The sequence below is a fragment of the Monodelphis domestica genome, chromosome 5, assembly GCF_027887165.1.
Source record: "Monodelphis domestica isolate mMonDom1 chromosome 5, mMonDom1.pri, whole genome shotgun sequence".
NCBI classification, from domain to species: domain Eukaryota; kingdom Metazoa; phylum Chordata; class Mammalia; order Didelphimorphia; family Didelphidae; genus Monodelphis; species Monodelphis domestica.
Window position 1 is genome coordinate 190,399,087 of NC_077231.1, and position 54,359 is coordinate 190,453,445.

The 54,359-nt window shown below is 34.4% G+C and overlaps 1 protein-coding gene across 5 annotated transcripts; it reads left to right on the plus strand.

The window, feature by feature from the left end:
- Window positions 1-264: 264 nt before the first annotated feature.
- On the plus strand, window positions 265-52,856 carry ING3 (inhibitor of growth family member 3). 5 transcript variants are annotated; one of them, XM_056799628.1, is made up of 13 exons: window positions 284-457; window positions 682-753; window positions 4,256-4,325; window positions 4,430-4,530; window positions 7,688-7,753; window positions 36,212-36,308; window positions 40,911-40,982; window positions 43,066-43,185; window positions 43,516-43,673; window positions 44,252-44,442; window positions 45,472-45,664; window positions 50,050-50,088; window positions 51,967-52,856. In XM_056799628.1, the coding sequence occupies exons 4-13, from the start codon at window positions 4,435-4,437 to the stop codon at window positions 52,081-52,083; spliced, it is 1,149 nt and encodes a 382-aa protein (XP_056655606.1). In that variant the 5' UTR covers window positions 284-457; window positions 682-753; window positions 4,256-4,325; window positions 4,430-4,434; the 3' UTR covers window positions 52,084-52,856. The 5 variants fall into 5 exon arrangements, 4 of the variants coding, with proteins under 4 accessions (XP_007504267.1, XP_001365018.2, XP_056655605.1 ...); XM_001364981.5 differs by lacking the exon at window positions 4,256-4,325 and having other exon boundaries at window positions 282-457; XM_056799627.1 differs by lacking the exon at window positions 4,256-4,325 and having other exon boundaries at window positions 282-457; window positions 43,105-43,185.
- The last annotated feature ends 1,503 nt before the right edge of the window (window positions 52,857-54,359 follow it).

Sequence of the window (54,359 nt, forward strand, 5' to 3'; positions counted from 1 at the left end):
GTATTTCGAGTTATGTCAAGTACCTGCCTACAACTCCCAGCACTCTCTGCACAAAGTCAACAAATAGATCGCGGTTCCTCATTTCAGATTTTGTGCAAGACCATTTGCAGTCGCTCCTGGGAGACGCAGTTTCGCTGTGAAGTCATTATGGTCGGTTCTTTCTCGACTGCTTCAGAAGCAAAACTACATTTCCCACAAGGCTGCTGGGGAAGGCACCGGGCAGTCTACGTCACTGCGGCGGCCGACCAATGAACGTTCCGGGCGGCGGTGAGGCGAGCGCCGTCAGGCGCCAAAGTGTTTTTTTTGCCCGAGCCGAGCGGCTGCTGCTAGCGGAGGCGCCATATTGAAAGGGACAAAACTCCGGCGACAGCGAGTGACACAAACAAACCCCCGGACCCTCCCCCTATTTCCCCAGCTCTAAGGGCCGAGATGTTGTACCTAGAGGACTATCTGGAGAGTGAGTGTGAGGCGGGGCGGGAGCTGCCCGTGAAAGCGTCGGGCGGGCGAGCAAACGGGCGGGCGGGAATGGGGGGAGGCGGGGGGGATGTTTCTTTCTCACGGTAACTGGCAGCCTCGCTGTGGGCTACCGCCTCCCCCTCCTCTCACGCACGAACGTACGGACGTACGTGCGTAATTTGGCCCTGGCCCCGCCCCCTCTGACGGGCTCTGTCTCTCCGACAGTGATTGAGCAGCTGCCGATGGACCTGAGGGATCGCTTCACGGAGATGAGAGAGATGGATCTGCAGGTGCAGAGTGAGTGACTTTTCCCCGCTCTTGCTTGAACTCCAAGCACCTGTTCCCCTCCTGCCAGCGCCCCCTGCTGTATAAATAGGCCTGTGTCAGCAGCGCCTTTGGTGTGGTGGGGTTAGGGCAGATAATGAATGGGACTCTAGGAATGAACCTACTATGGCAAAAGATTAGGGGAAGGAGTGTATCATTCTCACACTTCATGCACAGGTTTTGGGTCAGTTAGAACCGTGCGGGGAAACAGCATGTTTCTTTAAGACCATCTGAACTAATTTTTTTCGATGGAATTCCTAGCACCACCAATGTAAAACTTTGAGCAGTGGTGGAGATGGGTGGAAATTGACTACAGATGCTATCAGTTATATTATTATTCTCATACAGAAAAATGTGTTCAAGCACCAGCCTAGCCTTTTGTGGCTTCATTTAAAAAAAACAAGCTATTTTGTAATAATGAATATGGGATTTAAGGAAATTAATAGCCTTGAGTGAAAAGTGAATAGAATTGAAGTTTCCATGTGGGAAAGAATCTTGCTTACCCTAGTGGCGCAAATATGGGAACTTTCCTAACATCACCTGTTCATTGCCAGGGGCCAGTAACTTAACTCCACTTCTTTGTTCTTTTCATAAGATTAAGTGATTCTATGAAAGAGCATGAAATGATTCTTAATAATGGAAGAAGAGGCATTACCTCAAAATTGTTCCCCCATAAAAGAAAGACATTCAAGTTCATAACTGAATTTTTCCAGAGAAGACTCTATGCCTGTTTTAAAATATGTAAAATGAGAATAATAGCTGCATTACCTTTCCAGCCTCATAGTTGTGAGAATTAAACAGAAAGAAAGAGGAAGGATTTTGAAAAACATAAAATTCTATAGTCATATGGAGGTATAGCATTAAAATCAGAGTTAGAAGTTTTGGGTTCCAGGCTTGACTCTGCTACTTAAAATGTAGTTGAACTGGGGCAGAGTTCTTTAATTTTTCTGAGCTTGGTTTTCTCATTTGTATCTCAAAATTTCTACTGTAAAATGGGGACAATGATACTCTTTATTTCAGGAGATTACTGTTACAAGGTAATGAAAATGTTTTGTAATTAAAACACTATATAGGGACAAAGATATTAACACTCTCTTGTATGTTATTCATCTTTTTAGTAGTAGTCCCTGACTTTTAGTGGACAATACATGTGAATAACTGAGCTACATGAGGACAGTCCTCAGAAAGACATTTGCTTTGAGCTACTTTTTTCCTTTGTTTGGTTCATAGGTGGGATGTAGATTTAGCCCTTGTTTCCATCCTGCATCTCTGTTCAGCCTCTATGGATCTTCCTTTAATTCTTTGCTTTCTCAGCATCAATGATAGAGAAAAAGGAGATGAGGAGAGAGATGTCATTAGGACTTACATAGCCTCCTATGTAGACTATGAAAGACATTATCCAGTAGGAGCAGAATTATAAATTGAGTTCTTCATGCTAACACACAGAAAGCTGATTAAAATATATATATATATATATATATATATATATATATATATATATATATATATGTAGCAGTCTCTCATTTTCTACTATTTAAAAAAACAACAACAGGATATTCTAGTTATATCCCAGATGAAATAATTTTGTGGGGTAACCTGAGACTGTAACTATTATTTGTAACATTATTTCATTAAGAAAATGTGCTTTGAATTCCAAACAGTTGATTTACAAATTAAATTTTGAAATAAAAACATTTCTAAGGCTGGATACTATCAATACTCAGCTCATAAAAGTATATTTCTAGAACCAGAGAGATTCTTAGAGATGATTTTGTTTTGCAAACTAGGAAATTCAGTCCTAGAGACATGAAGTGTCAAAAATCACATTATGGTGTAAATAAAATAAGACTATAAATAAATGGAGAGATTTCTTTTTGTTTTTGAGAGGAGTGGGGAGGGAGTCCACATCTGTGATTTTATTGGTGTGTTAAGCTCTGTGAGGAAACCTGTTCTATCAAAAGAATTGTGAACTACTAACAACTATAGGAAATCAAGAATAATAAGAGAAATGTAAGTCAAAACAACTCCAAGATTTTACCCAACAACCAACAAACTGGTAAAGGTGACAAAAGACGAGAATAGTATATGTTGGAAGGGTTGTGGAAAGATTGGATATTCTGATAAAATGTTCTTAGAGCTCTGAATTGGTCCAGACATACTGGTAAACAATTTAATACAAGACAATGAAAGTGACTCTTAATGTCCTTTCCCTTTGACCTAGAAATTATGCTACTAGGCATATACCCCAAGGGATATACACCAAAATAAATATAGGAGTCTTTTTTGGTAGTAGCAGAAAACTGGAAGCAAAGTACATATTCATCAGCTGAGGAATTTGTGCTTTGTGAATGTAATGGAATACTCTCTAAGAAACTATGAATATGATAAATACAGAGAAGCATGGGAAAACTTGGATGAACTGATGTGAAGTGAAATAGGCAGAGCCAGAGGAAGAATATGAACCATGACTACAGTAATAAATATGAATGGAAAGAACAAAAGGAACAAAACAGTGAAAACTGAATGCTGTGAAATTATATGAACAAGCTTATCCTCAGAGAGGAGAGATGAGAATACTCCTTTGCTCCCACCTCCATGCTTGTTTGCAGAAGTAGGGGTAGGATATGTATATAGAGCAATGTATATAATGTTATTTAAGAAAATATATTGGCTAGCATTGGTGAATTGTTTTTCCTTCATTTTCTTTGAGGAATTTTTCTCTATCAATGGAAGGAGGAAGGAAACAATGGGGAAAATAGGTTATAAAAACAAAAGATAGTATTAACATTTTTTAAAAAAAGAAACCTCACTGTACCCTTGTATGTAGCTCTTCTGCAACTTGTAGTTTTAAAGAATTGCTTGGGAAACTGACAAGATAAGTAATTTGACCATTTTTACACAGCTAATATATGTGAGAAGCAGGTCTTCCCTTATCAAAAGCTGACTATCTACTATGCCATGCTGATATCTTTAAATCTTGATCTATAAAATGAGTGGATCAGCCCATTTCATCTAAGATCTGTGAGTCTATGAAGATATATTATTTAAAAAAAATTTTTTTAAGGCAATGGGGTTTAAGTGATTTACTCAAGGTCACATAGCTATGAAGTATATGAGGTCAAATTTGAACCCAGGATCTATAGGCCTGGCCCCCTATCCACTGAGCCACTTAGCTAAACCCTGAAGATACAGCCTGGAATGTGTGCTCTGATAAATAAATTTACTTCCAGTCACATATGGCCATTTTGGCAATTTCCGTACCTGTTTTTTAGGTTTTAACTCTTAAGTAGTTTCTATTCAAAAGTTTAAAATGGTAATATAGCCTGTAAATCTATATTTGGATCAATTTCATTGAATGTTGAAGAAGTTTCTTATTTAACAAGGAAAATTAATTTTTAACTATTTGATCATTTGGGGGACTTGTAGTTTTTTCTTCTATTCAGGAAATTAAGACATCCTATCATTTTGCTTTAAGATAAGATACTGGCCAGTGAAAGGGGACAAATGGAAGTATTTTTTTGGAAAGAATCTTGTAAGAAAGAAAGGCAAGTTATAAAATATGATGTACATTTTTATAAGGAAAAATTAATGTATTCAGGGTATGAGATTGGTGATGTAATGATGACGGCTTCTCTTTTGTATATTGTAGATGCTATGGATCAACTAGAGCAGAGAGTCAGTGAATTCTTTATGAATGCAAAGAAAAATAAACCTGAATGGAGAGAAGAACAAATGACATCCATCAAAAAAGTATGTTCAGCATTGAAAATGGAACACTCTGAGGAAGACTGTCATTTTAATTTTTTTTTTAATTAAAAGAAGTAATTGTTGGACTTTTACATGATTCTGGACAAATTTAGATTTTCTAGAGTTTGACAGCATCAACAAAAAGAGTTATAGTAATTTAAAATGCTTTCTTCATGATGTAATTTTGTTTCATTGAAAGTTGTGTCTTTCATTTGAAAGTTATAGAATTTTAAATTATATAAAATATTTCTTTACAAATAATATATTTAAAGTAATACTTTCAATTCAGTCTGTGCCATTACAGTATGGGTCTTCAATGAGATGTTTATTGTATGGCATGTAATCATAAAAATTACCTTTGCTTTCAAAGGATATAAAATAGACCCTTCTATTTTGTTATGATATAACCTGAATGAAAAATCCCCAAGACTTCTGGCATACCCCATAGACTGCCAGGCATCTAACTTGATATGTGCTGGTTTCCAGATTCCTTAAATTCTTACTAATTGTGGATTACCTAAAATCCTAGCCTAGTCCTCTGTCTGTCACTGTGCTGAAACAAAGCCTTTACACACAGGTGCCCTCTTGACCAAAGCTTGGTTATCCTCCATAGGACCCTAAGGGAAGGAAGGTTAAGAAAAGAACCAGAACTGAATCATATTCCTGGCAGACTATCCGATTTAGGACCAGAGCAGAATTGACCTAGGTTGTAGGGATGCCTGAAATTCTGGAGATCTTTATACCATAGATAATTAGATCCATCTTCTGGAAAGGTCTGACACATCTTATGGCAGGATTTTGGGGGCTGGGGGGGGGTAGGATTAAGGCAACATAACATAAAAATTAATTGTGCTTTCCTTAAATTAATTTTTTCTTGGCCAGTGATCTGATCGTTGAACTGTATGATGTGTGATTTTATTTTACAGGGAATATAGCTAGCTCAAGATATATATATATATCTCAAGATATCTCAAATACAGCTCAAGATAGCTAGAAATCAGAGAATTTTTTTTATATTAGTGCTAATGTAATTTTTCAAAATTTTCTTAAAGGCTACATATTTAAATATACTCTTTTATTTCAGCTTTTAATCATGTTTTTTAAAAAATTCAGTAGATGAAATGGCCTTATTTTAGCCTCAAATAGGTTCAATTTGAAATTGTAACTTTTATAGTTATTTTCCTTTCCCAAAATTCTGAAGAATTTAATTCATTCTTCCTCATCCCACCATCAACCCCTTTTTAAAAATTCTTAACCTTCTGTCTTAGAATCAATACCTTGTATTGATTCCAAGGCAATAGAATGGTATGGGTTAGGTAATGGAGGTTAAATGATTTGCTCAGGGTCTCACACAGCTAAGAAGTGTCTGAGGCCATATTTGAACCCAGGACCTCCTATCTATAGGCTTGGCTTTCAAACACCTAGCTGTCCCTCCTTCCTCTTTAAAAAAATTTTTTTTTTTATAATGGAATCTTTGAATTTAGAGGTTAAGTAAAATTCTGTTAGAATCAACTAATAACATCTATAACTGTGACTTACTAGGTATACTAAATTTGAGTCACTAAGCTTTTTTTGCACCTCAAGAATTCTTATCTGTAAAATGCAAGGAATTGGACTAGTTCATTAGTTATTAATTTTTTTTGTCTCAGGACCCCAAAGACTTTTTGTTTATGTGGGTTATGTATGACATTTACCTAATTAGAAATTAAAGCTGATACATTTTTTAAAATATATATTAATTAGGTTAACAATATAAATGTCATACATATGATCATAATATTCATATCGAAATAACTACTTTCCAACAAGAATTGATCAAAGTAGCATTGTTTTACTTTTTTTTTTTCAAATCTCCTTAATGTCTGGATTGATAGAAGATAGCTGGATTCACAAATTTCTATTTGTAGTCTAGCTATTGTGATACTATGATATTGTTTTGATTGGAAGAAAATTTGACTTCTCAACAAAGGAAAAAAAAGGCATATATATAATAGGCCAATAATGTCTTAGTATTATTATAAAAATAGTTTTGACCTCTTGGACTCCTTGAAAGGATTCAGTGATCCTTAGGATTCTGTGTGCCATACTTTCAGAACCCTTGGACTGAATGTCCTCTACTATTCCTTCTAGTTCTGATATTCTGTGAGCCTATGATTTGGCATCTTTAAGTGACCTTTTTCCTGTTTGATTATGCTTTCAGGCTTTTACATTAGTTTTGTTATTAGTTCTTATTAGATTACACTTTGGTTAGGGGAATCTCAAAATATAAGAGGCCTATAATCCTGCAATAGTTTGACTAAGGTGGGCTAACTATATCACATCATTGTGAGGAATATTGCCCCAAGTTTATTTTGCAGAATTCCACCAACAATTTGATGACTTCCAGGTAAACTTCTGTTACACTAACATGCAATGCTGAGCAGAGGTTATAATGCTTGTTTTTCATGTCTGTGGCTGATGAGCAAACGTTTGAAGAGCTAAAACATCTCTACTTATAGACAGCAAAAAGAATAGATTTCTCCACAGTAAATTTTTTCAGCACTAAGAGATTAAACAGCTCATTTCAGTTTACTTTTTAATGAATATTGAAATTTTCTTTTAAATGTTTGCATAACAAATTATGATTGAACTGATTTATATACTGATAGACCATTGGATCATAGATTTAGAAACAGAAGGAACTCGCAGATTTCAAGTTCAGTCTCTTCATTTTGTAGATGAGGAAACTAACATCTAAAGTTTAAAAAATTACTTGTTTAAGATCATGTAAATATGAACATAACCAAGATTCAAACCCCATCCTCTTCTTCCAAATAATGATGACAGAATCTGACATTTATGTAGTGCTTCAGAATTTGTAATACTCCTGACATATTTTCTCATTTAAGTTCTACATGTGTAGGATAATTAAATTACAGAGAATAAAACTGATGCTATAACATTAAATGACTTGCTTTTGGTCACATACCTAGATATTTAAAGGGGGATATTTGACAAGTCTTTCCAACTCTACATCTAGTATTCTGTGTGCTACACCACATTATCTCCCAAATCTAATGCCCTTGCCATTACAGCACTATCATGTTAAGTCAGTTTTGTCTCTGAAATACACATTTTAATTTTAAAAGTTTGTTATTGACATTAACATATTTCTACACAGGATTATTATAAAGCTTTGGAAGATGCAGATGAGAAGGTACAGTTGGCAAACCAGATATATGACTTGGTAAGTAAAATTAAAGGACATAGAATCCAATTAAAACTAATCAGTTGGATTTGTACTTGAATGTTTAATGGTATTTCAACTATGTTTGATTACCATTTGTATTATTTTATGGGGAAATACAGTTTGGTTTCTAGTTCTGAATCTTAGGAACATATTTTCCCCATCAGTAACATTAGGGAAGAAAGGTCCCCTTTCAGGGATAAATGGATAATCTTGAGTGTCAGCATCTTATCTCTTCATGCCTCTACATCTGTTTAAAACAAAGTATCTCTAGGTCAGTCATTTACCTTCTGCTCTGAGTCAAGCAATTATTTCTATGATGGCAGTGGTCTATTTTCTAATATGGCCTCTCTTCTTATCCTTTGGTATAGTTCATTTGAGAGTCAAGTGGCCAAATTTCCTTTTTTTTAAATAGCAAGCAAACCTATGGGATGCAGCCAAAGCACTACTCGGGGAAATTTATATCCTTGAGTTCATATATTAGCAAATTAAGAAGGGCAGAGGTCAATGAATTGGGCATGCAAATTAAAAAACTAGAAAGCAAACAAATTAGAAATCCTCAGTTGAAGACTAAATTAGAGATCCAAAAAGTCAAAGGAAAAATTAATAAAATTGAAAGTCAAAGAACTATTGATTTAATAAATAAGACTAGAAGCTGGTACTTTGAAAAAACAAATAAAATAGATAAAGTACTAGTCAGTCTAATTAAAAAAAAGGAAAGAAAAAAACCAAATTGACAGTATCCAAGATGAAAAGGGAGACCTCACCTCAAATGAAGAGGAAATTAAGGCAATCATTAAAAACTACTAGGCCCAATTATATGGCAACAAATATGGGAATCTAGGTGGTATGGATGAATACTTAGAAAAATATAAATTGCCTAGACTAACAGAGGAAGAAATAAATTACCTAAACAACCCCATATCAGAAAAAGAAATTGAACAAGCCATCAAAGAACTCCCTAAGAAAAAATCCCCAGGTCCAGATGGATTCACAAATGAATTCTATCAAACATTCAAAGAAGAACTAATCCCAGTATTATACAAACTATTTGACAGAATAAGCCAAGAAGGAGTTCTACCAAATTCATTTTACTACACAAACATGGTACTGATCCCAAAGCCAGGCAGGTTAAAAATAGAGAAAGAAAACTATAGACCAATCTCCCTAATGAATATAGATGCAAAAATCTTAAATAGGATACTAGCAAAAAGACTCCAGCAAGTGATCACGAGTGTTATTGACTATGACCAGGTAGGATTCATACCAGGAATGCAAGGATGGTTCAATATTAGGAAAACCATCCACATAATTGACCATATTAACAAGCAAACCGACAAAAATCACATGATTATCTCAATAGATGCAGAAAAAGCCTTTGATAAAATACAACACCCATTCCTATTGAAAACACTAGAAAGTATAGAAATAGAAGGGCCTTTCCTAAAAATAATAAACAGTATATATCTAAAACCATCAGCAAACATCATCTGCAATGGAGATAAACTAGATGCATTCCCAATAAGATCAGGAGTGAAACAAGGATGCCCATTATCACCTCTTATTATTTAACATTGTACTAGAAACACTAGCAGTAGTAATTAGAGAAGAAAAAGAAATTGAAGGTATTAGAATTGGCAATGAGGAGACCAAGCTATCACTCTTTGCAGATGATATGATGGTTTACTTAAAGAATCCTAGAGAATCAACCAAATAGCAAGTAATAGAGGTATGAGTTAACAATAGGATAATCATTTGAGATTTTTGCCCTGAATCTTAATTGCTGAAGAGATTGATTCAGATTGCACACTATTATGTCTGCACACTCTTATTTTAACAGTAGTTAATTTTTAACTTTTAATGTCTGTAATCTTCTGAAGTTAGTGAACTTGCTTTCTCTAATGTGTTTAACATGAAAATATTCTTTCTCAGCATCATTCTGTTATTCTTCTAAAGTATTATAGACACAATAATGTTTTTAAGACTTTTATATAGTAATTTTTTTAATTGAGAAAAAATATATGAATAGAAATTTTGCTGTATGTGTCACAAATTAAGTCACAGAAAACAAAATATTCTCTTTTTTGACTTAAACATTTAATGACTCATGTCTCATGTGGCACCTGGAACAACAAATACCACCTCAAGCATCCCAAAAAACAAACACCTTCTAGGGGAACAGTCATTATCAGAGGAACTAGATCGTTGTATTTCTATACTGTAAGCAGTTTTCCTGGCTTTTCATCATCCCTATTGCTACTCTATCCTGACTCACAGCTTCAACAGTAAAGCTTTACCTTCTGTCTTAGAATCAACACTCTGTTTTGGTTCCAAGGCAGAAGAGCAGTGAGGGCTAGGCAGGGGGGGTTAAATTACTTGCCCAGGGTCACACAGCTAGGAAGTGTCTGAATCCAGGACCTCCCATTCTAGACCTGGCTCTCAATCCACAGAGCTATCTGGCTGCCCCCTAAACCTATTATTTATCTTCTTCATAACTTCCTGTCTTCTATCCCTCAGTGCTCTGTTGGTCCATTGAGTTCTGAAGACAGTTCCCTTGTTCTGACTTCACTTTGTTCTTTTTTCAGATCTTCATAATTAACTGTTTCAAACATACACTATCCTGTACACTAGAATCACTTCCCCGCCTATCCTGTTACCTCTTGTGTCTTGCTCAGCTTTGGTTTATATCTAACAACTGATATCACCTGTGCTCGTATAATTCTGTTCTGTTGAACAATACTGGGGAAATTCATATAACCATAATTACCAGTCCACTACAGATTTGTTATGTTTAATTTCATCTGGGCCCTCCGTGCTACTAAGCATTCATTTTGTTCTTCTCCAACACATCCGCCATCATGGTTATTTCAGATTTGGTCTTCTCATTACACCTCATACCATCTCACTCTCATCATAGAAAATACTTTGTCTCCAGGATTGACTCTATCCACTGAACCACCAAGTTGTTCCTATGACCTTTTTCTTGACTACAATGTCTTCTTAATACTCCTTCTTTTCTAGAGTTTTATGACACAGTTCTCCTCTTTACCTCTTTTGTTGCCTCTTCAAAGTTTTTTCGAAAGGATTGTATCATTCCCTACCTCTAACCTTCAATATCATCCGGAATTTTGCCCTTCTTTTCTCTACATACTTTCATTTATCTCATCTAGCCCTTTGGGTTGAGTTTATCATCTCTATTGAGAAGCTTATAGATCTCTAGATCCAGCTGTAGTCTTTTGCCTAAATTGTAGTCCCATATAATCAATTGCCTATTAGATAGTTTTCATCTGGATGTCTGTTAAGTGTCTTAAACTCACCATGTCCAAAACAGAATTCTTTATCTTTCCTCTAAAACCCATCCTTCTTTAACTTGCCTATTCTGTATGGAATAATATGATCTTTCCAATAATTCAGGTTTATAGTCAAAGAGTTGTCTCAGCACTTCTCACTTTCCCTCATACTCAGTATAGTCTGTCACTTTTCAAGTCTTAGATTCTTCTTCCTTGTGTCTTAAAGCCATCCTTTCCCCTTGACTTAAATACCCACTTTTAGGCTCTCATCATATCATCTCTCACCTGGAATATTGCCTATAATTGGTCTCTAGTGTTTTTGTTTTTTTTCCTTTTCCAATGCAACTTACATATAGCTGCCAAATTGGTATTGCTGAAACATAGGTTTGACTGTGTTACTTGTCTTCTCATAAAGCTCCAGGGCTTCCCTAGTCCCTCTAAGAAAAAACACAGGCTCCTCTGTCATTTAAATCCCTTTATGCAGCTTAATGTTCCAGGTTTATTATTTATTTCTCCCCTTTACCCTATCCATATTCCAGCTAATCTAACTTATTTGCTATTTGCCTTATATGACATTCCTTTTCCCATCTCTGTGCTTTCTATGGACTGTCCCCCATGCCTGAAATGTCAGTCAATAAACATTTATTAAGCACCTACTGTGTACCAGGCATTTGTATTTCCTTGTTATCTTTACTTCTTAGAATCTTTAGCTCTCTTCAAAGTTGAGCTCAAGCACGAACTCCTGTGTAAGATCTAAAGCAATCCTTATGCCTCGAATTGTTAATATTCCCTCCCTTTATATTTTTTTTAACTGTGTGTTTGTGATTATTGTTCTGGATAGCTTGGTGGTACAGTGCATAGAATGCTGGGCCTTGAGTCAGAAACATTCATCTTCCTAAATTCAAATCTGGCCTTAAACACTTAGGGCAAGTCATGTAGTCCTGACCTTAGTTAGTCATCTGTAAAATGAACTGGAGAAGGAAATGGTAAACCACTCTAGTATCTTTGCGAAGAAAACCCTAAATGGGATCACAAGGAGTCAGGCATGACTGAAATGACTAAATAACAAATTATAGTTCCTCTTAGTAGAATGTTAGGTTTTTGAAGCCTAGACCTTTTTTCTATTTGCTTAACACCTAGCATAGGCCTACCACATAAGAGATGTTAAGTAAATGTTTGATGAATGACTAAATTTATAATGTACTTAAGCATTTTAATAGTGAATATTTAATTTATTTATTATTAGAACTGTTAATCATGTGTGTCCGTGGTGAATTAGTATTGTATGAAAATGTTAAAACAAACCTGCCTATATGAATTTACTTTTTAAGGAATTACAAATCTTAAGATTTTATCATTGTGGTTACTCCTACTAGTGCATATTCCATCCCTTCCATATCTCTGAAGATGGTTTTCTTGAGTTGAATGTGGCCATGTGGTTGTATTATGTATTAGTTGTTATCCAGTTTGTATTCCCAACCGATTAGATGTCTCCAGACTCACTACACTGGTCTTTGAGAGACATAGTCCATCATAGGATCCTTGGTCAGAACTTCCAGGGCTTATTATAATCAGTTGGCACAGCTTTTGAGTCTCATGCATAAAACACCCTTATGTGGTACTGCAATATAAGAGTATAGTGAAGAAAAGAGATGCAGAAAGCATAATCATTGTAAATGTTATAGTTTAATCATAAATTAGTGTGTGTATTTGTGTGTCACAGTCATTTCTTGTGTTACCTGTAGCATTAAAATGTTTTGAAGTCTTTAAGCCTAGATTCATTAGTTAACTTTTAGGTGCTTTGGTTTTTAAGACTGTAAATTGAAGAGTAGATACTGGTCTTTATTGGTAGAAGGCATATTTATTCCTCACCTGGGGGAATTCCCTTTGATAAATGAGATTCAAAATTATAGGCATTATCTCCTGTCCATCTATTACAGGAATTTCCTGGCAATGTATGGAAAGGAAAATTTCACAGTTCAGTTATTAAAATTGCCTCTCAATGAAAAAAGAAATACTTAAATTGAAACAGTGTTGACAACTTAAGTCTTAGATAACCAAGCATATAATAATTGAGGAAAACCATTTTATCTTTTCATTTGGGATTGAGACTAGTTGGGGTAATGATATCAGATTTAATACCTTTTTGTTTGATTAATTTATATAACCAAGTCCCTAAAATTTCTTAAGGAATGATATAAAGTTTTAGCATTTGCATACAGAATTGATTATAATATTGAGATCCTTAGGTCTGGGCAACCTGCAAAAGAATTTGAGGAATCTAGACATTAAGTTGTAAAGAGGCATTAGTTCAGGCCTTATATAAGGCCAAGCATGTGATCTAGCATTAAGTTAGAATTAGTATAGTGACTATTGAAAATGTATGACTGAATGAATTCAAGAACTGCTACTGAGAGGAAATCGGCAACATTTGACAGTAGAATAAGGTCACAGGCAGAGTAGAGGAAGAGTTTAAATGCCAGTCAATATGGGAGAGTACATTTCTGTCATTGGGGAGGGGGAATTCAAAATCAGTGCTTGTTTTGGGAAAGTCATCCTGATAATTTTGCATATAGAGACACTGATTTTGATTTTCCTCTCGCATGCACGTGAGCTTGTGTGTGTGTGCACGTGCGCACACACGTGTATGTGTGTGTGTATGTATGTATGTATATATTTTATTGGTGAGTGTTCACTGAAACTATCCCAAGTCGCAACATTCCTGATGATTACTCCTGGCTATTTTCATTCCATATTCCTTTCATTTACTAACTCAATACATATCACCTGTCCCTTTCTCCATCCAAATTCTTTTAGGAATAATAATCAAGGCATCACCACCATTCCTAAAAAGATGTCAGCCAAGGTCTCCACTCACTTTCCACATGACTTCCTTGACCAAACTACTCTTTCCTGGCTACTACACCCTTCTGTATGTTGTTTTCCCCTGTTAGAGTGTAAGCTCCTTGAGAGTAGGGGTTGTCTTGCTTTTTGTATTTGTATTCCCAGCACTTAAGACAGTGCCAAGTATGTAGTAAGTGCTTAATAAATGCCTTTTCATTAATTTCCTTTTATTAAATATGCTGAATTTGGTATTGGTAGGAATGTGACTATAAGGTGATGTAATTCATTTTTCATAAATGTACCAGAACTTAAATATTCAATTGAATGTTGTCCCATTGTTGCTCAGAACATTTATGGAACCCATTGGAATTGCCTTCAGAGTCTGTGTCACATTTCAAAAATGTCTTCAGGGTGGTAAATTTTCTTTTAAGGGTAGATTTGCTTTATGGAAACAACTAAAAGACATTTGGAACCAAGTCTTATAAGGTGAGTGATCAAGCTAGGTAATGTCTTTTTGTGCCAAAAAAATAAAACTTGCCTTTAAAATAATGTGACATTGTTTTGTGTGGCTCTTAAATTTACGCTGACTTACAGTCTACTACCTACCTTTTCCACTGTACCACTCTACAACTTAATGGTGGTATTTAAATATTTTCTTCCTTGAAAATAAGGATTTCAATGGCCATACAAATGATTTCAGAAGAATTTATGGAAATGATTCACTTAGTAGAGAAGTCAGTAAATGGTTTTACTATGATAAATTAGCTATACTCCCTGGAATATCACTGTTACACATTTAAGTGACAGTCTTTACAAATAACATTAAAAGATAAAAGTTAAAGTACTCTACTTAAAATTTAGAGTTCAGGGAGCTTAAAATACTCATATGTTCTATGGATAAGGGAGTTGAGATATGAGGAATTTATTATTACTCTTTAATGCTTTCTGTCTGGCTCATGGGGAGGTTGTGAGAACTGCTATCTCATTGTTTTTTTTTAAATGCACTAAACTTTTTGATTTTTATATAAATGCAAAAAAATAATATTCATGCATCATTAAACAATAACTCACAGTAGTTATAATTACTGTTATATATGGATAATTAATATTTTATGAACATTTTAATAAAATTTGCCCTAGTGGGCTACTATGACTTGTGGCATATATAATCTAGCTAAAACAAATTATGTTATGATTATGTTATGTTATTATTAAGTAGGTAGTGTGGTGTAGAGGACAGAGACCTGGCCTTGGAATCAGGATTACTTGGGTTCAAGTCCCACCTCTGATATGCTGAATGTGTCACCCTTGGCAAGTCACTTAATGTCTCAGTGGCCCAGGTAACTCTATAAGATTGTAAGTTGCAGAGAAAATACAAATTTACATTGGTAGAGAGGATTTCTATCTTGAAAGTTACCTTTATCAATGGAATTGCAGGTGCAATTTTCAAACTTGTTCTAAGAGTTACTTTTAATTTCACTTCATTCTATAACCATACACTTCATGTATAACACTGATTTGTCTTCTTGCAAGTTTTCCCTTAGTTATCAAAAAAACACTGCTAAAGGAGTTTGGTTGGACTAGCAAAAGTTCATCCTCACTAATGAAAATATAACTTAAAATGCATACTTTATTAACTGTCATAGACTATCACTATCTATTGTTAGATTTGGAAGGATGGCACATTTACTTATAGTTGACAGACTGAGTAAAGTTACTTTTGTGTCAAATGTATCTCTTTTTGGCTCTTTTGAGCTTCAAAGCTTAAAATGTTTCCATGGTAGTAACTAGGCTTCATGTCTGGTCCAGAAGAGGAAGTTGTTATAGTGTGGATGGTATGGTCCTGAATAAGCTCTGTGACTTTGAGGAAGTCATTTAATTTTTTAGAACCACAGTTTCCTCATTTCTTAAAGGAGAGTATTAGATTAAATTATCTTTAATTCCCTTTCTAACATTCTTTTACCTTGAAAAGGCCCTAAGGATATGGAACCATAATGGAGATTTTTGACCTATCTTGGACCTATCTGGATACCAGGGTTCTGTGATCCATGAAAACTATTCCTCCCCACCTCCCCTCATTAGCTGTGGTACAGAATAAAGTTCTCCAGCCCAGGCTCATACTCCTAGAAGGTAGGATGTAGGTCCCCAGAGACCACCTATCAACCAATGACTACCTAACAAATAATAATGAAAATTGTTTCATTTTTGGATTCAGGTTACTGTCTTTTGGTATTTGTACATTATGCTTAATATTATAATTACAAAGTAATTTTTGCTCCTCTACTAAAGTATTTATATCCATTATTGTTAGACTTTTAGAAATTGTCTGTTATTTGGGGTCCCTAAATGTTAGTACTTTATTTGAATTTGTAAACCTTCTTTTCCCATTTCCTATGGTGTTCTTTTTTCCTCTTCTCTTAATTGAAGCAGATTTCTTCCATTTTAATTATGTACAATAGCCTTTTTGCTTTTTTTTTACTTGCCACTGTATTAGTTTTATCTCATAGGTATAGAATTTGATAGTAGAATGTTAATAAAGACATTTTAAAATACTAATATAGAAAATCTTATCGACAAATTCAATACTTAGGAAAATGTGGCTAATATGCTACCCTTCTAGGAACCTGTAACTCACAAATAGTCTTTAAATGCTTATTTGTACTCCTGCCAGATTTCATTGTCATGAAAATGAATTAGAATATAATACCTAATAAGAGTTTATTTATATAATCTGATATAATTTGAACTTTTGGTTAATGCTTGATTAATTTTAACAATCTTTTACTATTCCCAGTAACCTTGAATATGCTTTTTTATATACCCTTGATTATTTCTAAGATGACTCATATACATTATTGTTAACATATATTACCTGTAAATTTGAAAAATCAAAATCATTTGATCCTCAGATTAAATTAATATAGCATATGACATTATTTTGATTTAACTCTCACACCTTTTTGAGACCGGATGTACCCATCTCTTCTCTACTAGAAGTACTGCAGCCACTCATAGGCCTAATTCCATTGCTCACTGGATTTCACCTGCTCTGTTCCTTGATCTCATTGAGGTTCAACATAGGTCCTGCTATTGCTTAATATACAGAATTTTTTGGATGTTAGCACATATCTAATGATGTAGATGTAGATAAAGTAGCTTTATTTTGTTGTTAGAAGACTGACTCTCAACTCCATGGAGTGAGAATGAGAACTGAGCTAGGCTATATGTAATCTTATTCCTCCAACCTAGATAACTGTGATAATCATCATACAATTTCTGATTGGAATATTTCTCTCATCTCTTCCATTTATTGAAATACTGCCTTCTTTAATGCCTAGTTCAACTGTACTTATTCCATAATCAAACCTCAGTTAGTCTTTTTTCCTCCATTACATATTATTTTATGCAATATGTATCATATCTCCCACTAGATAGTAATCTTCATGAAAGTAAGGACTATCTCTTTGCATCTCCCCTGTAATCTTCACTTTTTCTTTTCTTTTCCTTTTCAATTTTTTTCCTCTTTGTTTTTGGTCTGGACTTGTGAGTTCCCTGAATTGATGCAGATCAGCAACTTATTTATATTTTTCTAGTCTGGAAAGGTCACCTGGGGACAGTGAGAGGTTAAGTGACTTGTCTATGATTTCACATCTTGTCTGTATCGGTGATAGGACTTGGACCCAGGAATCCTGACTCCTGGCCAGCTTTTTGTTCACTATGCCAGAGATGTCAAACATGGGTCCCATTGAGCCAGTGCACCAGAATCAGATTCAAATTTTACTGGGAAATGTCCAACAAAATAAATATAAGTGCAATACAATGTAGATAAAGTTAATTTGTGGCTTTCTAAATCAATAATTATCTATTTCTATTGTTATCACTATACTACCTATATACCATGCTGCTTCTTTGTCTTACAATTTAGTAGGTATTTAATAACTATGTGTATAAATTTTCTTTAATTCAAATGTTTTATTTTCATTCTCTAAGTGATATTTGTGAGTCCTATAAAAGATTAAAATATTTCTTTTGGATAATTACTCATCTCAGAAATTTCCTTTTAAAAAATTCCTGTCTTAGTATTCCCTATTCTTTTCCAGCTTCATTGTGGCATAGTGAGTATGATACTGATCTGGGATTCAGGATACCTGAGTTTGAGTTAGTTCTCTCAAGCTCTTCTGTTATGTTCTAGGCCCTGTTCTTTACACTAAGAATGTAAATCCAGAAGTGAATGAGTTCCTTCCCTCAAGAAACTGACATTGTACTAGGAAAATACAGTATATTCACAGGGAAATAGAATATATACAAATTCAATGCTCATGTATGGAGATGGGAATGAATAACTAGAGAAATTAAGAAAAGCCTTCTTGAAGGAGGTACATTAGCTGAGCTCTGAAAGGAAGCAGGGTTCTAATCGGTGAATGTGATGAAGAAGGACATCCAGGCACAGGGGAGGGAAAGATACAGACAGCAACTGCAAAGGTCAGAGACAGGAGATATAATAATGTTTATGCATGGGGCCATTTTGGCTGAAACAGAGTGTATGAGGGGGAGTAATATTTATTCAGCCTGAGAGACCAGATGGAACCAGGTGGTTAAGGACTCCATGCTGAAGAGAGGAGTTTATACTTTATTCCTTTCCCCAAAAGGCATATCTTATGACTGCTTATCCATTCATTCTGAAATTCTAGGAGTTTCTTTTGTCATTTGGTCATCCTCTGCCAAAGGCCCCTTTTTCAGGCTGGTTCCCAAGTCACATTCCTTCTCTCTCAATTTGTAAGTGCAACATGAATATTACCCATGAAAGACCCTTCTCTGTTCCAAATTCACCAATACCTTAAGGGTTCTTATTATGCTAACTATATTCTTGCCATGGGAAAACATTTTTTTTAGATGGCTTTACATAGAGAAGAGTCAAGGTTTTTTTTTTTTTTATTACTTCCAGAGGATAGGAATGTGAAGATGAATGTGGTTTTTATCTAAAAGGCCCCTATGTCCATTCCCCATTGGTAGTGGTATTCAGTGGATATTTTATTTCTGAAGCTCTCAAGTAGCTGTGATATTGTGGTGCTCTTATAATAAAGTTAATGCCGATTCATTTTCAGTTTAATTTCACTTCGAGTAATAGCCTTGATGTGTAGTTCTCACATTACTTCAGACAGAAGAAAGCATTTTGGAAGTCATCTAGTTCAAATTCTTCACTTTACAGATGAGGAGACTGAAAATTAGAGAGGATAAGTGACTATTTTAAACCCTTACCTTCTGTCTTCAAATTCATACTAGGTATCAGTACCATGGCAAAAGAGTGGTAAGGGCCAGACAATTGAAGTTAACTGACTTGCTCAGTCACACAGCTAGAAAGTGTCTGAGGATTTCCTGTCTCTAGCTCTATATAGGCCATATAGGTGGTGAGGTTTCAAACCCAGGCCCTTTGACTCCAAATGTAATATTCCCCTTATGCTAAAAAGCTTTCTATATAAGCCAGCAGGGTGGTGCAAGAGATGGCACAGTGGGCTTGGAGTCAGGAAGATGAGTTCAGATCTAATCTCTTGCTAGCTGTATGATCCTGGGTAAATCACTCAGTGTTTATCTGCCTCAGTTTCCTCTACTGTAAATGAGGATAATAATAGCTTCTACCTTCCAGTGGTGGTTTGAGGATCAAATAAGTTGATATTTTTAAATATTAGATTTTAAATAGGGAAATCAAGGGAAATGGAGCTTTCTTGAAGAGATTCTCTTTTCTTCTTAAGATAGAATATTTTTGTTGGTTTTCCAATAACCTTTTACTGGATTTTGAAAAGGAAATATTTTAATAAAGTAATCAATGATATTGATACATGATTAAGATTTTGTTTTTAATTGAGCTCTTTTAGTAAGAGATTTAGAATTGCAATTTTTCATCACTTGGGTACTGCTCTTTACCTTAATGATTATTCAGTATCACAATTTTCATTATTATCAGTAATGAGAATTTATTAATACTCATTTCACATATGGTGAAATTTTAGAAATATTCACAAAAGTAAAATATTGCTGTGACATATTTTATTGAGTATATATTTACTGAATGTCTCCAGGGTGCTCAGTATAGGCAGAATTGGAAAAAAAAAAAACAAAACAAAACCCTTGAACTTCTTCTAAATAAGTTTATATTTTAAAAAGACAAGATAAATAACCAGACAAATTACTTTAGAGATTTTATTGAAAATCTAGAGGGCAAGGTTTTCATCTTGGCTTTTTGTCAGGATTACTAGAGAAAATTGCTTATATTTATAAAGCACTTAAGTTATATGATTCCTTGAAAGGAAGGAGGTTGCTCAGAGCATAGATAAGTAAGAAGACAGACAAATAGATTTGGGGAGGAATTCAGGTTTAACATAAGTTTAAAATTGGAGTCAAGCATTCTCTTCATCTCTGACTCTGATCCTATTCACATACTCCTTCATTTCTTCAGTTATGTTGCTATGGCTCCTTCCTTTTTGTCTACAAACATGCTCAGATGTCCCCCATTTTCTAAATTAAACAAACCTGATTGACCTTTTTCCTCTTCTCCCTGCCTTTGCTAAACTTCTAGAAAGAGTAATTGGCATCAAGTGTCACTGACAAAAAATAGTCTACACAGAATATTATACATGGACAAAAACATGTAACAACTAAAATAAATGCTTAATTCATAAGTGGTTAAAGGATATGAGCAGTTTTCAAAAGATTTCCAAGCTATAAATGACAAGATGAAAACAGTACACCAAATTACTTATACTACATCAAGAGAAATTCAAATGAAAATAGCTATTATGTTTCAGGTATAATAGGCAAATTGGAAAAAATGACAAAGGATGGAAAAAAAAATGTTTGAGGGCTCTGGAAACATGGGCAGGCTTAGGCACTACTAGTGGAAGTTGACCAAGCATCCTGAATTTTGATAGGGAATTATGAAAGAAAAGCGATATTCTTTGTTATTTATTCATGTTCTTTGTCCTAGCCATCGCAATGCTGACTCCAAGATAGTCACAAACAGAAACCAATGTCCAACATGTGCCAAAATATTCATAGCAATACTCTATGATAGGCTAAATCCAGAAACAAATTAGGTGTATGACAGTTGGGAAATAGCTAAATAAAACTGATATATGAATGCTTTCAAAAACATAAAAGATGCAGTGTGGTATCATGAACAGAGCCTGTTTAGAAGCCAGGACAGTTTATTTGTAATACATATGAACTATACAACTCTGGGCAAATCACTTAACCTCACAGTACTCGAAGTCATTGCTGTAAGTCTCCAATGGAAACAGGTACACTATCATTCATAAGGATCTCTGCAGGCCACTCATTAATTAGAAAAATCACATATTAACATTATGTTCTATTGATAGATCTGTGTTTATTTTGTTAAATATTTCCCAATTACGTTCTAATCTAGTTTTGGCTACGTTTGACACTTTTGCTCTAGGCAACTTTTAATGCTTTATGTTTCAGAAGTGTTCATTGATTGAGGATACTTCCTCAAATGATAATTCCTGATGCCAGTGAATTCAACAAGTCTGGTGCCTTTTTGGCCCTCATCCTTTTTCTTTATTTTTTTCCTGACTTATTCTGCCCTATCTTGTCTTAATGTAATTCAATAAATACCATACATTAGAAATGATGAATTCAGAGAAATTGGAAGATCTCTTTAAACTGAAAGTGAAATGCATAGACTCAAGGCAGTGGTATACAGTATACACAGTACTTAACAACAATATAAATGGAAAAGATCATCAAAAGAAATTTGGAATTCTTGTGTTATTGACAAAACAGTGAAGTTCCTAGAAAAGAGATAGTCAGATAGGTATTTGAATAAGAGGATGGTGTCATATAAATTGTTAGGCAAGGTTTCTATATTAGATATTTTTGATTAATTTTTTTTTTGTCACTAGGGAGAGTTCAGTCTGAAGGTTGGGTGGGAAATGTCTATAATGAAAAGATGAAAGTAATTAATAAAATATTTTAAAAGAAAGAATAATCTACAGACTCACTGCCTTTTTTTTTACTTCATCATTCATCTCATCCTCCTGCAAACTGGTTTTAATCCTCATTAATTTAAAGAAACTACTCTCTAAAGTCTCCACTGACCTCTTGATTGCCAATTCTCAGTGGCCTTTTATCAGTATTCATTCTCTTTGACCTTTTTGTATGATACTAACCACACTCTCCTTGACAAGACTCTCTTTTAGTTTCTATGACATTATGATTAATCATGGAACAGAGATTCTTCTTCTTATTCTTCTTATTCCTTATTCTTCTTTTACCAGTTTTAAAATATTCCTGATTTATCTTCTTCCCTTGACCCTCAAGGACCAAAACCAAATTTATCACCTCTCGTTAAGTTTTCTCCCATCTGCCTTATAAACATCTTTGCTCTTTTTTGTTAATGGTACTACCATTCAGCTTGTCAAGCAAAAATTAATTTTGACTTTTTCTTCTCTATGATCCTTATAACCAAGCAGTTGCCAGTCAAATCAAGTCAACAAGCAATTATTAAGTGCTTCATCTGTATCAGGTCCTAATTATACCCTAACAATATCTCTTAAAAATATTCATTTTTCCACTAATATTATCACTATCTTAGTTTAAGCCACAATTACCCCTTACATGAACTAACACAACAGTCTATTTTCCTTGCCTCTATTCTTTTGTTTCTATAACCTTTCCTTTACATTGTTGCAAAAATAATTTTCTTAATGCTAAGGTATATTCATGCCACCCCTCTGCTCAAAAACTCTGGCTTTAAAGGCCTTTCACAATGTGGCCCTAATCTACCTTCCAATCAAACTGGATTGTTACTTATTCGTATGTTACTTTGTCCTTTCAGCTTATCCTCTTTCTCATCATATATTCATGCAGAGTAAACTAGGTTTGAAATGTACTCCCCAGCTTATTGAATGAAATCTATTTTCTTCTTGATATAGCTCAGGTGAACCCAAGTGCCATTTTCCTTTTAATCTCTTCCTTATCCCCTCTCAACAATCATACTCTATTTATTTATGCATATGCTTTATCTCTTATCCTATTAGGTTATAAAAACTCCTGTGAATAGAAACTGATGCATTTTATTATTGTATTCCCCCAGTGCTTTGCCACATAACAGACATTTTATTTTAATGAGTTGTTGAATTGAATTCTTGAGAGTATGCTGAATAATCAGAAACCCAGGACTCTGATGGATCTGTGATCACATTCCTTAAGCTATCCCCTCCAGGAAGAACAAAAGGTCAAGAATATAAAGGAGTTAGTGGAAAAAAAATATGATGGAAAGTGGCCTAGGAGTACCAAATCTCAAACCAATCATTAAACAGTCTGGTACTGACTAAGAAATAGAGAGGTAGATGAGCAGAATAGACTAGGTAACTCAAATAGTAATAAATAACCATAGTAATTTAGTATTTAATAAATCAAAAGATCCAAACTATTTGACAAAAACTCTTGGGAAAATTGGAAAATAGTGTGACAGAGACTGAAAAATACATCATCTTACATACCAAGATAAAGTCAACATGGGTATGTGATCTAAACAGAAAGGGTCATACTGTAAACAAATTAGGGGAGCATGGAATAATTCACCTGTCACATCTATGCATGAGGGAAGAATTTAGTACCAAATGAGATTATAAAATGTAAAAGGGACAATTTTGATTACATTAAACCTAAAAGTTTTTGTACAAACAAAACAAATACAACCAAGATTAGAAGGAAAACAGAAACCTGGGGAAAAATTTTATAGCAAGTATCTCTATAAAGGTCTAATTTCTCAATATGGAGAACAAATCATTCTCCAATTAATAAATGGCCAAAGGATACCAACAGGAAGTTTTCAGATGAGGAAATCAAAGCCATCTATAGTCATATGAAAAAATCCTATAAGTCATTCTTGATTAGAGTAATACAATTTAAAGCAACTCTGAGGTATTAGATGGGCTAATATGACAGAAAAGGAAAATGATAAATGTTGAAGGGGATGTCACAAAATTGGGATACTAATACACCGTTGGTAGAGTTGTGATCAGATCCATTTTGGAAAGCAATTGGGAACTATGCTCGAAGGTCTCTAAAACTGTATATCCTTTGTTCTGTCAATACCATTCCTAGGTCTGGAACCCCAAGAGAATTTTTTAAAGAAAGGGAAAAGGACCTATTTACATGAAAATATTTATTGTAGGGTGTTTTTTGTTTTGTTTTGTTTTCTTGGTGATAGCAAAGAATTGGAAATAGAAGGGTTATACATCAATTGGAGAATAACTAAACAAGTTTTGGTATAAAATTATAGTGGAATACTATTGTGCTATAAGAAATGATGAACTGGATGAATTCAGAAAAGGAAAGACTTAGATGAACTGATGCAAAGTGAAGTGAGCAGAACCAGAAGAACATTGTATACAACGATAGCAAATTTTTAGAGGAACAACTATTAATGACCTAGTTGTTCTCAGGAATACAGTGATCCAAGACAATCCCAGAGACTCATGATGATAATGCCATCTGCCTCTGAGAAAGAACTGGCGGAGTTTGAATGCAGACTGAAACAGTATATTTCACTTTCTACTTTTTTTTTTTACATTTGATATGTCTTCCACAAAATGACTTATATGGAAAAATATTTTACATGATTGCACAAATAAAATCTATATCAGATTGCTCACCATCTCAGTGCCTAAGGAGGAATGGGAAGGTTAGGAAGAAGGAAGAGAATTTGCAACTTAAAACTTTGTTAAAAAACGAATGTTAAAAAGTTGTTTTTACATGTAGTTGGAGAAAAAATAAAATGTTATTTATAAAAAAGATACCCTCTCCAGTGATAGATCACAGTCCTATCTGTGACTTTGGTCATGTTTTTCCAGAAGTCTTTCCTTGATTTATCTTGAAATTTTAAGATGTTTGTGGAACACTAGGCTATCTTCCTATCTCATATCACCCTTGCCATATGGCTGGACCCTCTCCTCATATAATACACTGATGACATCTTTTAGTCTTGTTCTTCAAAATTCTTTATTGGTTATATGTTGTAGCCTGCTCACATTCTCAATGTGACTTTTAAGTGCCCTCTGCATGATACTTATGCTCTCAAGTACAAACCTGAGCAGATTAAAATACAATTGAGAAATATCTAAAAAATATAGTAGAACATAGATAATATGTGGTCTTCCAAGTCAATTTATGGTTCACAAGGAATCCTTGTGTATCTTAATGGCCTCTGTTTCTATTTGAGCTTGATATGAAAGCTTTTTAGAGGAAACTGCATTTGATATCTTGAAGTTACATAACAACAAAAGGAAATATTGGTGATAGGTTTCTGGGTAAAACTAGGGATCATTAAAAAGTAGCTTTGCAGTTTCCCCAGGGCAGTCTTTCTTACTCTTTTCTGTTTAATTCTGGATGCATCTCTTTGGCCATTTATGCTATCTAGATATACATACTGATAATCCCTGTAGGTTGTCTATCTAACTGCATATTGTAATCTAGATAATAGTAAGTTCTTTTCTTTTTACAATAGCAATTGTTTAATCTGAGTTAAACTGGGACACAAAAACAAAAATTGTTTGAGTAAATATCTGAAACATCTGAAAGACTAGTAATGACTGATGTGGGGTGAGCCATAAGAACAAAGCTATTAGTTTAGAAAACAGATGATTCTAGGGGGAAAAAAGTATGAAGAAAGGGGGCATAGAGCTCATTGCTATGCATGCAAAGTTATTCTACCATTCCAGAAGAACTTTGGAAATCAAATTTAAACAGGGCAGGTCTATGAAGCTTAAATGTTTTAGATCTGACTATTAAAAACTCAGTGTCACCATGTATAGTACCATGTATAGTTTTATAACTACTGAAGGACAGTAGTTTCTATAAGACTGAGGTCTCTTACTGAGACAAAAGGGCAGATTTTAAAAGTTAACATTTTCAGTATCTAACATATTGAAAGAAGCTTACTCTTTGAATTAAATATTTATGGGACCCCCAACCTTATGTGTCTTAAAGTGTGGCAGGCAAGATTCCTGACCAGCAGAAGTCAAGGGATGGGAAGTAGAAAGACTGAAGTGAAACCCATGTCAATTAGAAAGTCTTAGGGGAAGGGTTTAGACTGGGCTTACAAAACCAGTATATGAAGTAGTCTGGGTCTCTGCCATTTTTTTGGTTTGTGAAAGAAGCTCTTGCTGGTGAGCTGCCCCAGCACTTATCTTGTAAGCCATCTCTGGCAGGTGGCACAGCACGGGGCTGGTACAGCTGGGCTGGAGAGTTTGGGTAGTTAGGCTGGTAATATCTTCTTCTTTGTTTCTTTCTCTTTACCAATAAATATTTATAAATTTAGAATAAAGTCGCCAAGATTAATTTTTATTTATTACAATACTATAAAATCCTTTAAAAGTGTTTTTATAGAACTTATGTTGTACTAACCATTAAATCTAGTACCAAGGATACTGGAGTATAATAGATGCAACAAGAAAAATAGCTATATTAGAAAGACTTCATTTCTTAAAAATGTGTAATTTCCCCCTTTTTACCCTAGGCAAATGTTTAAGAAAACATTTTCCCCCAATTACATATAAAAACAACTTTTAACATTCTTTGAGTCTCAAATTCTTTCTCCTTGTTCCTCCCTCCTCTCTCCAAGCTGATATTGATTTTACATGTGTAATCATATAAAACATTTTTACTATTATTCCTTATCTGGAAGAAAACTCAAATAAAAAAACAAAAAATGAAGAAAGTATGTAGCATGTTTCAGTTTGCATTCAGACTCCATCAATTCTTTCTCTGGAAGCACATGGCATTTTTCATCTTGAATAATTTGAAATTGTCTTAGATCATTGTATTGATGAGAATAGCTAAGACTCATTTGTTCATCATACAATATTGCATTTACTGTATACAGTGATCTGGTTCTACTGACTTTACTCTGTTTCAGTACATGTAAGTCTTTTCAGGTTTATTCTGAGATCCTAGTTGTCATTTCTTTTAGCATGTAGTATTCTATTACAATCATATATCATGACTTTGCTTAGCCATTCCCCAATTAATAGGCATCCCCTCACTTTCCAGTTCTTTGCCACCACAAAAATAGCTGCAATATATCTCTTTGTACAAATAGTCCCTCCCCTCCCCTTCCTTCCCCTTCCCTCCTCTTCCCTTCCCTTCCCTTCCCTTCCCTTCCCTTCCCTTTCCTTCTCTTTTTTTGTGATGCAGACCTAGTGTGGCATTGCTGGTTCAAATGATATGAATGTTTTTATAGCTCTTTGGGCATAGTTCCAAATTACTCTCCACAATGACTGAATCAGTTCACAACTCCCCCAGCAGTGTATTGTTGTCTCAATTTCCTCTCCTCTCCTCCAACATTTGTCATTTTCCTTTTCTGATAGGTGTGATATAGTACTTCAGATTTTTTTTAATTTGCATTTTTCTAATCTATAGTTATTGAGAGCATTTTTTCACATGACTATAGATAGCTTTGATTACTTCATCTAAAAAATGCCTTTGAGCACTTATCAATTAGGGAATGATTTATTTTCTTACACATTTGACTCATTTCTCTATGTGTTTGAGAAATGAGGCCTTTATTAGAGAAACTTCTTATAATTTTTTTCATAATTGTGATTACTGTGTCTTTTCCTTTATATCCTCTCCCTACCTCCCAGTTTATCTAACTGTCTCTCTTAATTTGCCCTTCATGTTTTCATAAATGTTTGGTTTCTGACAGCTACCTCACCCAATCTGTATACCCTCCTAGCAGTGCCCCCACCCTCCACCTACCCATAACTCCTTTTTTTCATACTTTCTGATAGGGTAAGATAGATATCTATACCCAAGTCATTTGGTATGTTTTTTCCCTCTTTGAACCAATTCCAGTCATAGTAAAGATTCAAGTAAGATTACCTTTCCCATCTTCCCTTCCCCTTTTGCACAACTTTTTACGTCAGAAAATTTACCCTATTCTACCTTTCCATTCCCCCTTCTCTAGTACACTCCTCCTTCACATCCTTTTGTTTTCTTTTTTGTTATTATCCCATCTTATTCAATTCACACCTGTGCTGTTTAGGTATAATCCTTCCACATAGGGTTGTAAACAGTTTAACCTTATTAAAATCCCTTTTTTACCTTTTTTATACTTCTCTTTAATCTTATATTTGAGAGTTACATTTTCTGTTCAGTGTAGGTCTTTTCATCAGGAATGCTTCAAAGTACTTTATTTCATTCAATATCTATTTTTTCTCCAGAAGGATTATGCTCAGTTTTGCTGGGTTGATGACTCTTGGTTGTAATCTTAGTTGTTTTGCCCTTTGGCATACTCATATTCCAGGCCTTCTGGTCCTCTTAATGTAGAAGCTGCCAAATATTTTGTTATCTGACTGTGGTTCCATTAAACTGTTTCTATTTGATTGCTTGTGATATGTTCTCCTGAACCTGGGATTTATGGAATTTGAATATAATATTCCTGTGGGTTTTCATTTTGAGATCTCTTTCAGAAGGTTTGAATTCTTTTCATTTTTGTTTTACCCCCTGGTTTTAGGATATCAGGACAGTTTTCCTTGATTATTTCTTGAAAGATGATGTATAGGTTCTTTTTTTTTTTTTTTGATCATGGCTTTCAGGTAGACCATTAATTCTTTTTTTTTTCTTTTAGTTTTTAAAATTTAGAATATTTTTCCATGATTCAATGATTCATCATTCTTTCCCCTCCATTCTTTCCTCCCCCTCCCAAAGCTGACAAGTAGTTCCACTGGGTTATACATGTATCATTGTTCAAAACCTATTTCCATATTATTAATAATTGCAGTAGAGTGATCTTTTAACATCAAAACCCCATTGAACCATGTGATCGATCATATGTTTTTCTTCTATGTTGCTGTTCCCACAGTTCTTTCTCTGGATGTGGATAGCATTCTTTCTCATAAGTTCCTCTGGATTGTCCTGGGTCATCGCATTGCTACTAATAGAAGATGGACCATTAATTCTTAAATTATCACTCCTATATATTTTCCAGGACAGTTGATTTTCCATTGAGATATTTCATATTTTAAAATATTTTTTCCTTTTTGATTTTGTTTCTTGATGTTTCATGTAGTCATTAGTTTTTACTTGCCCAATTCTAATTTTTAAGGAATTATTTTCTTTAGTGGACATCTGTACAAACACCTTTTCCATTTGGCCAGTTCTACTTTTTAGGAAAGTTCTTGTTAGTGGATTTTTGTGCCTCTTTTACCACTTGACCTATTCTGTTTTTTAAAGTGTTGTTTTCTTCAGTACTTTTTGTGCCTCTTTTACCAAAATGTTGATTTTTTTCATGATTTTCTTGAAACACCCATTCCTTTTCCCAGTTTTTCCTCTATCTCTCTGTTTGATTTTTAAAATCTTTTTTGTGATCCTTCAGAATTATTTTCAGGACTGAGACCAATTCGTTTTGTTTGTTTGTTTGTTTTTGAGGTGGTAGGTATAGCAGTGGACTTTGTTGGCTTCTTCTGAGTTTCTGTTTTGATCTATCTCTGACCAAGTAATTTTCTATAGTCAATTTCTTTTTGCTCATTTTTCATCCTATTTCTTGACTTTTAACTTTAAAAAACTATTAATGTTGGTCTCTGATCCTGGGGTTGAAGGGTCACTCTCTTACTTCATATTTTTTATGTAGCTGCTTTTTGAGCTAGTTGGGGGGTGGGGGTGGTCGATTTTCAGTTCTTCCAAGGTAGTAGGATCCAAGGAGATATCATAAGATCCTATCTTATGCTGTGGTCTGTGAGCAAACCACAAGCCCTCTTTTCTGCCCTATAACTATGACATAGGTCCCAACTCCCCTTTGGCCTCAAACACAAATGTACTAGTATTCCATGCCCTGGGACTAGACCAAGACTTTGAGTCAGATTTGTATAAGGCAAAAGAGTCCTGTACTTAATGTCAGGAAAGGACCCCCTATAATTCCCTCTGATCAGTTGTTTGACACCATTCATGTCTGTAGAATGATAGCTTTAGAAGCTGTTGCCTCCTCTTCAGCCCACCCAAAGGTCTGCACTAGTCTGTACTCAACTCCCACCCTTGGGCAAAAGATGTTTCCTGCTCTTGGGGTAAAAAAGTGTTTCACTCAGTCCTTTTGTGGGTTCTGCTGCTCCAGAATTCATTTTGAGGTATTATTTTAAAGTTGTTCAAAGGGAGATTTGGTAGAAATCATCAGGCCCTGCCTTTTCTCTGCCATCTTGGCTTTGCCTGCCCCTCCTCCACAAACCAATATTTATACAGTTTGAATCTACCTCTGTAGTTCTACATTACTTTCTAGAGGGTTTATCAGGAAGGAAGTGGGGAATACATTAACTAGTGCAGTTTTAGATATTTAGAAAGTGGGAATAACAGGAGAAAGTTTGTTTTCAGATCAAGTTGATCTCGTTCATTCTTATTAAGGGTCTTTAGTTCTTTAATCTTCTTCACTTCTTCAATGTACTTGTCTTCTTATAAACACTCCAGTATAGGAGGTATTTGTACATCTCTTTTCATTTCCATTTTGTTGGTCAATTTTTCTACTGCCATTTTACTGAAGTTACTGTTGTTTTCTGTTGCTTTATGAAGTACTTCTTCCTATGATTTTGCTTTTCAACTAGCTTCTTAAGGCTTCAGCTTCTTAAGACATGTCTTTTTACTGCAGCTTCTAGTTTCTTGAATTTATTCCAGGGAAAGTTTGGGATTTTTTTGGAGGATGTAGGCTATGTATTCATTCAAATGTTTCCCTAGAGGCATATCTCTATTTCTTTCACCTGGTCATTGGAAGAACCCATAATGAAAAGAAGACAAGAATCTGGTAGTGCACCCAAGACAGTCCACACAGTGAGTGGGGAAAGCCTTTCTAGGCTGGAATCATCTGGCCCTACTCCCCAACAATATTCTTCATCCACTTGGACTTTCCTCAGGCCAAAATTCCTGAGTGGTTTCAGATCCCTCTTGAGAAGTTCTTCATTTATAGTTGCAGGACTTTTTGCAAGTCAGTGTAATGTCATCAACAAAAATGTATTAAAAAATTTTGAAAATAACTTGCTGATAGAAAAGCATCCACATAAAAATGAATGCATAGTGAAGATAGGATGTAGGGTAGAGAAAAGGGAAGAAGCAGAATCTTAACAAAAGGAATAAAGTTTAAACATATAGGAGATTTAATGTGTTTTCTAAAGTTATTCCCTTGTTTCTTAAGTTTATATAGATTTTTTCATTGTAGCAAAATTAGGCTATAATGCAGGTTCCTCTTCCCTGCTTTTTATTGCTCTGTAGTTATCTTCTGTCGCATAGTTTGACTTTCTGATAGCTGTTTTTTTCCCACATATTTATTTAGATTTAAGTTTGGGAAATTAAGCTGTGTAGTGCAGTCATGCAAAGAGTCCTTGCACTTGTAATCAGGAAACCTGGATTTTTAATACTATATCTGCCTCTAATTGGCTGTATGAGCTTGAGTTTCATAAGTGCTCTTAGAATTCTTCTGAAACAATCTGATAAGATTGAGAAAATCTTATACAAGTTCATTCATTTCATGATGATGTGAGCAGGAATTTCATCTTGCATAAGAAATTTGGGGAAGTTTATGGTATCAGTTTTCTGATTATAACCACATGGAGCAAATAACAAATATATCCTGATAGACTTTGTGATCCACTTTATGGAGGAGATTGATAAGGAGATTAGTCAAATGAAGTTGTTAGTCAATGCTCATGCTCATATTTTAGTCAAGGAGTTCCTCAGGCATTTTTAGTGCATCAGAGTAGATTTCTCAGCTTCTCTTTCTCGAAATTCTATAAAGGTGGGACCTGGTGGAAATCAGATTATGACTGGGGCAAGAGAAAGGAGATGCAGGTTAGGAAGTAGAAAACTTGCTCTCTGAAAGAGAAACATGTTGTAGACTTACAAGTTTACCCACAGTCGCCTAACCTGACTAACAACATTCAGTCACATACCACAACAGGGGTTTTAGTCTTTAAACTTAAAAACTGCTGCTTATTGACCATGGTAAACTTTTTTTAAAAAACATAACTACTTCCAATTGCTGCAGATGCCCAGTTAATAGCAAACAAAATTAGTTTATTGTGACCTGATTGGGCCTGAAGCTAAAAAGCAAATATTGAAGCAGTCAGTCCATCAACAAGCATATATCAAGCACTTACTATGTGCCAGGCCAGTTATTAAATCCTGGCAATAAAAATACAAGCAAAAAGACAGTCCATGACCTCAAGGAGCTTACATTTTCATAGAGGAAGATATTATATAAAGGGAGCTAAATAGCAGGAGAGGGAGGAAGATGAGTCAGTTGTCCAACCTGGCAGAAATGAAGTCATGGTTGACTAAGGTTGCCTATTGAAAAATGGAGGTTTGGGGAGGAATAAGGTAATTAAAGGGAAAAGGCCCCAGGGGAGAGCACTTTCATTGTGAGAATAATCCAGGCAAGGATAGTGTGAGCTGAAAAAATACTGTGGAGAGGAGTCAGAGGTGCAACTTGGAGAGAAGGAATCTGCTTCTCCCATTCATCCCTGTTTTTCTGGACAGATATACATAGAAAGCAGGTGTTAGATTCCCTTTCTTCCTTCTTGGTCCCAATAAAAGCTTGACTTCCTAAGGAATAATTCCCTAGGGGTGACTTGAAGGAGAGATAAAGTGGTACCTAGGAACCTTCAAAGTAGTTGGAGCCTGAAATAGAAGCAGATACTTACTACATCCTTCCCTTTTTGTCATATCTTTGGGGAAGAGAGCCTCTGTTTATACCTACCTCTGAAGGATCATATCTCTTCCACATTGGTGCCTGTGCTAAAGGTGAATCCTTTAGGAGTAGTTCTCCTTCTGCCAGTCAGTATTCCCACCTTCTTTGCCTGTCCCTTCTCTAGTTCTTCTGCTCATTTATCTGCTGTTAATTTTTCTTACATGAAGACTTCTTTTTCTGACCTCTTAGACATAGAAGTCCATAGGTTATGATTTACCAAGGGTTTTATAAGTAGTTAACAGGAATGGAATTCAAACCTGGGGCTTCTGATACTAAATCAAGTTCTCTTTCCAGTATACCAGCCTGTCTCATTTGAGTAATATGGATCTGGTAAATCTACATCGTTCTTTGTAGGACTTATTTTTAAATAAAACTCACTGTCTTTTAAAAATTGAAAATACTAAAGCTCTAAGTCACCAGCAAGAAAGGTAATACATTTGATCTTTGTTTCTCTGGACTTTGGCAAAAAATTAAGTTGGGTTTAAACTAGGTTTACTTTTCTAAAATGATACTTGAATTGTATCATTCCCTTACTCAGAAAATTACATTTGCTCCCCATGACCTATAGAATAATGAAGTCTATATTCTTAAGTCTCATATTCACATTTTGCTAAATCTGGGCCTAGCCTTAGGTCTGTTGTACCTAACCTTACACTTCAGACAAACTGAGTTGCTCTTTAGGTACCTAGACACTTTTTCTTTCTTTCTTTCTTTTTTTTTTCTGATGCCTTTCTCCTTGCCAAGAATATCCTTTCTGCTCATTCAAATATCCTTGAAGTGTAGGGGTAGAGTCATCTCTGCCTTATGAAGTTTACCCAGATTATCTCAGTTCAAAATAATCTTTTCTTCCTAACTTCTCAGGGCCTTGATTTCTTTGTTTGTAAAAAATAATAATAGTCCAATTTTTCATAGATTTGTGAATTTGCAAAGACTTCACATTCATTCTTTCCCAATATCCTAATGACCATTCTGGAAAGTAGGTAGCACCCACCCTATTTTATAGATATGGGGATCTTGGGCTCTGAGAAGGTAAATGACTTGTCCAAGGTCACATAGTTATTAAGTTGTAGAGTTGAGATTCCATTTTAGGTCTTCTGGCTCCAAATCCAGGACTCTTTGCACTATGCTTACTCCTTTAAATATGTGATTTGTATTAGGTGACACCCCTCCCCCCCTCTAAGGACTGATAGATTCATAGATCTAGAGCTGAAAGAGACCTTTCTACATAGAAAACTGAGGCCCATGGAGTTTGTGACTTGCCCAAGGTCATATAGCATCAGAAACAGAATTTGAACCTAAGTTCCCTGACCTTAGTGCCAATGTTCTTTATACTGTATCATGCTGTCCCTCATCACAACTCTAAATTCTTTGTTTCTGTAATTCTAAACTACTGGCACTTATTATTTGTACTATTTGGCAAGCAAAGAATTGTGCATTGATTATTATGTCTCTTGAATTGTTCTTTTAAATCTGGTGATGGGTATTTAACTTTTTTAGTCGGTCATGAAACATTTATCAAGTTTCTCAAGTCAAAAACAAAACAACTGAAACACCCTGCCCCTCCTCCCCAATTAAAAAACAAAACAAAAAAAACAAAAAAACAGCCCCTGCTCCCAAGGAACCTACATTCTAATGGGTGAGACAACATGTAAAAATATAGATAAATGCAAAATATATGCCATATGTAAAGGGAAGATTAAAAGAGAAGGCATTAGCTTTGGGGGAACCAGGAAAGGCCTCCTTGAACTGAGTTTTGAAGGAAGCCAGGGAAATTAAGAGGTGGAGGTGAAAGGCCAGAACATTCCATGCATGGGGCATACCCAGTCCAAAGGCATGGACAAGGGATAGAGTGTTATGTTTGAGGAATTGTAATTAGGCCAATGTTGCTGGGTTATAGAGAGTGTGGAGGGGGAGTGAGAGGTATAAGAAGGAAGGGGCCAAGTTATGAAGGGCTTCATCTTCCCAGATGACTGTAAGTTCCTTGAAGACAGAGACTGTCATATATTATTTTATGTGTCCAACTAGGGACCTGGCTCTCTGCTTTGCACATATAGTATGTGCTCACTGAATATTTGTAGATTGGTGTAATTATAGGTTGCATTGAGTTTAAATGGGTACTAATACTTTTTCTAAAGTGATTTTCTGTGTTTTTCTGAGTTCCTTTAGACCATTTTTGGCAAGAGGTAAGGATTTTTTTTGCCTTACTGAAATTTAGGTTCATATTTTTCTCCTAGAATAGAGGTTAGATTCAAGGATGCTCAATTACCTGCAAACTCTTTGAATGAGTGAGATTCCAACATTGATGACCCTGATGCTAATTACAGCTTCTGACAGTTTCAGACAGGCAGTTTTCGGGTAAGGATGAAGGGAGCTGGGTCCTAATTATAGAAATTTCACAGACTAACACTCCTTTAGGTACATTTAGCCAAAGGCTAAACAATGTGATATTCTTTTACTTTTATTTTGCAACTTGATTTCTATTATTCTGTGATTTTAAAAAAATACTTATGTTAAAATGTAGTTTGGGTCCTATTCATGCTGGAATACAAAAAACACTTATTAACCTTAGTCATAAATGGTTAAGCATAATTCTCACTGGTTATCTTAGATAAACATTATTTTCTTGACAGATTTATTTTAACTTTTTCCTTATCAATGTACTGTATGATTTCCAGGGAAAGCAATCTCTTATTTCTATGGAAATTAGACTAAATGATACTCTTTTGAATAAAGTTTACCTTTTCAATCCAGCACTATTAAAATAATTAATGGATATTCCTAACCCTAGTTCCACAGAAATAGTGGTTCTCATTTGTCTGCAATAATTAATAAATTTTTTTCACTTCAGAATTATTGCAGCATCTACAACTAAATTATAAATCTCTAAATAATAGAAAAAGAAATTATTCTGTGCCATCTAGATAAAAGGGATGCATTTTACATTGAACTTTCATTTTTATTTAGAATTCCCTAGGGATGTAATTTTGATGTAGCTCATCATTAAACAGAAAATACTTTGTTTCAAACCTTTTAAGAATTTACAAAATGTATTAATCCACTTACTAGCTGTAGTAATATATGCACATTGTAATAATTAAATCTTTTATTAAGGATGTTCTTTGTCTCTGAGCGACATTCTTAACCTTAATTTTCATTGTACAGACTGTGGATATACATATTTATAGTGATCCTATAGGAAACTGAGGGCATGCCTTTCAAGGTCCCTCCTGCTGAGCCCTCAAATCCATACAGTAGCAGCTTGTCTGGTTGCCTTTTTTTGTTTTCTTCTGAGTTGGGGGGGGGCATTTTTCTTAAATTGGAGGTTCTTATTAACATATTATTATAATAAATTTAAATATTAGAACTTGAAGGGATATTAAGATCTAATCTAATCCCTTCATTTTTTAGATAGTGGAAACTGAGGTCATAGAGTAGTTAAATAACTTTCCTGATGTCACAGATAGTGATATAACTACTTCTTTTTAATTAAAATAAAGACCAGACATTTCCCCACAAAACTAACACTTTAACTAAGTCCCAAATTTTGGTGGTTACCTTTGCTCTTCTTTCAAACAGGTAGATCGACACTTGAGAAAGTTGGATCAAGAACTGGCTAAGTTTAAAATGGAACTAGAGGCTGATAATGCTGGAATTACTGAAATATTAGAGAGACGTAAGTAAATGTTAAGGTTTCAAATATTGTAAAGTACATGTGATGGTGTTGGAAAATTTGTTCCACAGATGCTTGAAAATTCCTCTGAGTTTTTTAGGTAGTTGCTGCAACATGAATGGATGATAGCATCTTTTTAGGTTTTTGTGGGCCCAGCATTTTGGCTTGTTTTCAGTCATTGATACCTCATAAAAGTAGAAAAGGCATGCAATAAATTCACTGGTGCTTTTTATAGTAATGACATAAATCTACTGAATCAATGTTCTTTTTTTAATTTTTAGACTGATCTTGTCATTTCATTTGTAGGGAATTTCCAGTAAGAATACTTCCTCTATCAATGTAATTATTTAACTGTTCAGCAGTTTATTCTTATACAATTATGTAGGACACTGACAGGTTGAAAGGTTAAAATCACACAGGCAGTATGTGTCAGAAACAAGATTTAAACCCAAGTCTTCCTGACTTCAAAGCCAGCTCTCTAACCACTTCTCCCCTCCCCCAAAGGCCTTTTTGTATTTTGGTAATTTTCATAATATCCAGTATCTGCTTTATAACAATGAGATAGCATGTTAAAGATGGAAAGAAATTTAGTCTCTTAGGTTAAGTACTTCCGTCACTAAACCTAATTGTTTTTGCTTAGCACAGCTCCTGGCACATAGTAGGTGTTTAATAAATGCTTACTGACTGACTCATTGACTCTGCTGTTTCAAAGTATTTGTATGTACTTAAGCAAACATTGTTCATTTTCCTCCCTTTAAGTTTTAAGTTCACCTGGACTTTTCTGTGGCAAGGTTCTTAGCCTTTTCATTCTGTCATAGATCCTTTTGGCCATTTGGCAAAGCCTATGGACCACTTCTTAGAATGGTTTTAAATTACTGAAGCAAAATGAGTGAAAATATTTTTTCCCCTCCTCCACGTTCATAAACTCCTTAACATCTATTCATGAACTTTTTATTGAACTGTAGATTAGAAGTTAAAAACCCTCTTTCTAAAGTGAGCTGTTAGTTGGCACTATAATAACCTCTTAACATTAAAAAAATACGTATTATTCTTTTTTGGTTTTATACTATGATCATTTTCCTTGTAACAAAGTCAGATATTTAAACAAAGCCAGCTTACATTGTTTCCATGTTTTATATCCATGGTCTTCTTCCTCTCTATTTTGAGTATCTTTGATCACTACTTCTCAGAGACTGAAATTGATCATTAAAAATTCATCAGCGTTTAATTGCCTTATATTATTGTTATTTATGTTTTTGTAGTCATTATGACTATTGTTTTCTTGATTTTTTTTTATTATCACTTCATATAAATCTTTTCTTGTTGGGCTAATTCTTTATATTCATTATACCATAATACACACACACACACACACACACACACACACACACACACACACATATATACACATATGTATATACATACGTACAAAACATACACAATGTGTAAATAATTTGTTTATTCATTCCCCAATGAGTAGGTACCCATTTTGTTTCTTTTGTTTTTGCTATGACAAAGTGTTTTGCTAGGATATTTTGTTATGTGTATAGTATTTGGGATAGATTTTCAGTAGTAGGATTCTTTGATCCAAGGATGTAAACACTTCAGTAACTTGTCTAGTATAATTTCAAATTATTTTTTAGAGCAACACTTTTGCTTTCCACCAAACCTTCCTTGCCCAAAGACAAGTTTGTCAGAGATAAACTCCTTTTAATTTCTTCCTATAAAGGCCTCAATTTCCTTTTGAGTTCCTTTGCTTAAGGATCCTCTGAAGACACATCTTAAAATGGGGAAACATAACATGAGTAGTGTGACTTGACTCAAACATCCCTTCACAACTGATAAATAGTCCCTAACCCCATTTTACATTTGACTAATGCCAAAATTTCCCAAAATCGCTGAACCTCTTTTCTTTTTCTTGACTGTCTCAACCTTACTAAACAACTTAGAATATATAAATTTTCAACAATGAAAAAATGGTTTTCATCATAAGATGAGTTATATCATCATTTGGTATCCCTATGGAAACAGTTTAGAAAATAAAATTACCACCTTTAATATATATACAGTTGAATTTTTGCATTTATAAAATTGACTTGAATCCATTATTTGTTTTATGATTAGCACTCAGTTTGGGGAGGGTCTTAAGTTTTACCTTCTCAGAAACCTTAGTATTCTCTGCACATTTGAATAACATTAAACCTGTATGTAGAATCTTTGACCTTCTTTAAAAAAATGTAATGACAGCTGTAAATAACAACTTGTAACAGTTCCAAATACATGGGCTAATAAGATTAATAAAGCTACCTTTCTGAGAACAAAAAAGTGTGAAACAAAATAAGTTAATCTATACTAGCAGCTTCATTTGTTTACTCTAAGACTATTGAACATCTTATAAAGAATGAAATAACTACTCTATGGTTCCATGTTCAAAAATGATGCTGTTTCCTCCTTTCAAATCATTAAGCTCCATTTCAAATTATTAAGCTCTTAATTCCTTAATGCTTTTTTTTTTCTTCAAAAATTTAGTCTTTTAAATTGGGAAAACAGCTAAATATTGACAGATGTTATTTTTTCAATCATTCCAAATATAGACTGTTCCTAATAAAGGTAGCACTCCTAAAATAAGTTTGTGTTTTTCTCTTTAATGAAAACAAATATATTGTTAAATCCTGAAAAAAAAAGAAGTGGTTGTAGGATAGCTTCAGAACCAAGTACAGAGGATTTTTCAGTTCTGCCCCTGACAATATATGTTTTGTGATCCTGGACAATTTATTAAACTTTTCAATGTTAAAGCATTGAGGGATAGATACTTCATTTGTGTTGTGTCATGGAGTCCTTTGGCAGACTAATAAAGACCCTTAGAATAATGTTTTTCAATGTATAGAATAAAACATTTAAGATTACAAAGAAAACCAATTATGCTGAAATAGTTATCAGAATACCTTTTTTAAAACCACATGAATTCTTGGTCCTCAGAGACCAGGACCTCCTGGGGTCTCATAATTCCTGCTCTGAGATTATAAGTGGCAGGGAGGGTATGGATGTATTGGTAGAAGTTCCTAACTATGAGCTCCTTATAGCAGAGAAATCACATGGACTAGTTCTGATCTCAATCCAATGAAAAACAATGATATAAAAACATATCATGTTAAAATATACTTTGTGTCAGAATTGTTTTTGCATTACTTAAAACATTTTATTTTTGTCAAAATTGCTTTCTTCATTTTATCACTTGCACTACTGGCCTCTTACTAAGATGATGATTATATGTGCCTTTCAGATTTTGTACAAGCCAGATTAGAGATCAGTGTGCCATTTTTGGCCAATACAGTATTTTTCATTGTAGATCTACTTTGCTTTTCAAAAAGAAAATAACCTAACTTTTTCCCCTTGTGAAAGTGGAGAATACCATAGTTTATTTTACTAAACAATGAATTATCTTTCTTATAATGATATTAGCCATGAGACCCTAGAATTAGAACTTGAAGCCCTAGTCTAACTTTATTTTACATATGGCATAGGATTTGAACCCAGTTCCTCTGACTTTTTCTATTAGACGAGGCTGCCTTTAATTTCTTTGAACTTGAGGTTTTTGCCTTAAAAACTCTAATGGTAAAGTAGCATTTGGTTTAGGGTTTTTTGCCCTCCATTAATGAGTTTATATTTAAAGAATCTGATAAAGAAAAAAAATTCTGTTTTGCTAGCATAATAACACCCTCCTCCAGTATAGATTTCATCCATCTGTAACCTAGTAGACATTCTTTCAGAACTGTAGCTGAAAAAATTCATCACTGCAGCCAACCTGGTAATGAGCTTCTCTTAATTTTGGCCTATTCTCACAGTCTTTACAATATGATAAAACCTTACAAAGATTAGGATGAGACAGTAGAATCAAGCCACTTATATAGTAACTATTTTTTCAGATTATCCAGCAACTCATATATTTATATATTTTTTTTCATGCTGACGGGAGGTCATAAGGTTTAGAGCTAAAAATGACATTAGAGATTATTTGGTCTAACCTCAGTATTTTATGCTTAATCAAATTTTAGAGTTTTTAAAGTTTTTCCCTATCTTCTGGAGAGGAGTAAGTTGGGCTCCAGAGAGGTTCGTTGATTCCCCATACTCATACAGGCAGTAAGTGTCCCATGTCTAATGATACTAAATTCAGAGTTCTTTCAAGAGATGTCTAGTGTCAGATTTAGGAAACCACAAATTCATATTACCTTATTCTATACTGTATTTTTTAAACTTTTTTTTGTTACAAATTTCCCAATTTTATTATAATCTACCTCAGTTGTTTGATATCTCTTCAGTAGCCAATGATATGGTGTTTTGATTGCTGTGTCCCTTGTTTTGTACCTACAACTTCCTCAGAGCTGAGAATAGCTCAAGGAAACTCTGGGAAACTAGTGGCAGTATAGATAGTGGCTGCTCTTGGGTGGAAAAAGCTTAACTAAATCTATAGAAATGGATTAGAGTTTGCCAGGCCAAGTGGATGGGAAAGTGGGAGGGACTTCATTGCTATAGCTAGTAGCTAAATTGCCAAGATTGCCAAGTTCTGTGGTAACATACTGCTCTATCTCTGTGCCTCTTTTTCAGGGTCATTGGAATTAGATACTCCATCACAACCAGTAAATAACCATCACGCTCATTCACATACACCTGTGGAGAGTAAGTTTGGGGAATTTATTTATTTCATTGTGTTTGAAATTTTAATATAGCTTAATTATATATCCATGAAAATAGAAACCCATTCTAAAGCATTCATATTGTGAGTTTAGAAAAAATTTTGCATAGCAATGAGCCATATATACTCTCACGGGAAACAAATGATATTGCCTATTAAATCATTGCTTTTATTACCAGCCTACTTTTTGCCCTGGACTTTAGCCACCCCATTCCAGGCAAACTATTGCTCTGAGGTAAAAGAGCAGAAAAGCATTTTCTTCTTCCTCTCTCCCACCTCCTCTTAAATACTCATTTTTTACAGCAGAGTTCTGCAACTTTGGAGTGAGTGGTCAAAGGGGAAAAGTGGATGTCTGCAAAGAGACTTGGGGCAGACAACTTGAGTTTCTTTCCTTCTTGGAAGTAGTTTGACAGAAAGAAAAGTGGCAGTACTCAAAGCACAATGGTCACTCTGCTACTCCCTAAGTTCTGGTGAAATTGTACAGACAGAAGCAGGCAGGAAAGGCAGCCTCCAAGCCAGGGAAAACTCAAGCTCAATGCCCCACTCTCTCCTGTCCTTGCTGTGTAACCCTGGGCAAGTCACTTCCTTCTCAGGGCCTGTGTAGCTCTTGAGTATAGAAGCTGCAGAAAAGGTAATGGGTGACCTGCTGTGGCAGAGGATGCTTCCTCACCTCCCTACACTAAGAATTTACAGGACCCATCAATTCCTTTTCCAACCTATGACAGTAACATAAATAAGGCCCAAAAGCACACTTTCAGTGAATAAAGGAGTATTATGTTCTCTTACTATTTCTTATCTGTCAAGAAAATTGAGATGCTCTGTCTTTTGTGATCATCTCAATCAGTCAAGTATTTTCATATTAGGCATGAGACTATAAAGATGAACCGTCTGTGCCTTTGTGGGGCTTACAGTACAGTGATGCTTAGGGACTTTGGGGGGAGGAGAGGAACAGCATGAAAATATAAAAGTGTGGGAAATCATTTTAAAATTGAACAAGAAAAATTGGGGGGAAATCCCTTGTAGAGCTTTGGGAGGGTTGTACATTAGGAATTTAGAATGTGGCACTTCTCCAATCCTTGAAGGAAACTAATATAGCTTAATATTTTAAATGCCTTCCAGGCATGAGTTAAAAGCCATTACAAAGGCACATTGATGGGAGATTCACTGCTGTGTAGGAAGAACAGTAAGAATAGTAGGTTAGCTGGGCTTCAGTGTTCACTAGGGAGGAATAATGGGAAGGAAGGCTGGATAGGTAGATCAGGGCTACTTGTGAAATGTCAATCAGAGCAACTTCTCTTTGCCTCGTATAGGTAATAGGGAGCCACTAGGGTTTCATGTGTTCCAGAATGATATGTCAGGCCTGTAATTTTAGGAAAATTACTTTGGTGACTATCCTCCATGAGATTTTGGCTAGGGAGAGGCGTGAGTCAGGGAGGCCAGTTAGGAGGATGTTGCAATAATCCAGTTGGTAGGCTTTGGAGGGTGTGATGTAGGACAGTGACTGAATTAAAAAAAAAAATCCCTTCTCATCCTCATTCAAAGGCCACTTTCTATGTAAAACTTTTTAAAAATCCTACCCACTGAGGTCTTAGGAACTTCTTCACTTTGATCACCTTGTTCCAACCTATGTATATTTATAATAATAAAAGCTAACAGTTCTATATAATTACAATGTGACAGGCACTGTGCTGAGCACTTTATAATTATTATCACATTTGATCCTCACAAAAACCCTGAGAGGTAGGTGCTATTATTATCCCCCTAGAGATGAGCAAACTGAAGCAAACAGGTTAAGTGACCTCCCCAGGGTCAAACACTCTGGGTTCATATCTGAGGCTGGATTTGAATTCAGGTCTTCTTTATTCCTTGGCACTTTATCCCTTGCACTACCTAGATACCCCTAGTACATCCTATTTTTCCCCTTTCCACACTAGTTAATAAGACCCCAGATTAATAACTTTGCTGAAATAATTTAATCTAAGTTCTGTTTGAAAAGATCGATTCCCACTTTCCCGAGCCATAGTTTTCCAAAATTTAAAAACCAAGTAATTCTTCATTCTTATTCAGAAAGGAAGTATAATCCAACTTCTCACCATACTACAACAGATCACATTCCTGAAAAGAAGTTTAAATCTGAAGCTCTTCTATCCACTCTTACATCAGATGCCTCTAAAGAAAATACGCCAGGTAATTTAAATTTCTTAAGTGTAATTTATGAAATTTCCCCCAATTTATTTTAAGACTGAATTAAAGAAAAAATAGCATTCTAGACAGGTTTGACTGTTTAAAAATGCCATGTTTACTTGTTATTACTGGGAAAAAAAAACAGAAAAATTTCATTCTCCTTGGAATTCCATGGCACTTTGCTTAGTCAACTCAGTTTATAGTGACTTTCTTTTAATTAAGTAGTATTGACTTTGAATTTATGGATTACTATTTAAATGGAGAAAGAATATCTTTTTTATCTCACTAAAATTATATTTTTTCCAATTCTTCTTGTGTTTTAATTTCATCTAGGTTGCCGAAACAGTAATTCTTCAACTTCTTCTAACAATGCTTACAATGTGAATTCTTCTCAACCATTGACATCCTATAACATTGGCTCATTATCTTCAGGAACTGGAGCTGGGGCAATTACAATGGCAGCAGCTCAAGCAGTTCAAGCCACAGCCCAGGTAAAGGACAGTTAGATACAGGGGCAGAGCAGGCTGTTTGTTTTGCTGGCTGTATGTAACCCTAACAAATATAATAAAACATGGAAATGGTAGAACTCTTTTAAATGAGAACACAGGTTCACATTAATTAATTTGAAATAGTTTTATATCTAATTTTCTTAGGTAAAATTAGTAAATTAATCTTGTAGTGTAAACCAATCCTAATCACAGGTTTGGAGATTATAAGGTGATGAAAGGAAAAGCTACTGGGATTGCACTTTGGCTTTTGTACCCTTTTTATCCTCTTGGGTTTTTTCTCTAGTTTTGAGGTTATACATTCCATTTACAGATGTTGCCTAGCTTAGAATATTCAGACTTTTATTTTAGAGCCTCTGGGAAGAAGATAAGAACATATTTTCATAACTGATTAATGCCTACTTTTTAATGGTCAGATTTAGTAGTTAAATCAAGAGAAATTTTATATTTTTATATTTTAATAATATTTATATTTATATTTAAATATATTTTATTATTTGCTTTTAAAAAATCTTTGTAAATATAAAGACTACATATTCTAATACTACAAATATCTTTTTTAGATGAAGGAAGGTAGAAGAACATCGAGTTTAAAGGCTAGCTATGAAGCTTTTAAGAATAATGACTTCCAGCTTGGAAGGGAATTTTCATTAGCCAGGGAATCAACTGGCTATTCTTCATCAGCATTGGCATCTACATTAACTCAGACTATAAGTTCAGCAGCAACAGACTCAAGGAGTGGTCGAAAAAGCAAGTAAGTTTATTTATTTTGTTTCACTGACCTACTTATTTAAAAGAAATCTCCCAGAGGAAAAACTGTGGGAGTAAAAACACCAAAGAAAAACAACTGCTTGATTATGTGGGTTGAGGGGGATATGATTGGGGATATAGACCCTAAAGGAACATCCTACTGCAAACATCAACAGCATGGAAATAGGTTCTGGACAAGGACACATGTAATACCCAATGGAATTGCACGTCTGCTATGGGAAGGGTGGGGGGAGGGGCGGGGAGAAATAGAATATGATTTTTGTAACCAAGGAATAATGTTGGAAATTGACCAAATAAAATTTAAAAAAAGAAAAAGAAAAAAAAGAACAAACAAAATTTAAAAATAAAATAAAATAAATCCCTCAAAGCACCCTTTTTGGGATCCATTCAGCCTGTTCTTTCTTCATCTTTAAATAATAATATAGACTACAGAGGTACTGGGCAACAATAATCAGTAGAGTAAGGCAAGTTGGAATAACTGGTTCCTATTCCTCTAAGATGATGACATTTAGGGGTTGGATATGTTTTGGATCTCCCAATGGAAATGTCCTAAAGGCCATTGGAAATGGGTCTAGAATTTGTGAGAGAAGTCAGTATTGGAGATGAATGCAAACCAAGAGGTCAGTCTTAGTGAATAATAGGGATATGAGTGAATAAGAAAAGGGAGAGTTAGATGATACTAGTGATGCTGAAATTTTTTTAAAGAATGGAGATGGGGAGCTGAGGGAGTTTGTATTAGACAGTCTCAGCCTTCTCAGTAGCTAGAAGTTAGGTCACCAATAACTTAGCAACCATAAAAGGCAACTCAATAATCATAAACAACTTTCCAGGAGTCTTTGTCACATTTTTTTCCCATTCTACACAATTTTCGTTCTTATATTTAATATGGTTAATTTACATAATAAAAGAAAACTCTAAGTTATATAATTGAATTCTATAATTTCAGGCACCTATATAGAAATTCTTTATTTTTCCTGGATGGTCTACCAAAAAAATTGTTACTATTTTTCAGAAACAACAACAAATCTTCAAGCCAGCAGTCATCATCTTCTTCTTCTTCTTCCTCTTTGTCATCATGTTCCTCATCTTCGGCATTAGCACAAGAATTGTCTCAACAAACAACAGCAATACCAGAGTCTGATTCAAACAACCAAGTTGATTGGACTTATGATCCAAATGAACCACGTTACTGTATTTGTAATCAGGTAAATGGCCAATATGCTCTTAATACAGATGAAATGAAAAACGAAACCAACTTTAAAAACTATTTCATTTTTAAAAAGCTCTCTAGCTTGCTCTTCTCCCTTTTAATTTCTTTTTATTAGTCCTTTGTCATTTCCCTGAAAGACTCTAGATGATGCAATTGGTTCTAGATTTTAATGTAGGATCTAATACATAGGTATAACTATGTAAATAGAAGGTATGAAATTACACACCAAGAGGAATAATTTGTTAATCTGAGTCAAGGAATTTTTTTTTAAGAAAATAAGATTCGTATTCACCCTTTCATGAGCTTTCTGGAAAAATTCCAGAAGCAAATATACTTAATTGGATACATGCAGTTTTTATTTTAATGCTTGCTTATTCTTCATTTGTTAAATGGAAGAAGAGACTAGCCTCTGAAAATGTAGAAAATACCATAATCAGAAGCTCCTTTGCTGAATATTCAAATATTCAGTTACTTAGTCTGAAACCTTAGGGGGAGAAATAAGAACTTTATACTTGTCAAAAAAAAGTAACAAACCTTAATAATGTTCTACTTTATACATTGTAAATATATTCAGTTAAGTGATGTCTATTCACTAAAATTTTCATCAGCTTATTAAATGTACTATTTCAATTAATCTCTACATATGGATTAACAATGGGAATTGAGGCCCTGTTATTTACTTTTTAAAAAATTATACATAATGATTACTTTGCAAAAATTTTAGAGCTTTATTTTTCATATTTCATGAGTATAAGTAGTTCCAGATTTATAGGAGTTCTGTGTTCTTAAAAGTTCAGTCATTTTAAATTGGACCACTTTTCCATAGAAGCAATATCAGTGAGGGTCTTGAGTACCTACTGTCTGCCAGTTCTCCTTCCTATGAACACAACTAAATTCTTTAAAAATGTGTAATATACCTAAACTATAGATTCTGAATTAATAGTACTATAGAAATTAACCTTCATAAAAATGTTTCTGTGAGAAAATATATTCAAATTTCTTACTGAGGAAACTAGGAATCTATAATATTCATACTTCTACAGTTATTTTCTAAGTTCTATGCACAAAGTGATGCTTTGTGGTCTAATGCAAAAGCTAAGAAAAGGGGTGTATTTGACCTAATTCTTCCATCTCATTTCTTTTCTCTAAAAGATCTACTTCCCTTTCCATTTTCCTCACCTATTTTTTTTTAAACCAGTATTCTTCCTCTTCAACCCTTTAGAATTAAAAAAAAAAATCACTGCTTTTCTCTTACTCTTCTGTGCTAGACACAAGCACATAACCTTTTGGAGATTTTTAAGGTTTCTTACTATTAGTACCTTTGTTCTTTGATACTTAGATGGATACCTAATCTTACTGATGTGCAGATTCTTCCATCAGTTCAGGTCAACATCCTTCTACTCCTAATTCAATGCAATCTTGTCTATGTTTTTCCCATAAGTCATCCATAAAAGATCTAGCCAAAGTACTGGAAGCCTTTTTCTGGTATTAAAAATATGTTTGGGTTACTATTATAAGACTTGAATTGCCTGTCTGTTATTCCTAATTCTTGCTACATGACCAACCCATCTCAATTTTAGGTCATAAAAAATCCTTGATGATTGTTTATATCCTTTCTAGTTATGAGAAGTAACAATGCCTACTTGGACTAAATGAATTTTTTTTGTTGACTTTCTTGTCACATGTTGTGATTTTAAGATCATGGTTTTCTGATTTGTAGCCACGTAATATCTCTAGAATAACATTGGCATTTCAGATATAGGTTAATAGTCTAGAGTGGGCTTTTCCAAAACTAAATAACTTGTAATGATTAAAAAGTGCTGTGTTTTTCCAGGCTTAATCTGACCTTTGTGCTTAGCTCATTGTCCAACTGAAATCGCTGCCTAAAATGTATAAATTAATAGACTTAGCCTTTCCTATTATTTTGTAGTATTTTTTATTTTGGATCTTGAAAACTGATTTCTGAGTTCCACTTAAATTGCATTACTTGAAGATTGGCTTTCTTATTTATATTTGTTCAGGTCACATTGTCCTTCCTGACTTTATCTCCCCAAGTATTATTTCCACTTGATCACATAGCACATCAGTTGTTGAAATTGTCCAGTTTTGATGGTTTCATTTACCAGGGAAGTAGATAACTTCAGAAATGCTGATAGATGTTTTCTACTCCCCACCTATTGTACTTATTTTGTCTTTGAATACTTAGTATAATCTGATTTGATTTAGTCCCATATGAAATAGGTGGGTTATATAGATGGAAAGGTTTGTAAACTTGTTGTATCAAGTTTTGATACACTACTCAGGAGGTAGGCCTGAGAAGCAGCTTGAAGCTGCTATCTGACTTCTTCTGTTATAAACATTTCCATCTATATAACCTACCTATATTACATACTAAACTTTCTACAGGCCAATTTTCCCTTCAGGATAAATCTCTGAGGTAGTTTCTGGGCATCTCCTCATGCCAACTTTTGCAATGTTTAACTCTTTTAGAAACAGTAATTATCAAAGTCAATATCTTTAAACAAGTCTTAAAAAAAAAGCAGAAATTACAGAGTTAAATAGGTCAAATAAAAGATTTTGTATTTACATTCAATGTTTTTTCATTCTTATCCTTTTATTTAATTGTGTGCTTTTGTTGGTATTTGTTCCAACCCACAATTTGATAGTACACAAAATGGTAAGTTCTTAATGACTTCCATATCAATAGCTAAGCATTTATGTAGTCAGTTTTATTTTTTGTGAGGATGTCTGATGCTCAGGACATTCCATCCAAGTCCCTTCTTAAAGAAACTAGGATATGCAGGTGAAAAGTTTCTGAACAATATACTAGCTTTTGGTCTTTTTTATTTCTTAATTCCAAACTTTATTTTCAAAAATATTTTTCACCATCTACCTATGCATAACCTTGCTTCGAAGTCATAGAGTAGCAGGGCATGTGTTGCTTTTGTTAAGTAACCTTGTCCACTTCTTCATAAATTTCTCTACAATTTCATCTACTGTAATAAATGTTAGTTTATAAACTGGAATTACCCTCATGGTAATCTGTATATTTATGCTCATTTCAGTATCTCAGTGTACCATAAAATGTTTTTATTATGATTTTGAGCACACAATGAAACCATATCTATTAACTCCTTTATCCACCTCTCTAAGTGAGTACTTTTGGACCATTTTCCTTTTGAACTCTAAATACTGTCTTTTCATTTTGTTAACAGTAAAGATGTTTACATAGATGAGATTCTCCAATGATGTGTCAACTTATTAGATCCTTTTTTTTGGATAACAGGAGTTATACTAGTATTGTGTTTATAGATGATTTAAAAACTCATTCTTAGCAATTGATCCTTGCTTTTTTGCTACTTTTCCATGACTACTACAGATATGGAGATGTGAGCTTTTTGTGTTTTTATTAGTTTCACAGGTCATCCTGGTCAAAAGAATTCATCATCACTTGGTGATCACCCATTTTGTGATGATCTTCTTTGTACTTAACTAAGTTGATCTTCAGACAAGTAGATAGACTTATCTTATTAGGACTATATTCAAAGCCTTTCCAACCTTGTTGTGTTGGTACTAGAGTGAAGATAATCTCCACTGAAAAGTTTAAAAGTTTCTCCTCTAATTATTTCCCTGTCTCCTCTTTCTCCCTCTCTCCCTACACCAAGGCATTAATAGGTCTTTGTGTACTCTAAGGACTGTGTAAAAGTTAAAATTTATATACATTTGAAAAGAACAACATTGTTTGGCTTTCATGGACAGTTTCATCATTGGAACTGGAGTGTGAGGAGCTAGGGGGTTGTGAGGAGAGAATGAGGGGGAGTTGTTAGGAAAAGTGGAAAGCTAATGAAAAGAATCTTCCCATATTGATGTTATTCTTACTTCCTAATCATTGACTGGCTCTGAGGTAAGGTGAGATGCAAAGCATAGGATGGAATGAAGAGTTTCAGGTAGCATTAGGCTAAGAGATTTTGGAAAGAGGAAAATCTCAAGCCATGGCAGTGAAGGCAGAAGAGAAGGGGTGGCCATGTATATATAAGAATCACATGTAAGTATATATAGAAATTATGTTTAAGAAGCATATAAAGGGGGCATCTGGGTAGTTGAGTGGATTGAGAGTCAGCCCTAGAGATGGGAGGTCCTAGGTTCAAATCTGACCTCAGACACTTCCTAGCAGTGTGACCCTGGGCAAGTCACTTGACCCCCATTGCCTAGCTCTTACCACTCTTCTGCCTTGGAGCCAATACACAGTATTGACTCCAAGACGGAAGGTAAGGGTTTAAAAAAAAAAAAAAGAAGCATATAAGTCAGGGATATTTTGAACACTCAGAGTTTTTTTGGTTAGGTTATTTGTTAAATATTCACATTCTTTTTTTTTATTAGGTATCTTATGGTGAAATGGTAGGATGTGATAACCAAGATGTAAGTATCAAAATTACATATATTGGGATGATGGAAAATATAGGCTTTTTTAATTTGAAGTTTATCTTGTAGTTCTGTAACATAATCTCAAAATTGTTTTTATATACCAAAGAAACATGTTTTTGTTTGTTATTAATTTGAAATCAAGGAAATTGAAATCAATCATCAAGCATTGATTAAATGCCTATTATGTGACAGGAGTGGTGCTAGGCACTGAGACTATACAAACAAAAGGGGAAAACCCTTACCTTACATCCTATTGGGGAAGAAAAAGTAGGTACATTTGTAGGTATATACAAATTAGCTTCATAAGTTTATTATGATTTCTGATGGATGCTTATGTAATTTTGGACCATTCCAAAAGTAAATAGGGACTCTAAAATGTACTTATTTAAAAAATAAGATACTGGGTTTATAACTTCTGACATATAGTATCTTTTTGCAGTTTTCATAGATGAAAATTTGACACCTCTTTCTCCCAAAAGAAAAATATATTTAATGGTATCCAGGATAAATTTCATTACAACAGACTTAGAACTTTGAAAAGGCATGCCTTATAGAGTGTGTGAGCAAATTGTGGATATCTTTGAATTATGTTCCTATCCCATTATTCAAATTACCATCTGTAAGACAGTGGCTTACTCTATTAAAGATGATGAATGTTAAATGTTTGTTGTCTAATTTATATGAAACATTTGGCATATGAAGATGGATACCACATAGACCTTGTACTCAAGGAGGTTCCAAACATAGGGAGTAGAGAAATAGAAGTTATTTGTTGATTTATTTTTAAGATTTTTGGAAAAGAGTTGGTCATTTCTGAAGAAGGAAAGCCTATGTTAGATTTGGTTTCATTAAATGCTGAGATGATGGTATTTATTATCCTGGCATTTTTGTTCTGTGTCTATATTCATGTCATTCTTCTTAACTTTTAATATTAATCAACTATTGTCAGATCATTGAATTTTATAAAAGTGACAAAGAGAAAAAAATAAGTAATCAGATTCACAGAAATCCTTATAATGAATTCAAATTTAAAATGTAGAAGACAGATTGAGGTTAAAAGGAAAATGATGGTTTTGCTTTAAGTAACAAATTTTCAGTTATGCAGTTTTATTGTATGTATCTCATCATTCTTTTAGTGTCTCAGGGAGTAAGGAGCAGACTGGGGGGGCACTAACAACATTTTTGCATAAGAGAAACCAAAATCTTCTCCTCTTTTCTTTCCCAGAACCGCTTACTTAGCTGTGAGTGGGTTCTGCCAGAATTGTATTATATTATTTTTAAAATGGCACTAAAAACTCTTATTTGAGCAGTTGGTAAAGGTAATTACCACTACCTTTGTTTGTGTGACATACTAACTAGCTCCTCCTTTGCTCCATGTATACCTTATTTCTTCTCTTAAAGCTGTTTTTTTATACCTGTGCAGCAGTATAACTGCAAAAGACTTTGGCTTCTTGAATATATAAAAGGATTAATCTGTGAGCATTATAAATACACAAAAGAGATAAATGCTTTATGTGTAACATGTTTCCACACTTGTGGTGGGATTTAGAATAAGGCATTTAAAATGTATTTATCTTATATACAAGATCGCTTAGGAACCTAAGTTTTGGCCTTTGGAGGTCATGTATCAACTTTTCAACATAATGAAATAGAGTGAATTGCTAATTTTAAATATTCCAATTATGATTAAAATATGCTTATCAGAAGTCTTTTCTCATTTGTAAAATGAGGGGGCAAGACTACATCTCAGAATAGAATAATAGTAAAGCCCTTTGTTAAGTATAAAGAATTGCACATAATCCCATAGCACTACAACAAGAATTAAAATATTCTATAAACATATTAAAGACTTGATGACATTTTGTTTTCTAGTGCCCTATAGAGTGGTTCCATTATGGCTGTGTCGGATTGACGGAAGCACCAAAAGGAAAGTGGTACTGTCCACAGTGTACTGCTGCAATGAAGAGAAGAGGCAGTAGACATAAATAAGCTTGGGCAAAACTTCATGCAAAGCATTTTATATGGGACCTAAACAAAAAACCACATTTCCTGGCAACCACTTAAAGGATTAATATAGGCAGTCCTATAAGAACTTGGAACTATTAATTTTATTAGTTGTGTTTTAATAATGTAAGTAAATTATTTATGCACTCCCAGTGTGCTATAAATACTATTCCAGTTAGCCTTGGATTATTTCAGTGGCCAACATATGCAGACATTTGTACTCTCCAGCCATTTTCTCAAAGTAATGGGCATTCTATTATTTAATCTTCAAAGAATTCCAACGATGAAGATTTTAAGAAAAGTATTTTATATCCAACAGGTATATTCTGCTGCATGTACTGTACTCCAGAGCTGTTATGTAACACTATGTATATAACTGGTTGCAAAAAAAAAAAGTCAGTGCTTCTAAAAAGAATTTAAGATAATGGTTTTTAAATGCCTTTATAGCTTTGTTTCTTTGTGAAACTAAATTCAGCAGGCTGAAGAAAATGGTTCATGTATAAAGTGGGCTGGTGTCCTCTAGAGTACTTGGGTACATAAACAGAAACTCCTGTAGAGTAAAAACTAATTTGTGCCATTAGTCTTTATATGTTTCTGCATCAAAATAGGATGCAGTTCATGAGGGTGGGGTGGGTGGGGCTTGAGGGAAAAGGGTGTTAAAAGTGATAAATTTTTATACCAAATGTGTTTATTTTTTTGTGCAAGTAATCCTTAAAATTGGAATTGTATTAGGTGTTAAAATAAAATTTTTTAAAAATTACTTGTATTTATATTTTACACACTTAACAAATAATAGCAAAAATTTCTAAAGCCCAGATCACCTTTCACCTTCCTCATTTTATCTAAAAAGGTCAGGGTCCCATGCTATACAGACTGTTCTATGATTTCTTTAGTATTGTTTGCAATTTGTGATGTGAACATTAAAAAAAAAAACCTTTTTAATGTAAATTTTCAATGCAAATTTATTTTTTTAGGCATACCCTTTTACTTCAGTGTATAAGGGAAAACAGAAGTATAATTACATTATATAAAATAAAACTGGTTATTATAAAATATTTGCCTTAAGGCAAAATGCATAACTGAATAGACTGCAGACCTCTGAATTAGAAGCTTACAATTAGGCTCTATTCTTTATTTTCCTCCAGACTAGCATGACAGCTAAGTCATATTTAAATACTCTGGGCCTTAGTTTCCTATTTATAAAAACCAGAGTGACTGCCACTACAGTATTGTAAACATCTGTAAAAACATTGAATTTTTGTTCCATAGGTGCTATTGAAATTTTAAATTTTGCAATGAGTGGGTTTTGATCTTGAGATGGAAGTTTCTGATCAGCAGATAAATTTTTAAGATCCTTAATGTTTCTTTTTTGGATACATACTGAAAGCTTCATGGGCCCATCAGATTTCATCTTCAATCAAAACCACTATATAAGCCCATATAGAAGGCCTCTCAGAAAATAGCGCAAATTCTATGCAATGCTATTCGAGGGGGCTGAACTAGATGATCTCTAAGGTCCCTTCAAGCACTAAGATTCTGAGCTGACATTTCTCTCAACCGTATTGTAATATAAAAGCAAGTTAGACTTCTTTTTAAGTGAGCACCAATGACGCCTTTAACTGTTAGCTTATTTCTAAAGCCTCTAGAAAGTTACATAAAAAATAATCATTAGTTATTAGCATATTGTTTAAATATGCTGCTGAATTATATAATATACTCCTTCCTATGGTGCAGCATGACTTTCTCCCTCTCAGTCGTCTTACTGTAATTAGTCCAAGATAAAAGTCTTTTATAGCATCATTTTCAGCACTGTCTTGGCTTCTGAGCCAGGAATATACTTAATTGCTGCTGGAGCCACTTTCAACGTATGGATTTCATTAGGTCCATTTTGATTTTTACCATTGAAAAAAATGACACGTTGACAAGGGTTTTAAAGTGAAACTAAATATTTTATAATATATACATATATATATATATAAAGTGGTAAACCAAAATTTTGTGAAATCAATAAGTAATGGATAAAATGTTTTTTAAAGCCTGCCACAAATAATTGGGCCACATATGGAGCAGCTACCTCATCCCAGAAAATATGGCCAACTTTTAATATTGTCTGTGATGTATATGCCAAGGGCCACAGTGAGGGCACCTGGTTTTATAAAATGCACATTCAGAATCTTTGTTGTACATGTGATAATTGGTATCACAAAAAAAAAAATCCAAATGTGTGGTGGGTTCACAATCTATAGGTGGTGAAAATTGAG

Bases quoted from the DNA above. Each gene is read 5' to 3' on its own strand.
- ING3 (XM_001364981.5), top strand. From the start codon at position 430: ATGTTGTACCTAGAGGACTATCTGGAGA. The intron at 754-4,429 runs GTGAGTGACTTT...TGTATATTGTAG, and splicing joins GATGGATCTGCAGGTGCAGA to ATGCTATGGATCAACTAGAG. The intron at 44,443-45,471 runs GTAAGTTTATTT...ACTATTTTTCAG, and splicing joins AGGAGTGGTCGAAAAAGCAA to AAACAACAACAAATCTTCAA.